Source organism: Varanus komodoensis, unplaced genomic scaffold, assembly GCF_004798865.1.
Source record: "Varanus komodoensis strain SLA01 unplaced genomic scaffold, ASM479886v1 scaffold27, whole genome shotgun sequence".
In the NCBI taxonomy this organism is placed as follows: domain Eukaryota; kingdom Metazoa; phylum Chordata; class Lepidosauria; order Squamata; family Varanidae; genus Varanus; species Varanus komodoensis.
Genome location: NW_025335701.1, coordinates 12,808,791 through 12,872,819, shown reverse-complemented (window position 1 = coordinate 12,872,819; position 64,029 = coordinate 12,808,791). Strand labels below are relative to the sequence as shown.

General features: G+C 42.6%; 1 protein-coding gene across 1 annotated transcript; it reads left to right on the top strand.

Annotated features, from left to right (window-relative positions):
- Positions 1-7,013: 7,013 nt before the first annotated feature.
- On the top strand, positions 7,014-58,887 carry IPO8 (importin 8). Its single transcript, XM_044434112.1, is given in 26 exon segments — positions 7,014-7,271; positions 12,918-12,999; positions 14,658-14,814; positions 16,170-16,328; positions 17,619-17,775; positions 19,087-19,176; positions 20,198-20,292; positions 22,660-22,744; positions 26,781-26,915; positions 31,130-31,229; positions 32,132-32,208; positions 33,010-33,126; positions 34,993-35,082; positions 35,587-35,752; positions 37,330-37,490; positions 38,417-38,542; positions 40,031-40,097; positions 41,140-41,265; positions 41,845-41,942; positions 43,220-43,315; positions 46,580-46,800; positions 50,512-50,653; positions 50,655-50,718; positions 52,354-52,569; positions 53,454-53,570; positions 54,980-58,887. Coding segments are annotated over 26 exon segments (3,120 nt in total). The 5' UTR covers positions 7,014-7,187; the 3' UTR covers positions 55,072-58,887.
- The last annotated feature ends 5,142 nt before the right edge of the window (positions 58,888-64,029 follow it).

Here is a 64,029-nt window from a genome sequence, read left to right as displayed (position 1 = left end):
TCCTTTCTCCTGTCCTACCTGCTAAATGAGTGTGACATTCAACTAATCAAAAATTGAGTGGTCTGTATTCCTAGCTTTATGGAAAACATTTTCTAGACTACGGAACTAGAAGATTTGTAAGAGTCTACATTAAGGATGCTTAATACGCATGTCATTGCATTTGTAACTGAGCAAATGTAGGATTATATATTCCTTAATATAAATTGGTTGCCTTGAGGTGTGAGAATGATTTTTTTGAAATCTAAAGCTTGACCAGGACACTAGAGACATTCCAGAGTTCTGCGGCTACAGTTTTGTGAGATGGCCAGTGCCTAAGGGGTTATTAATAGGAACTGAGTCATTAAGCAATACTATTATAGTATAAGAGCAGAAAAGTCTCCATAGTTTGAAAAATACATTGTTTGGATCAATAATTCAGTGGTAAAAGCTATACTGTACTGGGGAGGAATATGGAATGGGCCAAAGATGTACCACTTGCTTTGAGGGCAGCTTTTACTTACTGCCTTTGGAGTGCCACATTAGCTGTGAGAAAGCACATTTGTGGTTTCCTTAACCTGATAAGCTTTTTATTGAAGGCATAATTTGGATTGGATTAGTCCCTCCTGGAGTACTCTTACCATGGAAATGAAGTTCAGGTTCTGTTCTGGCCATATTTGTATGTTCATGATGTTCTTTTTTTGTACTTCTGCTTCACCTGGTGAGTTTACTCCCTCCCCCACCTTTCATTTCTGTAGTGAAGCAGAAAAGGGGCTCTGACCTGTCCAGTCACTGCACTTTTTTCCTTGCCTTGCCAAATCGCAAAATAGTAGAGTCAGAAAAGGCCAGAGGGCCATCAAGCTCAACCACCTGCTCAGTGCAGGACGTGGAAGTTAAACCATCCCTCTCAGATGGCTCTCCAGTGCCATCTTGAATGCCTCCAGTGTGGGAGAGCCCACAACCAACCTAGGTCATCGGTTCTGTTGTCCTGCTGCTCTAACAGGAAATGTTTTGCGATATCTAGCTGGAATCTGTTGGAAGAAACAGCTGAATGAACTTCAGCTGCAAAAGGAGATGTAGCTCTCAAAGTGTTGGAGAATACTGCTCTCTGCTTGGCACTGACTGAGGCCAAAAGCTCCAAGGAGCCTCTGAGCAGTGCCAAAGTCCAATTGAACTAGGCAGCCATCTTGGGGCTAGACCAAACTCACAAGCAGTGACAACATTTGAAACCTGATTGCATAACCTACAGAGCATCTGAAAGGAGTGATTCTAGGATTCTTTCCATTTATTAACAAGACTGAGCAGCGAGTTCTTTTTTTTGGTTTTTTTGCTTTTCTCTATCTCAGTTCTTTCTTGGATTTGGTGGGGTGAATCATCTACAGGGCTCCCTTCTTGTAACCCTCCTTCTCCAAAGACTGAGAACCTCTGGCCATCCAGAGTCATCCTTGACCATCAGCTGTGCTGACCATGGCTAATGGGAGTTGGAGTCAAACATATGGTAGTTGCAAGATCTCTACTCCTTTAGTGGGTCAAGCATGAGCCTTTATGACCAGCAGTCTTCTTCTGACCCCTCACATCATTCTAGAACAGCAAAAAAAACAAAAACAAAAAAATCAACACATAACTACTCCATCTCCTTGCATGGAAGGAGATTCAATCCCTGGAATTATATTTGCTTGTATTCTTCTAGCTTGTCGTACTTTGCAATGAGGGGCAGCTAGAACTGTATGCAGTGTTCCAACTGCATCTGCATGTCTATTCAAAGGCATTAAGATATTGGCCATGAAAGTATGACTCTCCACTCTAATAACTCTTGGCATGGGAATTTGCTTCTTTTATGGATGCTGTACATGCCAAATTACATATTTGCATAATTTTTGCCCATCCCCAAGATTCATCTTGGATAATCTTAACCATACAAAGGGAAGGCAACAGAATGCAAGGCAGATGAGAGGAGGAAACTTCTGGGTGCGTGCAATTCTATTTGAGCCCAATGTACTTGTATTTTTTGCAACAGAGCTGGAGGCTAGAGACTCGGGATGGTTGTGCCTAACAGTGCCCCTGCAGAAGATAACTTGAAAATATGTAGGGCTCAAATATTTATGTGTACTTGGAAGTTTCCTCACCATTTTTCTTTAAATGTATCAATTGAAGAAATTCTGAGAATATTTTTTTCCCAGTGTGCATCATTCTACACTCTGATTCTCATTTGCCATTTAGTTGACCACTAGCCCAGTTGGGAGAGATCCTTTGAGTCCTTCAGTCGGCTTTGTATTTCACCATCCTGAATAACTTGTCATCTTCAAATCTGACAGCTGGCGTTCTTCACCTGCAGTATCCCCCAGAACTCTTTAAGTGCACAATCCTATGCATATTTAGACAGAAAAAATCATAAAACATGCACAGCATTGCACCTTAAATATTTGAAATGTGCCTGAATTTAAAATCTACCCAGTTTAACTGATTCTTTTCTAAATCTAGTACTTTAATGTTTTGAGTAAATCCCATGTTGGTTTGTTTAAAATTATGCTTTCTCAAATTGATGCTCTAATCTTTTCATGAGAGTTTATATCTTTAACTGATATACTTTTCTTCTGAGCCCACTTTTGTTGCTTTATGTACATGCACATTCAGAGTACAATCAATGCAAGAATGTTGGAAATATCTTGTTAGATTTTTCTTTCTTCTGCCTCTTGGTTTTTCTCCATCTTGAGAATCTTGGACAAACTCGCCCAGACCCATTCTACACAGCAGCAGGATTGATAATGAGTCTTTGGCACTTTTACTTAATCGAGATAAGTAACTATTTAAAGAAAACACTTGTCTTTAAACAGTTGGATCTACGTAACTTTTTACAAATATCTGTTTCATGTTGTTACCCTGGTACAAAACATTCAGACTGGAGAATTCTTTTGTAATCCGTACTACAACCCTTTAAAGAAAATAATTTACAGCTTTGTGTCTTTGGAATATGCCTTCAGCATACAGATAGGCAGAATGATTTTCCAATCCACCAAAGATTTTGTATCTGTGAATCTGGTGAGGCAGGGGAAGTTTACATTATTTATTGTCTTTTATATGAGCATCCCAGGCATAAACTACTTGCTAGTATTCTCCAGTCTATCAAACAGACCTGTTTGGCTTGGCTCTGTATGCTTTTTGCCAGTGGTGATATATTCTTTATTAATCCAGATGCAAAACTTGCATTTGGCTGAGAAAATCAGTGCCAAAAGACATAGGGCAGGGGGCTGAGTTATATCAAGTACTGTATGTATAAATGCTTTATTTATATTTATACCATGGTGGCTATGGTATTGTTTGTTGCTTCTGATGTATTGTGGTAGGCTATGCTTTTAAGCAATAAACTATTTGTTTTTTCCTATCCCACAAGCACCAGAGTTCTGAGCAGGGGCCAGAGTGGGCAGGTGGGCATATATCTGCAGTGTAATAGTTTTAGCCCTCTAGTATTCCTACTCGACACATTTCAGCTGAATTTCTTCCTCCTCAGACTTAATTTTACTCTGATACTCTCTTTGATGTGTAAAGAAGTACCACCTTGATGGACTACTCTGTCTTTTCTGTCAATGTTCTGCACTTTAAAAAAAAAACTTGGCAAAGTCCCATTAAAGCTTTGAGACTTTTAGTATCCGTGTGTATGTAGTATGGCCCTCTTGTATATATGACTTTTGCTTATACCTTTTCAGGCAGTAGTTGCACAAAATCCTTGACAGCAGAATGAAGGGGAAGGAGAACCTGTGTTCAGTAGGAAAGAGATAATTTAACAGAAAATAAATCGGAGGGGTATATTCAGATTTCACAGCACTGTTCTTTAGAACTGGTATTTGGCATCAGGACAATGAAAAGCAGATAAGAGTGTCTATTTAAATTTGGTGGATGCAAGGAATACTATAGCATTGTTTTGATATTGTGATTTTTCTTATTTATGCAATATTTTGTCTAATTATGCTGCTTGAAAGATGTTTTACAAGCATCTTGTAAAATCTGAAAGATACTCCCCTTTTCTTCCAAATGACAAACCTAAATTATTTGCTGACTCTTCTAATGATTCTTAACTTTTTCCTTCTTTGAATTAAAAAAACACAACTAGCTAGCATCCTGAAGGCTGCCGCAGATCTTTTTGTGAACTCATCTGGTGTTGAAAAGCTTTGCAGCATTTCAGAATGAACTGAATAAAGGACAATTTTAAACTTGCTTCCGCAGTAGCCTTTTTTCTTTGTGTTTGGGCTGGTCTATTCTTTATATTCAGCAGAAAAGAGCAGCGTACACATTTGTAATTATTTCCAGAGGAGTAGCTATACTAGTCTGTTGCAGCAAAAAAAATGTCTTCCTTAAAATGAAAAGTTCTGGTACATATTTATCTGGTATAAAACAATATTTATCTATAAATATACTTATGTAATCCACGGGCACTGGCTGCCAGTCCACATCCGGGCTCTATTAAAGTGCTAGTGTTGTTATTCAAAGCCCGTATTGGCCAGGTGACCTGAAAGACTGTCTTGTCCCATGTATACAAGCCTGGACCGTAAGATCTTCCTCAGTGGTCCTCCTTCAGGAAACTCTGCTACAGGAAATCAGGTGGGTGGCTACTAAGAATAGGACCTTTTCCACTGTAGAAACCCACTTGTGTAATGAACTTCCAAGACAGGCTTACCTGGCAGCTAAGTTAGGCTCTTTCCAGTGCCAGGTTGAAAACTTCTCAGTTATCCCAAGGCATTTAAATCAGTTTAAATCCTTACTGCATTTTGAATCTTTCCATTGATGCTAGTTGACACTGGCTTTTAGTTCCGTTTCCGTTCTAGTGTAATCTGTGTTGTACTTCGGTTTTACCTGTAAACTGTAAACAGTTTCATCTTATTGGGTGACTCTGCTCATACATTTGTGTTCTGAAGATCAACAGTGCCCATTTCCTATGTCACACTACAGAAAGTACTACAGTAACACTTGCTGTAAAATTTCTGCCACTGTGAATTTGCAAGCAGCCAGTCTTTACCAGCTGCTCAGGAAGCATGTATATATCCCTTGTCAATATGGTGGCAATCAGTGTGGTATGTAGCTGCTGCTTTGCAGGTACAAGGGTTCTAGGCAGGTGTCCCCAAGTTCTGCATTTGATTATTCCTTGCCTGTGACCTTCTGGCTGAAAAAGGAGCGGCATTCTGTAAAAGCAGGTTTTCTAGACCCACTATACTAAAGGCGTCACTGCTTTGACAATGCCAAAATCCACTAACCTATTTTCTTAGGTATGACTTCATTTATATTATTTGGCGCATGAACTGAGTCCATAGTATGTGGAGGTGTTATGTGCAGTTTTAGAGCTGTTACAGCAAAGCAGACTCATCGTATGCAAAATTATGCACATGTGCCTGCTTAACATTTCATGAAGTCACCTTAAGCAAGCCCCTATTATCTCATTCCTCATGTCTGTAAAATGGGAGTAAGAACTAGAACTGCTTTGTGTATTGATACACACAAAGTGTACCAGAACTTATCTTTCTTCATTAAATCATGTAGAAAAAAAAATTGTTAAATGGGTCAGTCTTGAATCATGTTCACACTTCGAGCCTCACTCTGTGTATTTGACCTCTGGCATCTCTCTTCCAACCATAAGGCCTCCTCATGGGTGGGGAAAAGAGTACACTTTCACTAGGAGTCAGATGTGGTGGTGGCCCAGGTTTTTAACACATTACTGTTTGTGGGGTGGAGGGTAAAGCTAGATTTTGGATTATGCTTGGGAATATTTATGCACACTTCTTTTCCCTGATGCACCTATCACCCAGATGTGAAATTTGCTGGAGCGAATCAACAGCCTTGTTCCAACACAAGCAACCCTCTGAGAAGCTAATTGCTCCTCAGGTCCTTCAGTAAAACAGTGAGTTGTACAGTTAAACTAGAAGACGTCATCGGAGAAGCACACTCAAACCGCACCAATCCCAGAAACACTGTGAACTGGCCAAAATGGGGACATCTGGTGGGTAGCATAAAAAGCCACAATTATTATAGTCATGGATTCCAGGGACATCAGGAGCTAGTGCCTGCCAGTAAGATGTGCAAGCTCTAACCATACATACATATGTGGCCTAAGTATCTGAGAACTGGTCTTCAATTCCCTTCAAGCCTACTTTTGGAAAATAGGTTAAACAAAAGTAGCAAGGTTGGGATCACGGTAGAAACCCCCCAGTGTGTATGACTCATGGTGTAATCTCAGAAATGGGGAAAGCATGTCAGAATTAGAACAACAAAACGGCCTCTGGCACAGTGAAAAATATCAGATGTATTCTGGCACAAGTTTTCGTGGACGCTGTATACGGACGCTTCCGCCAGAATAAATCTGTTACGCCTTTTAAGGTGCCACAAGACTCTTGGTGGTTTTAGCTGAAATAGAACACTTCTGGAAAACATTAGAAAGGAAAGTTTTCTGTAATGCTACGAAATTATATATCAGGGACGGGGTCATCATGTGACAATGAAAGGGGCCCATCTCACAAATGTGTACCAGTGTCCCCCCTCCAAAATGAAACCTGAATCCTCCCTTTCTAAAGCTATTTCATTCTTAGATGAGTCGATCGTCCTCTGTAGTGCCCAAGAGGCAGCAGAGGGGAACGTCAATTTCTGTACCAAAGATCGGGAAGCGATGCAGAAATTCCCGCAGAAAGGCTCCGACCAAAACATGCAGACTGCTGGTGCAATTAATATCAAGGTTTCCTTGGGCTTCAGTAACCACTGGCGAAAAGTACCCAGCCGCTTGATCGAATTAAGCCTTTTTTCCAACCCTCTCCCTTTTGCAAAAGCAGCTAGAAATACACAGGAGAGCCAAGAGTGAAGTAAGACCCGCCAATACTCTCTTACAGCCGCAGCACCCCATTTCTGACCCGACCCAGGGCCTCCTGCAGCTGATAAGCCACGTGTGAGAAAAGCCGCGCCTCTTCCCACGATCTTGGAAAGAGCGCGTCGCTTTTCTTCCGTACAACAAGATGGCGCCTACCATGCCCAGCTCCGCGAGGAGGAGGGGAGAACGAAAGCGATGAGGCCGTAAAGCAGCTTCTTCACGACAGCCAAGCCGGTGAATGGTTCCTGTGCAGCCAAGGGGGAGAGGCGAGCTGGGGGGTGAGGGAGTGTGCAGCGGCGGCTCCTTGTCGCGGGTCCTCAGCTGAGCTGCACCGCTGTTCCCTCCTACCGCCCGGCAGGGAAGAGACATGGATCCCAACAGGATCATCCAGGCGCTCAAGGGCACCATCGACCCCAAGTTGCGCCTCGCGGCCGAGAATGAGCTCAACCAGGTAAGAAGAACGCAGCCTCCGGCCCGACCCTCCCCTAGCCCGCCGGGGTCGTGGGGAAGGAGACTTCCGGGATCGGCATCGTTCCTCGCAGGGCCTTGGCCGAGGAAGGGGCTTTGTTTCCGCCTCAGGGGGCTTGGCCGGGCCCTGCCTCCTCCCTGGGCTCGCCTGCTGGTGCCCCATCGCCGCCGCCCCGGGGCTCCCTCCGCGCTATTGTCTGGCCAGCGGGCGCCCCTTTTTGTTCTCTGAGGGGAATCCTGTCAAGGCTGCCTTCACACCGAGAGGCTTAAAAATAAAACAAGTAATTAGAAAGAGGGAGAAGTAGTTTTAAAGTCGCTTCGGAAAGGTATAGGATGGCTTTTGTGGACGGCAGTCCGCTTCATCAGAGCATCTTTTGGTCCCTAGAAGCAGATGCCACCCGAGAAATCGGTTCGTGTTTACAGTGCCGCGCGAGGCTTTGTCCGAAGGAGTAGCTGTGTTTGGTTGTTTTACTGCAAAAAAAAGGAGCCAAGGGTCCTAACATGTTTCTGTGGCATAAGCTTTGGTGGACTTGAGCCGATGACCGGGTGGGCAGCTTGGGGCTCTCCAGATGTTGTGGCCTACAGCTCCCATCCCACTCTGAACATTCCTGTGCACTCTGCACATCATCTGAGGTCCTCCTTGGGAAGCCTTCTCAGTAGTGGCCCCCTAATTATGGGATGCTCAGTCTAAGGAGACCCACCTAGCACCAACATTGTTATCTTCGTGGCACCTCATTAAGACCTTCTGTCAGGCACTTGGCAGTATAGGATAAGCTTTTAAATAGGTCTTGATTGTTTTTTCTTTATGATTATAATCTGGATTCTGGGTTATATGCTGCTCTCTGTTGTTTATATCTTTGTATTGTATGGTTTTTAATGATACATTTTAAAGCTTTTAATCTTTGTAAGCCACCTAGAGAGCTTTGGCCATTGGGCAGCATAGTAATGTAATTAAAAAAATGAAATTATCCCTGATCAACATAGCCAATGATAAGGACCCTTAACTCAATGTGAGAGCACCTCTTTGGGTGCAGATGGCCTCAGGTTCAGTCCCTAGGCTGGGGAAGAAATCTGCCTGCAACCCCAAAAAACCATTGCTGCCAGTTGGTATGACCATTACTGAATGCATTGGACCGATCTACTGGTCTGACTCAGTACAAGGCAGCTTCCTATGGTAAGGAATGAGGGGAGCTGTAGATTGGGTAGCATTTCTGAAGGGTCACAAATTGTCCACCCTGGTGCATGAAAACCTGGAGAGGTGATTCTAATTCATGGAAGCATATCCCATGCTGCAAGACATTCTTTTTATAGAGGGGTGTGTGGCTGTGTATGTAGGTAGGTAGGTAGAATCATAATGTTGGGAGAGACTGCAAATGTCATTTAGCACAGCATCCTGCTAGGCCAGGAAATGTTCTAGTAGCATCTTAACCATTTTATGGTTGTGGCATTTCTTCAAATTGTTCCTTTCCCTGCAATTGTGGAATCTTGCAGAGAGATTGAGAGAGAAAATAGCGGCTGCTTTAGTGCTAGGAACTATTGTGGCTCCTTATTAAAATGCTAATTATTGGATGAAATGAAGTTATTAGCAGTTGTGACAGGAAAAGGTTAACCAGAAAGGTTGAGGGAAAGGTTAACAAGAATGTTTAGCTCTGAACAGAGAAAATGTTAAAGAATGTAAATGGCCTTGTGTCCCAGTAGATAGAAAAGAACTCATGAAGTTTGCATTGACCATAAAGCATAGAATGGCAATCAGAAAACCTAATTTACCAAAGCAAATGTAAATGTCCTTTTGTTACCTGGAGTTAAACCAATTAACCAGTCAGGATAAGGAAGGTTGTGCCTTGAAGGTGTTAGACTGCAGCTGTTTTTTTGCTACTGCCTGCACATGGTATTAGCCTCTTGTGTGCAAGACAACAAACCTTCCTGTTAGAATGTTTGTGTGGCAAATGCTTTACATTGAAAGGACCTCCAAGTCTGAACCAGAAAAGAGGCTTCAGCCTTTCCTGAAACTAATTTTGGAGTCCCATCATAGTTGATTCCTTTTCTACCACTCCTCAGGGATCTTAGCTTGTTGAAGCAACTTTGTGAAATATTTTAGTGTTGATTTTAAAAAGAACCAGTTTAATTACAATAAAGTAGCATAAAATACCAAGCAGTAAACTTAGTCAAAAGAAAACACATCATGGAATCATCATATGTACAATATATTGAATTACAGTACATTAGATCATAATCTTATGATTAGCAGAACAAGTACTAAGCAACAGCATGAGTGACAGTCATTCAATTAGGATATAAAATCCAGATGTACCAACATCACTATTCAGTTATGAGTCAACAAGTTTTGTGGTAATTTTTTTCAAAAAGTCATGCCATAAAACATGAGAGCTATGATACATGATAGGGAATGGAAGGTCTGTGGACTTTGGCATGGGACCAAGATGCTCCCAGTGATCCAAGAACTCTTGTGTTGCCAGCATACAATTTTTTATACTCCAGATGAAAGATCCAGGAAATCAACAGCTAGTGAAACTCTTTGAGCAAAAAGTTTTATTTTATGTCTTTCTTAGTGCCTGGTATTTTTGTTTTTAACATCTACACTGGACTCAGCTGTTGTATACTTTAAAATATTTCAAGTGTTCATTTAGCTCTGATTCTGGCAATGAAAATGAAGGCAAAAACCTTCAGATGCTGTATCAATACTTTGTTTTCTAACTGCTGTCTGAGTCCATTATATGCACGAATACTTACATTTCATTTTCATTTCCTGGTATATCTAAAATACCACTTTCTTTGTCATATGGCTGCATTCTGTGTTGTGTCTGTCATTTTTGTTCTTTGTCAAAGAAGGGTGATAAAGTCAGCATGAACCAACAGATCCTAAGCAGTGACTGTAATCGTTTATTTAAAATCAAAGAAGTTATAAATATTTGCAAGTGTTAGGTGGCTAAGTAAATGAAGAGTACACTGGATGTTGGAAAGCACTGCCAGGTCCAGAAGAATCTTGAGGTCCCTAGATGTTTATCCTGGGTGGCATCTAGGAATCTGAAAACACATCATTTTGGTTGGCTGTTGCCAAAGATGTCAAGTGCATAAAAGGGTATGATATTCATTCTTTTTCCTGACCCATTAGCCTGTTGAAGAAAGATGGACATTATTTTGCAAAAGGGAAAGCTGTGGAAATCATGAGTAGCTCAGAAAATTATGCTGAGTGGGAACATGGGAGATGCTAAAAGCTGGTAAGATCCTGGGGTGGGGAGGAAAATTAGTAGGTCAGTAGGTAGTCAATGCTCAGCAGGTAGTCTACTGGCCTTATTCTGAAACAAATGGTCCAGACAGAAGGAATATAGCTGATCTGGGCACTTTGTTTCAGATAGTGGCTTGGTATTTGGACTCCAATAGCATCTAATTTTCAGGACCAAGTGAATTCTGTGATAGTGTAACATCATTCCTGCAGTCCCCTCCTCTGACGGCAACCTCGGTGGTGCCAGGAACCAGTGCCTGACCATCAGATTTCCTAGTTTGAGTACCACGGTACGTGATAACATGAGCCTTGCACATGCCCAAGTATTGATTGCACACATAAGCAGGCTGCCCCCGCTGCCTGTGGAGAGATAGGAAGCTGGGTGCTCTCATGCTGCTACCTTCTCCTTGCCTCTTTTCTGAGTCCAGACCTCTAGCCATGAAAGGCTCAAACAAAAGAAAGAAGCATCTCTTTAGTTGAAGGCCAGTCCTGCTCTTAATCTATGAGACATTTTTGCTTCAATTTTGGACACCTTAACTTAGGCTTTAAAAAAATACAGCATTCATGGTGGAAGGCTTGCTGGCATTCATCCAGAGTGACCCTAAGAGGTTGTTTCTTAAAGATTAGTTACAGTTTTGCCTTTTCCATTAACCTATTGGAACAATTAACTGGCAATTGCTGAATGAAGTCTTTAAAGTCTTCTAGCAGATTTTAGCAAATCAGTAGGATAAGGATGCCAAAGCAATTCCCGCCTTGAGTTCAGGATGCGTCTTTGATGAGTATGGGTTGAAATATATCCTTCTTTTCCAGGGTTTAGGTGTTAATTTTTTGAATAGTAACATTTCTCTGAAGTGAACCGGTACCCCATCAAGGACATTTTCATAACTTATTCTAATACTCTCTACCCTCCTCCATTTTGGGTCTGTTACCCATGTAGCTGCAGAGAGTGTGTGATAAATTATGCAGTGTATGCCCTCAGGGCAACAGTTACAGACTGTATGGGTGCTGTCCAGGAGTTGCTGGTGCTGATCTGCTGGTACCTGATGCCAGATTTCCTTCATGTACTCATACATCTTTCTATTGCTGTGTGTCTGGGGACCTAACAGAATGATTTGAACTGAGGTTTCAGAAGTGCCTAGTCAGGTAGAACTGGATTTGAACCAGGAGGGAGTGTGATAGTAACCCAGCTAGTCATGTGATATCAGAAATCATCACTTGCTGTGGATAATATATTTAAGTGATGAACATAAGGAGAAAGCAACTGAATGATTGGTACTGCATCCTTCTATATCTAGGCACTTTCCATCTGTTTTGAACTGCAGTTCTCACAGTTCGTTCTCTCACAGTGGTTCTGGCAATCCAACAACAACTGGGGGGGCACGAGCTTGAGGAAGGCTGCAGTATGTAATGGCCCTCCAGTCCTAGTAGATTAGATTCAAGTTAAAATTAGAGGCACCAGAGACAGCCATTCAGTGTGAGGCCTAGCAAAGTTTGAATTTGCTGCTGACTGAGGAGAAAAAGCCTAGCACACAGGGCTGCTTGTTTGCCTGGTTTTAATGTTCCATGATTCTGCATTTTACAACTAGCATCCTTTTTTCTCTTAGTAGCTCAATCACATTACAGAGTTTTCTCGAGCTCTGTTGTTGGATTACTTGTGAGCCCAGAAAGAGCAGTGGCAACTGGAAACTTCCACTAGAATGTCTGTGACTGAGTCAACTTTTTAAAAACTTCCTCCAATTGTTTTAATCCTGCCCCCCCCCACGTATAGAAGTCAGCACACTGCTTCATGTTTGTGATTACTTATTATCCATAGTCAAATGAATGGCAGCGGGGGGGGGGGGGGAGTATAAAAAAGCACAGACACTCAAAACTTTTTAACCATTCGCAGTTTTTCCAGTTTGCAAGACTACCAGTGCAACTGTGCAATTATTCAAATTAGAAAATGTGGACTATTTGGACTACTAATATAGTCCCTTAAAACAATGTTGCAGAAAATGAATAGAGGCAGGGAATACCCTAAGGGTATGTCATAAATCTGTCTTTCTGTAACCAGGATCTCAGAACTAAGAGTGTTGCTATTTCTAGGCATAAACATCATTTTTTCTTTCCCAGTTCCTTTGAAACAAACACAAGCACATGTCTGATCAAAAGTATTCCTGGACCAAGGGCAGAACAGTACTCCTTGCACATAACCCTGCTAGTGTTCAATAGGAGTGTAATTACATGCTTAAGTCTCCTCTTCAAATAGATGGTACCTAAAAGTGCTTCACATTGGCAGTGCATCTGACATGGGAGGAAAGATATTCTTATTCATGGCAATAGTGCTGTCTTTATCTTTTTGCAATATGTGGTACTTTGTTGATTAAGCATTTCTATGCATTTCAGTCCTACAAGATCATCAATTTTGCTCCTAGTCTGCTACAAATAATTGTCTCTGATCAAGTGGAATTCCCAGTCCGACAGGCAGGTGAGTCTATGCAGAGTAGTCTGCCTTTAAACTGTTCAATAACATTTTGCATGTATACTGTACTGTACTCTATACTCTTTTTGCTTTTAGGTGTCAGACTAAGACCTTTTTATTCTCCCAACTATTTCAGTTGTTGAATTTTTATTATTTTATATTTTATGAACCCACTGTGAATTTTTTGGTTTTATTTGATTATTGATTGCTTATTGAATTTATTTTACTTATTTAATTTTATTGTCTTTTTAACTTATTGTGATTATTTTATGAATTGTTAATGCAATGTGTTGTTATTGCTATTAATTGCTGTTGTTTATTTTAAATTATAAACTGTCCTGAGAGCCATTAGGCTAATTTGGTATAGCATAGAAATGTTACAACAAACAAATAAATAACATTTCAAATTTTATTTATGGAAGCAAAATATCCATTCAAATTGAATATAATGCGGAGGGATGGCTTTTGTTATCATTTCCCAATTTTGTCCTAGCCACCAGAAGAAAACTCAAATTAAAAACTCTTACTGCATGTTTGAAAGAAGTACACTGTGAGACTGGCACCTCTTCTCTTCATACACAGAGGAACAGTTGTACGGATGGGGTTGCCAAAGGATCTTTTAGATCCCCTTGGTGGGTATTTCTGCAGCTGCTTGGCTGCGGGGAGAGCGGGTCCTTTGCTGTGCAGTTCAGCATGGCTGGAATACCCATAGTTTGGTCTTTCCTGCTAGTTTGCCATGCTCACCAAGAAGGCGACCTAGCAACTGAGCAGAAAATCCCACAGGGGTCAACCATGATCATATGGCTGTGGTATTTGTGCATAAAACACAGAAAGAACATAAAAACAGAAGGGGACTCCTGGGCCATCTAGTCTGGTCCCTGGCTCTAGCTGGCTCTGCTCATAACATGCCTACCATGTTCATGTCCATACTGTCCTTAAACACCCTCACTGATGGGGCTTCAACCACCTCCCATGGAAGCCCATTCCAGACCCTCAGGGTCCTAACCATCAGGAAGTACTTCTGGCATCCACCTTGAACCTTGGTTCCCTGAGCTTTGCTCTGTTGGAGTGTGTCTTGCCCTCATCCGCAGGGGAAAGAAGGTCATAACCCATCTCTGCGTGCCACCCCCTCCCATTTGCTGCTCCCATGTGTACTTCCATTGTGAAGCTGCATTTTTGTAGCAGAGTAGTGTGCATATGAAGCCAGACAAGGCCCTGGTTGGCAAGATAGCAAAGCTGAGACTCAGTTGTTTTGGCCACGTCATGCAATCAAGGTCATTAGAAAAAGATACAATGCTTGGAATGCTCAGCAGCAAGAGAAAACAAGGTCACCCAAGAGCAAGGTGGTTAGACTCCATCAAAGAGGATGCAGGCCAGAGCATAGTTCAGCTGAAAGAGGTGTCACTGCATTGAAAAATGTGGCGAGATTTGGCCCATAGGATCATTTATAGTCGGACATGACTGAACAGCTGAACAACAACTATGTGACTAGAGTCTCAGTTTCTTGCAGTTGTTATATTGCTATTGCAAGTGCATGCTTGCTTAGTTCCCAACTTGAGACTCCCCTGACAGATCAGCATTGCTTTCAGATATGCACTTTAATGTGCTGTTCATGTGAAACTGTAGAAGGACTTAGGGATGTTGTTTTCCTTCTGTCAATTCAGCTGCTATTTACCTGAAGAACATGGTGACACAATACTGGCCAGATAGGGAGCCACCGCCTGGAGAAGTGGTATTTCCATTCAACATTCATGAAAATGATCGCCAACAGATCCGGGATAACATTGTCGAAGGAATTATTCGCTCTCCAGACTTAGTGAGGTATGAAAGGCTTGGCAACATGCACCAGAAATCTTTGAATTTTGTACTGAGGAAATCAAATTATTCCACCTGAAATAAATTATGTAGACTTAACAACTTTGCATAGATTTTTCTGACTCTGATCATTCTTCTTAGAAAATTATAATGAGTTCAGAAGGATAAAGGACATTAGGCTAAAAGTGCAGGAGTTGCTTCTGAAAACATTCATAAATTGAGGCTTCCAGGAGAACTGTTTCTGAATTAGATGCCCAAAATACTCTGTGTAGAGAACTGTAAAGAGGAAGGTTATGAAAAAGGGTAGTTAAGAGCAGAATTCTTGCATTTGTGAGTTTTTTTCTGGGTAAGTGTGCATATGGCAGTGTCCCTATATGCCAGAGGTCCTCAAACTTTTTCAACAGGAGGCCAGTTGACAGGTGCCAGTGGTGGGCACGGGCCACTAAAGCAGTGCTAGCAGAAGGGGGGGCGTGCACATGCGCACGCATGCGAGGCAGGGACAAGAGGGGTGCGCACAGCGAGGTGCTGGCTTGCTCACAAGGAGATCGTTTGCTCTGAACAAGTCCAAAATGACCTCCTCATGAGCAAGCCATGTGCCCATGCGCACACACAGCGAGTGCAAAACCTCTGGAGCGGGCCAGTTAAATGGGCATGGTGGGCCGAATCCAGCCCGCGGGCCTTAGTTTGAGGACCCATGCTATATGCCCTGCCTGCAGACCAGTTCAGGTGATTTACCTAACCTGATGTCCTGCTTGGTGGTAAAGGATGGTGCTGTCTCACTGCACATAGTCCCTTGATCAGTGGTAGGTAATCTAGTCCTGTCCAGATACATTTGATTACCATAATTAGTAATCAAACCAATAGACTTCCACGATTTCAAGCCATTGGCCAGTTTGGGAATGATTGGAGTCTAGGAGGCACCATGTCTCCTGTCACTGGGCTAAATTAACCAAAGCAGTCTCTAGATTCTCAGAGTGACTGACAGTCTGAGAATATGCAAAGTTTACTTGCTTTATTTTTATGAATATTTCAATTTTGTATCACATTGTTTTTAGTGGTTGTTCAGTTGCTCACATATTGTTTATTTCATTAATCGGTTGTTTGGTTATTGGAAAAGTAAAAGGAAGGAAGCAGCAAAAATGTCTTGCTACATGGTCAATTCCTCTGTATCTCCTCCCTTCTCCTGTCCTTGTCTTTTTTAAAGGTACCTCCTATTTTAAGGTAATTGGCTGGTGACTTTTCTTAGAAAACAAACTTTACTCCTGGGTTTCAAAGAAGAAACAAACTCTTTAGCACTTGTAATCATGTGTTGACTCTTCCCTCCCCCTCTCCCCCTGCTTCCTTCTTCCCCAATCTTTCAGGGCTCAGCTGACAATGTGTCTTCGTGCTATCATAAAGCATGATTTCCCAGGTCACTGGACAGCAGTGGTGGACAAGATAGGCTACTACTTGCAATCTCCAAATAGTGGGAGCTGGCTTGGAAGTCTGTTATGCCTGTACCAGCTAGTGAAGACCTATGAGTAAGTTGATCTTCGTCAAGAAGGATCCCTTTCTCAGCAATTAATATAGGTGGTAATGTCTGGAGGTTACCTCTAAGTACATTTTGCATGTCCTTTTGCCTTACCTGATTCCATTCGATAATAGCGGCTGCATTCTCAGAGGGAAAGAAGTCAAATGCTTGAATAGGAAGCATTCCTTGAACAAGGCAAGGTTAAAAACAAAGTGCATAGTGTATACGTACAGCTTTGGAAGCACAGAATTTCCAATTTCTGCCTGTAATGGCTTCTTAGGAAGAGATGTTCCTTCCCGTCTCCTTGATTACTCAATTAAACCTCATCATCAGAATTCTCGGAAAAGACCACTTTTCTTCCATTATTTGGGGGGTCATTTTTGTACCCCAGGCCCGGCAGATATTCCATGTGAAAGGCCATTGATTGACAGAATGTTCTTCCAAGAGGTTGCACTCAGCATAACATGGATTTGAGGTTTTAGCTAGTACAGGTGATTTCAGAATGAATTTTTCCTGCATCAGACTACATTCAGGAAAACAATGGTTTGTTCTGTTCAGCTTACAGTCAGCATAGCAGTGCTCTGGCTTGTCAGTTTACAATTGGGATAACAATGCTTTCCCCAGTGGATTTCTCTTTGTTTGTTTTTTGAGAGAGAAGTTTGCTTCTCTTTCTGAAGTGAACAGATTAAGATGAATTATAGTGTATTTAACCTCATTTTGTGCCTCAGATGTTGGGATGAAAAAGTACTCCAATGGCTTATTATTATGCCAATTTAGGGGGCACTTTTTGTCCCAGGCACATTTGGTTTATAAAAAGAAAAATGTAAAAGGGAAATGACTGAAATTTGGGGCATTATTTATCACCCTGGAGGTGTCAGTGTCCTAGAAAGATGAAATTGTGTAAATTGTACAACAATATATGAGTCTGGGGTAGGAAAGTAAGCCCAGGGAGTGGAATGTTAATGAGAAACCCTGTATGACATGTGACTCAGTTCTAAAGTTCTGTGGCTGAAGTGCAAACAGATCATGTGTTAATTACTTACCATATGGCTATATAAATTATGGCTTCTCCATCATGAAAAATTGATACATTAGGAAGATTAACATGGTTTAATTTTTTTTCTCCCTTTGTTCTGGGCCTGTTGGTTAAAGGATCTTTAGGATCTTTAAGGATTGTCCTGTGGAGATACAAGAAAGGGAAAGATGACAAAGTATATCTTATTCTTTCCTCAAAATGTAGAATGATTAGAAAAGCAACACTTTCCTCCCTAACTCTTTCTGGGTTTGACTACCTCTGCAGATACAAGAAAGCCGAGGAGCGTGATCCCCTCATTGCTGCAATGCAGATATTCTTGCCTCGAATTCAGCAGCAGATGATCCATCTCCATCCCGACAACTCACATTACTCAGTTCTCCTACAGAAGCAAATCTTAAAAATTTTCTATGCACTTGTTCAGGTATAAGCCTAGGCACCCAAATAAATCAGAGTAGGAGGAATTCCACGAAGGTGGGATGGGAAACGTGCGCATGCATACTTCAAATGTGTTTCATTGATTTTAAAGTTGACTACATTCGCTTTGTGTGCTTAGGATTACCTAAACAGTATTTGAGTAAAGAAATTTGCTGAGACCCTTATTATGTAAGTGCCTCTGGAATGGGCATCCTTATGGTTTTGCTATGTATAACAAACTTATCTATGTACTCCTTTTGTGTGTGGGCTTTCTCTGTTTCTCAGTCAGAAGGAAGGGATCCTCTCTTGGGTGCTGTTGAGGAACAGAATCTAAATAGTCTTCTGTTCTTTCCTCAAGGGGCAGCACAGCATTGTTTTCACCCCACTGAACTTGTTAATCCCTTCTTACTCTTGCTTTATGTATTCCTGGAGACCATAGTAATGGTATACCCAGGAACCCAGAAGCTTAGGAGTTGGTTCATAACAGACTAAGGACACACATTGGAGTCTTCTGTGCAGTCATTGAGGCTGGGATCAGACAACCCAGCAACCCATGGTGGATTTTTTTTACTATTGTTGGTCTGTCCTGTTGTCTGAACCCAGTCGTGTGATTTTCAGTGTGGTGCTGGCCAGATCAGGGTACTATGCACAGCTTTTTTGGCCTAGGCCGCTGTGATGGGATTCCTGGTGAGTCTTCTTGGAGAATCCTGCACACTGTCACTGGGAGTGAATTAACAGGATGTCCATGTGGTTTCCGTGTATGATATAAGCTTGCCAAAGTGATGCAAAAGCTTTGCTGTGGCATAATTTAGCACAAAAGGTTTTGCAGTAGTAAACTTCTCTTTCCCTACTTGTACATGCGTAACTAATTTAGTCAGCACAAAGAAACAAATCCTAAAATGTCAACACAGAGAATGCATAGCACTGGTTGTTGGCTGCTGCCCGCAGGTAAGCAGTTACATGTCTGGCTATGTAGATTCTCATAACAGGATGGAGGGGAAAAGACATTAGTGAAGCTGTGCTGAATCAGACCAAGGTCCATCTAGCCCAGTATGTTTTCACACAGGATGTGAGTGCAACAGTGCCCTCCCATTCACATTCCCCACAACTGGTGTACATAGGCACATTGCTTCTGCTGCCCAAGGCCCCATAAATTCCCAGTGGAGCCAAAAAACATTCTTCAGTTGTATCATGTAATTAATTGTTTTTATCAGTAAAAGCAAGGAATAATTTCTGGCTGGGCACGTAAACAATGTATTTTGGAAATGCAGCACTCTTGGTTTTGTCTCAAATTCACACTCTCCTCTCTTAATTCCAGTATGTGCTGCCACTTCAGCTGGTGAATAATCAAACTATGACTGACTGGATGGAGATTTTCCGGATGGTCATAGACAGAAGCGTGCCACCTGTAAGTTGGCAATGTTACTATCTTAGCACTGAGGATCAGCAAATGGCATGTTTAGCAGGGAAAATATACTGAGTTTCCTTTCTCCATTGGTAATGTTTGTAGAGGTTTCTCACTTCTTTAGCTGTACTATACTGCCTTATAAAGAAGGCAGAATGAAGCAGGGGAGCAATTGCTCATCTTTACCACCCAGTCAACAAGAACATACTATTTTGTTTTTAATTAGAAAAAGGTAGACATATACTCAGAAAATATAACTTCAGGTGCAACCCACACCTGCTTCATACTTCCCCTTCTGGTCCCTCAGCCTCTGGCCAGCCCCAAGGTACCTTGGCCTTCCAAGGATCAGCCATATGCACAGTCATGTCTCTTTGGATTGTGCCTGATAAGAGCAGATCAGGAAAAGAATGCACTGCCAAGACTGATTGCAGACTCTCCCCCTTGAAGATTGTTGTTGTTAAAAAGTTGCTTACATTTGCCTGTAACATTCAAAGGGATCTGAAATTGAAATGAGCCAAGTGTAAACAGTCCTAAGGACCAGACTTGATTAACGTGGTATAAATATTGTAGACCATTGTGTTAAATTGGTGGTTACGGTTTTGATAAGTGTTCTGATGCTTGAATACCATATAGATGTTAGGTTATGTGTCAGAGAGATTGTTCTGTTGGTTTAACAATGTATGTTCCACCTTTGCATAAACCTGATATATCTGGTTAGAGACAAGCTTGAGAATTCATCATATGCAGAATCTCCAAGCTTCCATATAGCCTGAACTGCCTGATCCTGCCTGATCTTGCAAGCTAAGCAGGGTTGGCCTGGTTGAAATCTGGATGGGTGACTTAATGCTGTGAACCACCCAGAGAGCTTTGGCTAGAGGCAGTATAGAAATGTAATTATTTAATAATTATTATTGTTAGCACAAGTGTTTTGAAGTTTGTTATAGCACATGTAGAGTTTCTTATTAGCACTCTCTGGTAATAGTCATTTGTGTACTCACTGCTGATAGCAATTTCCTTGGCTTAGGAGACACTGCAGATTGATGAAGATGATAGGCCAGAGTTGGTGTGGTGGAAATGTAAGAAGTGGGCTTTGCGGATTGTTGCTCGCCTTTTTGAAAGGTAATAGGCTCGCAATAAAGTATAGAACTCCTACATTCTATTTTGGTTGCTTCTAAATTTGCATAATAATAACTTTTCCATACCTTTGATTTTAAAAGTTATCTCTTGCCTCTATTTCTGCCCTTACACTTGTCTTTCAAGTCATGGTTTTCTTCCTAAAAGGAGGAAAAGGCAGAAGACCAAGTAGGAGAATGGGAGGAATTATGAAAACAGCAGACTGTGGTTATGTTGGGTGGTAGCATTACATGTGCTCTCCTCTGCTCTGGTACAACCACAAAGAAGAGTTCAGAAGCATACACCTTTATTTGTTAACCACAGCATTTTCAGACATCCATGCCCAGACAGTCATAGCCAAAGATTCTTGAGCCAAGCCAACTTCATAAAGTATGGCAAGGATTGAGAACCTGTGCTGCTTGGATTGGAGGATCCCCATCAATGATCCAGCCCATCCTCCTCACCTCCATCTGGTTGTAGACAAAGCAGCATTTATTGCTCTCTAGTGTTGTGAGCATTCTCTCCCCCTTTCCCTTTCCAGCACATCTATACTGAAGGCTTTTCAAGTACAGTCCTTTTCTTTTTAGCTTGGCAAGTTTTTTTGTGATGCAAGGTAATTCATAAAAAGGCTGTTCTCAGCTAGCATCCCTCTGGTTTCTGGGATCATTTCTTGCCCATATGAAGAGTGGATTCCAAACTGAAGACCCCCCTCCTCCTTTCTGTTCCCAAAAAGCTTGATTCCACCCTCAGGGAGGTTCATGCAGCTTGTGACCAGAGAGCAGGATGTTACTTAATTTGTTTAAAATACATTTTCTCAACCAGCTGCCAAAGTGGCAATTTTGGCTGTTGCTAGGGCAGACACGAGAAATGTGACTCCCAAAGCTGTGTGTGGCCACTGAAGAAGGGAGGTAGCAGGTCCAGCAAGCCACAACACATGGCTGGTGGAGTCTGTTTGGCTTGGTGGAAGAGTCAGAAGTCTCACCGCTGTAGTTAGATGTCACCATTCCATCACAGAAGTAATGGCCCTTTAGCTAGAAGAGCCGTTCTCTGCACCCAGCCTGTTTGATGTGATCCATCTCTGACATTAGACTAATGATGACATCTATGCACAGCTAGCCCATGGGAACTTGTGACAGGTGTTTTTCATGTTGCATCCTGTGCTACAATGAACAAGTGATGCCCCAAGTGGCAAACCTGCATCATCCCAGCTCATGGCTTCCCTAGATTTCCGCTTTGTTCTGCTGATGCCGTTGCTTTAAGCAGTAGCCCTCACACCCAAGAAGTATAACCAAATCATAAGACAGAGGCGGAAAGAGAGAGCTCTAGAGTGTACAGGGCACTTCACCTATGTTGCTGTAATCCTTGCAGCAGCCCAGTAAGTTAGGCAGTGGTACGATCTGCATATTGCAGACTGAGGCTGAGAGAATGGTAGCTTATGTAAGGCCACCTAATCAGTGCATGGTAGAGGTGAGACTTTCCAACTCAAACTCAGGCCTCCTTCACACAATTGCAGTTGAGAAAACAAGCCATGTTGGCTTACCTCCCTGCTGCACTTGTTGGGGAACGTGTGTGTGACAGTTAACTTTATCAGTCTGGGCAGCAGTGTTGTTGTGTCGTGCAAATCCTGCCAGGGTATCTTGTTGCAGCACTTAGCATGCTAACTCCAACCCTGTAACAGTATATGCTTTCTGGGCAGCTTGTTAACCCCAGCAGCAAGCTACCCAGCTAGCTTTGCACAAGCTGAGTAGTGGCAAGCACAGTTACTGTGGCTTATTAACCACTCTGCAGTTGTGCAAACCAGCTCTCTTAAGCCATGATGCTATCCAGGCTCTCACCAGTAGCTGCTTGGTGGTTGCAACATCCCAGAATGTGTTTCTGAACTTCATTACTGGTAGATGTGCCCTTATGCATCTAACAGCTGTATAGCCTGAAGTGCCTGATTCTGCCTAATCTTGGAAGCTAAGCAGAGCTGGATCTGGTTGAAATCTGGATGGGTGACTTTGGGCGAACTGCCCAGAGAGCTTTAGCTGTGGGCAGTATAAAATGTAATGTAATAATAATAATCATGGAAGTAGGAATTTCTGATCTCCAGGGTGCCTTACAGGCCAAGTTTTTAGCAAATGTGTTGACATTCTCACATTATCTTCTCAGTTGGCCCATTTCCAAAGAACAGAACAATTTTGATCAGGTTAAGCATTCCTATTGTCATAACTTGATTATTGAGCTTTGAATGAGAAGTAGCAGGGTGTATGAGAATATAGAATAAAATGCATAAAAAGATTTAACTGTATGTATCCCTCTTTAGTATGAAGTCTACTTTTGTACATATTAAACTTCAGTTTATATGCTCATGCTTTGGATTCTTTCTTAAAGGTACGGTAGCCCTGGGAATGTAACAAAAGAATATTTTGAATTTTCTGAGTTCTTCTTGAAAACGTATGCTGTGGGAATCCAACAGGTAAAGCTTTGTCCTTTTTTTAAAAGCAGTATGATGGATTTACAGCAGCCTTCCCCAACCTGATGTCATTCAAATGTTGTGAACTGTAGTTCTGTACAGCCCCAGGCAGCATGGCCAATGGTGAGGAATGCTGGGAGTTAGTCCAATAATATCTGGAGGGCAGTAGGTTGGGGAAGGCTGGTCTGCAGCAAGCATTTTAGTCTGTCTCTTGTGTAGCATCCCAGTATAAGCCATTGATCCCAGTACTTGGGAGGTGGTAGTGTTGTTATGTGCCATCAACTTGTCTCTAATTTATGAATGAGAGCCCTCCAAAATGTCCTTTCCATAACATCTCTGCTTAGCAGTTCTTGGGAGGTAGCGGTTTCTGTGACAGAAGGAAAGACTAGCAGATGCAGCCCAGGAACCTGGGAAAAAGGCATGAGAGGTGGGTGTCCACTGCCTAGGAAATTTTTTACTAGGGTGTTTTAAGGACACCCAAGGTGCTTTGTGCTGACCTGGCATAAAGCATGTACAGGTTTAATATTTTGATCTCCTTTGCCAGGAGTAGCACTTTGAAAAGGGAATAGATGGGTGGGTCAGTGTACTCCCTCCAAAACTCCAGAGTGGGTGGACAGAACAGTATAATGCCACAGTCACTACTTATGCCTCTCTTATCTCCGAGATGGCAATGTGGTGGTCAGCTGCTACTCCCTAGGAGACTAGTTTTGGCCAAAATCTACCAGTTGCTGGTCCCCAATTTGACTGGTGGTATGCATTATAACAAAACTTGCCTCTAAGGTCCAAGTATTAGTCTGGGACTGTCTGCTGGGAAATCACTGATGGAAAAACTTTCATTTCTGTATCAATAGCATTACAGTCATGATATCTTGGATATTTCCCCACACTTTTCAGCAGGATAATAGCAACACCAACATCACTATTTTTTATCGCATCAACTTGTTAACTAAAGAGAAAAAGGTCCCCTTGGATGTATTAAACTTGGCTTTCTTCTGTTTATTGAAAATAATCGTGCAAATCTGTGTGTGCCTATTTGTTGGCTCCATGTTGAATTCTGAACCTATAAAAGTTTAGTAGCTAATTTATTGGTCTACAAAGAGAAAGCCTCAGAAATGAAAGTAGCTAAATTTTGCCAGAATTGGGTCACTAATAAAGGAAAATTAAGTCCTGAGTATTAATTGGCTCCAGTTTCCAAGATACAGCTTCAGGTCAAAATTGCATCAAAATAATTCAAAATTATGAGGGGGATGTGCAATTATGCTCCATAACTTTTCTGCAAAATGTGATATAGCAATGAGAATGGTGCCACACCAATCATTATAAATTTATCTTATTATTGATACCAATAACATAACTTTCCAATCATTTATTGGTTTTTCATGTAAAATTTTCATGTTTTTTGCATGAAAAACTGACAAGCTCTAACATCAGGCTCATATAACATTAAATGACAAACTGTGCCTTTTGGCTTTTCTCTTGTGAGCTGCAGTAGGACCATCCCTGGAGAGATTCCAGCAGTATTCGGCAAGCATGGATGGACTCAATTTTCCCTGGTATCTTTTCTCCATGCTTGCAATATCCTGGTGGATTCTCTCCCCATGCTCATCACTCACTGCCCCACAGTTCAAAGGGAAGTAGTATAAATGCTAGTGCAAGAAGTGAATTTTCAGTGACAGGTTTGCACCAAGTGCTTTTTAGGAACTAAACAAATTTTGTACATATTTTTCATAGTCATCTGCCTTGCTGTTCCCAAGAAACTCCAACTATGATTGGTGGGTTCACACCATTGGGACTGCAAAAGGCATGGACTTGTTCTTCTTGTTTAGCCAATGACGCAGATAAGTTGCACATGTAATGCAACAATAATGAGGGGCCCAACTCTTGTCCTGATCCCCTATTTTGCATCCAAAATATAGTGCTATGCCTTTTTTTCCCACTGCCATCATACCGCACTTCTGAGATGCAAGTGTAATCTCACCACAAATGTAGCAGAAGTTATCTGCATTGTTTACACAGTTTCAAGGCATCTTGGCTTCTGAGGGAAAATATCACACAACTGTTCCTTGGAAATGTTAGGCAATGACACTTTCACAAGCCACCAGATGTAACTGTATGATGCGTAGATCTGACCAAGACAAATGTGCCTTACAATAAAAGAACAATAAATTACAGTTAGGTAATAATCTTTATTCTCAAATTGAAGGAAAATTTATACACTTCCATGTGGTACCATTTTCATTGTTCTACCATATTTGTTGAGAAGTTACAAGGCATCATGATCATCAGACACCTTTTTCCCTTGTTGGCAAATATACATGCAAGTGTATAAATCTTTATTGTGAAATATCTTGAAACCTTTAGCCAACCAGCACCTTTATCACCTGTTTTCTAATTCTTCTAATCAAAATATGTAAGAATTAGCACATTTTATCCTGGAGGTCGTGTCATGAGGCTGGCGCTCCTTCCCATCAAAAGCAATCACTCCAGTTGATACTACAAATGTCTTTATTCTACATAGCATTACAATTACAGTCACATAAGCTTGAAGTTGTCCTCTTGTTCTGAACACATTCACCTTACATTGGATTTATGACCCCTTCAAGGTAGTCCTTCTAAAGGCAGGGCGGTATGACCCCTTTCCCTGCGTCGCTCAATCATTCTCGATTCTAGCTGTCCCAATCTGCCTGTGTGCCTGCATGAATGAACATCCTCTAAAGCTTCTTCCACGTTATCTCCTAAGTTCCCACATCCCATATCTGGAACAGGTTTCAAAAACTGTTTCTCCTTCCACATCCAAATTGTTCTCTTGATGTTCCGCTGTTTTGACTGCTTCCTGAACCTCCTTGTCTAATTTCTGATTTCCATTGTCTGTGCAGCTGGGGAGTACAGAGTGTTCTGCTGGCATTAGAACTAGCTCTTCATCAACACTCTGGTTCTCATTTATTTTTATTATTATTATTTTATTAAAACATTTTTATGCCGCCCCATTCGCCGAAGCCTCGGGGCGGCTTACAACAAAAAATTTAAAATAACATTTTAAAATATATACAATAAAATACAAATATACACTATAAAACAAGCCGCCCTGGCCAAATAAAATTCAATAATATTAACATTTAAAATACTGCTTAAATAAAAAGGTCTTCGCCTGGCGCCGAAAAACAAATAACGACGGCGCCAGGCGGACCTCTCTGGGGAGCGCATTCCATAACTTAGGCGCCACCGCTGAGAAAGCCCTCCTCCGAGTAACCACCCTCCTAACTTCTTCCATGGAGGGCTCCCGGAGAAGGGCCTCTCCCGCCGATCTCAGGGGGCGGCTGGGCATATAAGGATGTAAGCGCTCCTTCAGGTAACCAGGACCCAAGCCGTTTAGGGCTTTATAGGTCATAACCAACACCTTGAATTGGGCCCGGACTTCAATGGGAAGCCAGTGAAGCTGACGGAGAACTGGAGTCATGTGAACATAACGTCCAGTCCCCGTCAGCAGCCTGGCAGCTCTATTTTGGACCAATTGAAGTATCCGGACCGTCTTCAAGGGTAGCCCCACGTAGAGCGCGTTGCAGAAGTCCAAACGGGAAGTCACCAACGCATGTGTCACTGTCGCAAGGCAATCATTCTCCAGATAGGGGCGCAGCTGATGAATTAGCCGAAGCTGGAGGAAAGCACTCCTCGCCACTGCTGTTACCTGAGCTTCCAGTGAAAGCTCTGGGTCGAGGAGCACTCCCAAGCTGCGGACCTTGTCCCTAAGAGGGAGTGCAACCCCATTCAGGACAAGGTTCAATTCACCCTCTCCGAAGCCCGATCCACCAACCAACAGGACCTCCGTCTTGTCTGGATTGAGCTTCTCATGGGAAGTTTCCTCCTCTTGTGCGTGCGCCAAAGACTCTTCTGAGTCTGCATGCACAAACAGGTCGATAATTTCCCAAAATTTGTAGACCAGTGTAATTCTTTGCTTGTAGGTGCTCTAGGTATGTCACAGGGTACTCCTGAAAAGCAGGAATTTTTCAAACCAATTTGACATGTTTCCTTTTTTCCTTAGGTGCTCCTAAAAATCTTGGACCAATACAGGCAGAATGACTATGTTGCTCCACGAGTCCTTCAGCAGACATTAAATTATCTGAACCAAGGGGTCCATCACTGTATAACATGGAAGCAAATGAAACCACATATGCAGGTCAGTCTAAAAATAGCAGATAGTTCCCATAAAATCCTGAGGATTTTAGCTACAGCAGAACTTAGGAAAATATTAATGTTGCTGTTACTGTAATAGGAACACAGTCGCTTGAGCAGGAATAACCAACTAATACTATGATTGCTTTATATATCTTCATTTCTATCTCTGGTTTATGTATCTTCATTTCTATCTCAGTTTGTCTGTGGGACTCAATATGGACTGCATACATGGTATTTTTCCTCCCGGAAGGCAACAGCAATTTTTGGCCTGCAAACTAAAACTAAACATTATGCCTAGTATGAGATTGCTACCAAACCTAGAGAACCCACATTAGAAACAGAAACAGAGTGAGGCAGAAACTGGGCCATCTATTCTGACCCCAATTATCTTCTCCCTGGATAGATCATGTAAAAATGTGACAGCACTGCATTGTGAGTGTTTGAACCCTTGCAGTGGTAGCCAGTGACAAACAGCAGAAGCAGGGAAATGGGCAACATGAGAATATGGTGCCACGATTTTTATATTTCTAAATGTTAAAGGGAGAGAAAGAGCAGGAGATGCCTGGCTGCTGCTTTCACTGAAAGTGTTGCTTAAGCTGTAATGGGTAATTTCGGACATTGTGTGGTGGCCATTTTGGCCTTAACTTTCTAAAAGATTCTTGTGTGTATGTATGCAAACAATATTGAGATGTGCAGTGATTTCTCTGAAAGAGTGTGAGTGATCATCTGACATGGTTCACATAACACAACATCCCACTGTGGCTTAATTTGCCCATGGTGGTGGTTTTGTTGTGGGCACCCACAGCCGCCTATTCTGCATGGCTCTCGGCTTGTTGTTTCAGTGGCATGAGTTGTTTCGGGGTTGACAACCCTCAGATAACCCATGGCTTGTTTCAGGGTTGCCATAAGTCAGAGATGACTTGACAGCACACAATAACTAACCCCTGATCAACTATTAGCTGCTGGTGTTTGCACTGCATGGCAAGCGAGCCCCTGTTATGCCAGCTAATCCTGGGGAGCAGTACATCTCAAAAGGAAGCTTGTACTGCTAAATTGCCTCAAAAGGTTTGGGATCCTTTGCTGGGGTTTAACACGCTGCCAGTGGGAGAATTTGCCCTGGTTTCACATTCACACAGACACACACAGCACTTGGAAAGGAAAGTTGATCCCGTAGACAATATGGAGCAGGCACATGCTTTTAACCTGATGTTGCCTAGGCAGCAAAGATTCCGATTACATCCCAATCTTATTCAGTATTTCTGAAGAGATAAAGAGCTTCCTGCCTAACAGAGAAAGATGCTAACAGACAAAGAAAGGGAGTGGAGTCCATTGACTGTCCTGCAGGATAGACAGCAGACTTTTGCATGAGCAGGAAGGGTGCAAGATGTCCACAGGCTGGGGTGCCAGGCCTGCATTCAGAGCTTACTACCCTTCTATTTTCTAAGTCCCTGATCTTTATACTATTTCTCTCTGTACTTTTCATTGTGGGAATGAGGCATTTCCTGGGCTTATGCTAATGGTTTGGTGGGTGTTTGCTTCTTGATGACCTTGACTGTTGTTTCTATGGGTAAAAAGGTGAATTCCTTGTTCATGCTTTCTGGTTGCTGTTGATGATATAGTTTCCAGGGAGTCATCCTCTTTGCAGGGTCTCTTTTAAGGGATATGTCTTAAATGGGACCTTTTCTTTGCAAGAAGTCCAGCAGTCATTATTAACCATGAATTCTTACCCACACTGGCTAGCCCAGGATAGTAGGTCCTTCCTCCTAAATGTAAGCTTAGCCAATATGCCTGATGCCCTGAAAGCCTGCCCTGGCCTGGAAGCTTATCATTATGGCACTAATATTGATGTATACACACACTACAGTACCCACTATGCAAAAAGGCACCCACAGGCACCTGGCATGATGCAACCGCCCCTGTTAATAAACTAAGCCACTGTGGATTGTTGTGATGTTTGAACAAGCATGAAGGACATGGGCTGAGGAACAGTTTAAGTCTTATGGTAAGCACTGTCCTCTCTCTACCCATTCTTTCATTTTCATTTCCCATCTTTAGCAGAGTCCTCTTTTACTCCAGCTCAAGCTATGCTTTTCTTCCAACTGGAATATGCTGAAAGTTGAAGCCCAACACATTTTGAGGTCACCATGTTGGAGAACACTGCTTCATAGGAAAAAAACATTCTGCTTTCCCCTCCCCCCAAGTTTTTTTGAGAAAGGGACTTAATTTTAATCTTAAAGGGAAAAGATCTGGATTAATTACACTGGTCTACAAGGGAAAAGCCTCAGAAATTAAAGTAGCTAAATTTTACCAGAATTGGGTCCCTAATAAAGGAAAATTAAGTCCTGAAATTAAGTAAATTTAATTGGTTCCAATTTCCAAGATACAGTTTCAGGTCAAAGTTGCATCAAAATAATTCAAAATTACGAGGGGAATGTGTGATTATGCTCCATATCTTTGAATCTGGTGGATCTGGAATGGGCAAGTCCTCTCCATGGGGATATTCCACGGTCCACATCTTCTTTCTTCAGATCCCTTTTGCAGTTGGGGAAACAATGCAAAAATAGCAGTCTCTGCTATGATTGATGGGTTTCCTCCACACCATTGGGACTGTGAAAGGCATGGACTTTTTCTTCTCATTTATCCAATGATGCAGATAAGTTGCACATGTAATGCAACAATAATGAGGGGCCCAACTCTTGTCCTGATCCCCTATTTTGCATCCAAAATATAGGTGGTATGCCATTTTTACCACTGCTTTTTTGCACTTTTGAGATGCAAATGTAACCTTGTAGCAGAAGTTACCTGTGTTGTTTACACAGTTTTGTGGAATCTTGGCTTCTGAGGGAAAATATCATGCAACTGTTCCTTGTAAATGTTAGGCAATGACACTTTCACAAGCCACCAGATGTAACTGTATGATGCGTAGACAAATGTACCTTGCAATAAAAGAACAATCAAATACAGTTGGGTAATAATCTTTATTCTCAAAGTGAAGGTAAATTTATACACTCCCATGTGGTAGCACGTTCATTGTTTTACTGTTCTTTGTCAAGAAGTTATGAGGCATCATGATCACCAGAAACCTCCCTCCCTTGTAGGCAAATATACTTGCCTGTGTATAAATCTTTATTGTGAAATATCTTGAAACCTTTAGCCAACCAGCACCTTTATCACCGGTTTTCTAATTCATCTAATCAAAATATGTAAGAATTAGCACATTTTATCTTGGAGGTTGATAATTTCCCAAAATTTGTAGACCAGTGTTACCCAAGCAATAGTTTTACTGAAATAAGTAAGGGTCCCTCCCCTTCTCACTTCTTTTTTTCCTTTAGTTGAAGACATTTCCTTCCTGGCAGCTGGGCTCACTTCTAAGTGAGGGCCTCCAACTGCCTCAATCTTCATTTTCTATGAATGCCTCTGTGCTACAGTTTTGCAATGCAGTTCAGAGGCAGTTTTCGGAAATAAAGGCAGTGGGCGGCTGCAGACCAATACTTTCCTCTGTAGCACACTGATGAGAAAAACCAGAGAGAGCAGGTATGCTGGGGGTATACAATCAAAAGAACATTTACAGTTTATTGAGACATACAGGAAATACATGCAGCATGCAGGCAGTTCCCAAAGGGACTACAAAAATGGCATCTGTACAAGATGCTTTTATAACCTATCACTTACATGCACAGTTTGGGGGATCACGTACACAGTGTGGTAGAGGTACATTAGGGCAAAACAGAAAGGATTAAGATGACACCATACAGGAAGAACCTTCAGGACAGGGAAACCATTAGCATGTCTTAAGGAGTGCCACAACGGATGGGCCTTTCAGAACTCGAGGGCCTTCACATTTCTAAGATAGACCCCTGGGAAGCCAGACTTACAACATGGATTCCTGATGTGTTAGACTTTTTGCAGCCATATTAGGGCAAAGCTTTCGCTCATCTTGTCCTGACAACGCCCATTCACCAAGTAAAAAAAGGGAAGCCTGAGTGTTGGAGAAGTGAGAAAGTAGCTTGGCTTGGTGACAGTTGCTTGGACATGCCACTTGTCCTTTTGGGGCTACCTATATCTCCTCTGGCAACTGTTTTGTGGTAGTGCTCATGTCTGTGTCAGTTGTGCCCAAATGATTGCGTTCTTTCTCCTTTCAAGTTCCCCTTGGCAGGCAAAGAGTTGATTATCATTACATTGCACTGATACAAGGTTGATTGTGTTTTTTATAAGACTTTGTGTGAAGAAGTGATCTTCTCCCTGATGTGTTATAAAGATGAGGATGAAGAGCTATGGCAGGAGGATCCCTATGAGTACATCCGCATGAAATTTGGTAAATATCTGTGCCTTCCCTGGGTACTCTGTCCGTTCCGGTAATTAAATGTACTATCATACATTGGGGTAGATCTCAGAGTTTTGTTTGACCTGCATTTTTAAATCAAAATATGGTTTTATTACTATTGAGACGATCTGACAAAGAAAGATAAAACCAAAGAAGAATTGAACGGAAGATGTATGTTGGCTTTTCTATCTAATCGTCTCCCTTCCTCAGCAGTCTTCTTAAAATCCTTGAGAACTGTCACTGTAGAGAGGGATCGGAAGGAAAGTTTGAAAAAGTGAAAAGGAGAGAGAACAAAAATAGAGAGTGGAGGAGAGGCTGCAAGCTGTTTATTCCCATTAATAGTGCTACCTGGCCTCTATATCATGCCTTATTTTTAGCAACCATGATTTCTTGCATGGGATACAGACCTGGTTCTCACTTCTCCTGTGGTGGCATGGTCGCTACTTGTGCATCGATGTTTCTCGCAACCCTTTGAAATTGTTAATAGTGGGAAAGGCTGTGTGAGAAGGGCATAGAACTGTCATGACAGGGAACCCGCTTGAGAGCCTCAAACATGGACTTTGCTGTACATGAGTTACCACAGCAGCATGAATCGTTGCTGTACCGCAAGCAGGGTGATATGAAGTGCTATGAAACAAAACCTTAAATTTCCAGGTTGTCACACAAGAAAGTTCTCAAACAATTGAGCAATTTCCTTAGGGCACAATTCTGTGCAGGCTGGGCCTGCTGGGAGTCAGGCCCTTTTTCCTGGGTAAACTTGCATGGGCTCGCCCCTTCAACACGTGGCTGGTCCTTGTTCATTCGGCTTTGAAACAATATTTTCAAAATGTTCTTATTTTATTGTAACACTCTCTCTCACTTTCTTTTTCTTTTATATTTTGAAACCTTGTAAGATGTGTTTGAGGATTATGCATCCCCTACAACAGCAGCCCAGATTCTTCTGTATACTGCAGCAAAAAAACGAAAAGAGGTACTTATAATTCTGTCAAAACACAATTGCTTCTTTTAAAACCTGTGCAGCTTTGCTTGCTCAGTTTCTCAAAGACTGTTGCAGCATTTCTATTTGTCTTCCTCTGCTTTTTTAAAAAGACTATTCATTACATCCCTCCCCTGCCCTTCCCTTCTAGGAGTGGGTTGTGTGATCTTTCACTCCCTGTCCTTCCATGTTATCTTTGTGCCCAGCCGTTATCAGTTAATTTAGGCTAAAGGCTAGTGGCTGACTCAGGGTGCTCCAGCAAGGTCCATGACTGATCAGGATTAGAACTCATGTCTTCACCATTTAAAACTCTCATCACTACAGATTGACACTCAGTTGTCTTGCAGTTTAACTTAGTTTGATGTTGCTTAACATGGTTTTTAAACTGTTATTATTACCAGTACTACAGATTTTTCAATTACCTAAACTAACACCAAGCACCATGTAGTATTTCAGAAGGTCATCAACAAAAGCAGTTATCCTCTTCAGAGTCAGGAAGGCTCCTTTTATGGTTAGATGCACAAGCTTGTTTTTTCTTGGGTTTCATGACTTTTTTTTAATGTGCCAAGGCTTCTAGGACTGTTGTTTCCCTTCTTGATAACTAATGTTTTCCCCTCTGTGGAGAGGCATCCAGTATGAGAATTGTGGGTTGTAAGATAAGATGTATGTTATCTGAAATACATTCCTTAAAACAAAGCAGTCCATCTGTTCTAGTCTTAGTAGTAAAAATATCAATGTTTGTGACTTTTCTAGTTTTAATTTTCTGGTGGGGGGTATTTTTGGTCATTTGTTTAGGTGTTACCAAAAATGATGACATTTTGCTATCAGATCCTCACTGAGCCCAACATTGATCCCAGGAAGAAAGATGGGGCATTGCACGTGATAGGATCTCTAGCAGATATTTTGCTGAAGGTAAATGGATGAACACACACAAAATGTGTGTAGCTGGGTCACCAAAGATACCATTCTTGCATGTTAATAGTTGCAGTTATGAATACATGAAAACCTAATGCAAGAACCAGAATGCATGCATGTATTTCTGAATTTGATGAATTTTTTGCATTTTATATGGGATTTTAATGATTGTAAGCCGCCCCGAGGCTCATGCGATGGGGTGGCATATAAGTTGTCTAAATAAATAAATAAATAAATAAATTTCTGAGAAAGTGGGAGTTGTTCAGCAATGGTTCTTATTTGCAATGGTTCTTCTGTTCCACTTTTACATGTATCTCTGATGATAAAGCTGTGCACAGCAGGAGCTGCTTAACTTGCCCCTAAATCTTGTTAAAAGATATGCATTCTTTGTAAACAGGCATGTTTCACAAGAGTGCCCTGAATACTTTGGCCTGAAAATGTAAAGTAAAAAGGAATCAGTAGGCTATTGTTGAAATAATTCCCTGTTGATGTCAGGGCCGGAAGCCTACAGCAGGTCTTGACCATGAAGGCTATGAGGCAGAGAATGGATTGCCCCTGTGCATCTGGTCTAAACAAAGAAAGGAATTATAGGGATGGACCACAGCAGCAAGGGGCAGGACATAGAGCGGGCCCATGTGACTAAAGCTTCCAGCTTCAGTTTATCCACTGGCCCAAGCAAGGCTTTCTGCTCTGTGCTGCAAGCCTTCTTAGCCTCTGAATCGCTTCATCTCCAGCTTGTCCAAAGTTTCCTGCTGAACAGGCACCAGACTGACAGTGAAGGCCTCTGGGTTGTATCCAGTGCTGTCTTTCCACAAACGGAAGGGAATCTCTGGTGGAAGAGATTTTCCCTCCCCTGATCATCCCCAAAACTGCTCCAGGGGTTGGGAGACCTTCCAAAGCAGATTTGGGGTGCTGGTGGAGGCTTCAGGAGAGAAGAAAGGAAGGGGTAAGGCCTGCTCTGCAAGGGTTGTATCCAACCCTGTCTATTAAACTTGACACCTAAGGCTGCTTCAAGTGCTAAAATTTTAGTCTGTAGATTGCATTGCACTGAATTGCCCCTGCCTTACAGTATTCCCAAACACATACTTTAAAATGCAGTGTTGATACAGGTACATGTCCGGTGACAGTTCTTTATATTATTATTATTATTATTATTATTATTATTATTATTATTACATTTCTATGCCTCCCCTTGCCGAAGCCTCGGGGCGGCTTACAACACAATAAAATACATTGAAATACAATAGCACATAATAAATTACCATTAAATACAAAAATACAAAAAATACATTGAGTTACAAACATAATAATATAAAATTAAAATTATCAGTATAAAATAAGTAAATAAATAATATAGGAGGAGAAAAGAGAAGGAAGAAGAAGTTGCCCTGGCCAGATTATACAGGTAACTCAAGTCATTGGGTCATGTTGTGACTGTAAATTCCAGTAGAATGCTTAATGAATTGCCATAGCAAATCCCAACTAATGGGTGCATGTGCCGTGCATGTGCCATACAGGTGCACATTCCAAGGTGTAGCCACCTAACTAGTCTGAATCTAACTAGTCTGAATCTCCTTGTGCAGGCTCTGCTTGCTTTGGGATCATGGCAGCATTGTAATATTTCCCTTTCAACCTGAACAGTGGAATGTTTTAGATCTAGTGGTTTCTAGATCAACACCTCTGCATGTCTTTGAGTATATAATATCAGAACGTTGTCTTAGAAATGGAAATAGAAATTAGAGCCTCTTTTGGTTTGTATTATGCCATTACTCCAGAGGAGTTAAATCTTAAGAAATAGATCAATGTGACTATATCAAAATGGAAGTGTAACTTATTTCTGTGACTGCTCTTAATTCCCTTCAGAAGAGTGTATTCAAGGATCAAATGGAGCTGATGCTACAGAATCACGTCTTTCCATTGTTCATGTCGAACCTGGGGTATTTGAGAGCAAGAGTAAGTGACTAGAACATGTCATTTGGTGGTGATTCGTTCTTCACATTGGCCAGAGCATGCCCTCTGCTACTGGGGGGCTATTTAAACTTAGTTGTGTTCAGAAGTCTGAGGGTGTGAAGGTTGCAGTGTGGCCCATTTGCAGGTGATCTTTGGTCCTTGTTGGTCCATTTTGCTTAGATGTTTAGTGTGCTGTTTTATGGCTGAGACTCAAAGACTGAGTCCTTTCAGACCCTTATTCCCACTTGCTGCCTCTTAAGCAAGGTTTGCTGCAGTCTTACGGCAATAGCCTGCAGAAATGCCTTAGACATACAGGGTTCCTATATCTTGTTCTATGATTTTAATGTGTTGTATTATTAATATTGGGTGAGGATGCATGAAATTGTGCTGTATAAGCCTCTTCAAGATATATATTAAATAAATGGAGAACTGCTAGCACACAATTAAGTTCTATAAATGTTATCAGAACTTTGGTACAGCCTGGTTTGTTTTCTTCTTGTGCCACAGTCCTGTTGGACGCTTCATTCATTCAGCACCTTGAAATTCCACAATGAACTTAATCTAAGGAATGCAGTTGAACTAACAAAGAAGAGTCTGATTGATGACAAAGAAATGCCAGTAAAAGTAGAAGCTGCCATAGCACTTCAGTCCTTAATAAGTCATCAGGAACAAGGTTTGATTTTCATATTGTTCCCATTTTTTATCTAGGTCATGTCCAAATGGGACTTTACTCTTCCTTTTGTTTCCTCATCAGTTTTTTCCTGTTTGTTCAATTATATCATTAGGTTATGAACTGCAGGCAGAGATTGTCCCCTTTGACTTTTGTCCCCTTACAATAAGCTTCTTGGAGTACAAACCAGTCTAGACTTCTAGGTATCATGTACCTAGTTTTTAAGTATTTTAGAAATAATAAATGTTACAATTATATTAAAGTAGGTTTGAATAGGCATGGTACATGATTTGGAATATATGTTGAAATATTTCCTATAATCAACCCTATTAATGACTGTAGTGCAGACACTGGAGTTAAAATAAACACCTGTTGCAGCTGCACTAACAGGTAGAAGTGCTAGAGCAACAGAAAAATTGTGCTTGCTAGTGCAACTCAAGGAACTATATGAAACAGTTGCTCCCAGAATAGAACAAACCAGTGAAGATCATAGAAGGGGGCTCTGTTGGCTTGTCCCATTCCAGAAGCAGTAGTTTGGAGTAATTTCTTGGCTTGTGCTACCCATCAGTTCCAGTAGCACATGTTTAGAGCTGATGGATTGCCAGGATGAGATATTGCCCATAGTACGTTAGGCTGAAGTGTGCAGCCTCTGGAAATCATTAGTTATTCTCCGTGGCCCCTGTGCATCACACACATGGGCTTTTGTGCCCACGCAGAGCCTATTGTCGGGAAGCTTCTATAGCTAAGCATTCATTTGAGTGGAAGCCCCTCCCTTCCAGGTCCCAGGAGGTATGGGTGGGCCTCCCACCCATCCCCTTGGTTCCTTTTCGACTGCCGTCATGCCTAGATTGGGAATCGCTTTGTTCTCCTCTACCTTAGGTACTCCATTTTCCATCTAATATCAGAGTAGTGACCATGAGAAGCTGTTTTCATACTCTTGTGTCTTTTTAAAAACCCAAACGTGTGTGTATATGCGTGCACAGTTCCAAATCAAATGTACTGTACAGCATTGTTGTATTCTCTATTTTGTATTCTCCAACACAATTTAATCATAAAAGTGCAGCATGCATGCTGCTTGTTTTTAACCCTGGTGATCCTGACCACATACATTCATCCTTGACTCTTCTTTTCCAATTGTGAGACCCTTCTTTAATTGTCAAGCTGAGTTGAGTGCTAGCCATGCAAGTGGGTGGAAGTGGAGATTTCCGTAATGACTCAAGTACCAGTAAGGCTCTGGTGGCATGTTGCAGTTTCTCTGGGAAAGGGGTTTGGCAGGAAGATGTTTCTCTGCAGTGATAGATTACAAGTTCCCTGAAGGGTCTGCTAGTTCCCCCCTTTTCAGCTTTTTGGCAGATCTCTCTGGCCTACACCAGTAAAGTGCGTAAGGAAAATGAAGCTGACAGACATGTAGACATATGGCACATTCTGAGAAAAGATGAAAGTGTGGTAACCAAGGAGCATAAATGTAGTCAGGAGTTTCCTGCACCTTCATTTAAACAAGCAGATGTTGTCAAGATTGACTTCTTTTATCTTTTGGGATATATTGCTGGTGTGTGTTACTCTTGTGTGTGCCTCTTTAGCAAAGGAATACGTTAAGCCCTACATCAGGCCTGTTATGCAGGAGCTGCTGCGTGTTGTTCGGGAAACTGAGAATGATGATCTCACCAATGTAATCCAGAAGCTGATTTGTGAATACAGCCAGGAAGTAGCAACAATTGCGGTTGAGATGACACAGCACCTGGTAAGAGATGGCAGGGCTCCATTTCAGTTTCAGAACGCCTATGTTTTAGTTCCAGTTGACTTTCTTTGAACTATTTTCAGTCTACCTGTTTACCAAAATGAGTATGAAGCATTTCTTCTGGACTAAATGTTCCTCTTAGGAAAATGCACATCAGTGGAAAAAGAAAAACGGGGTCAGCTAAGCCTGCCCTCTGTCCTGATGATCCCAGTGCCGTTGTAAGGAGCAAATTTAATCCATCTCTAAGTATGTTCCAGAGAGCTTATCTAGGTCATGTCCAAATGGGACAGTATGTTGAGAGTTGACTTTTATATAGGCCAACATATTTTGACCTTTTAACATAATAAACTGAATAATCTTATTTGGTATTAAAAGAGACTAAGCAATCAAAGATAAGTCGCTCTTGTAAACTGCTACTAATATTTCTTTTAAAAGATTAATAGGCTGTCAGTGCACTCAAACCTGTATTTCCCCATCTCAGTTTTCAGCCATTTATTTGCTTTTTCCATGGACTATAAATGCATCCCTTATATGAATGTCAGTAGTAGTAGTAGTAGTGGTGAATCCCTTGCTTAACAACTAGAGCAATATCTAAGTATATGTGATGGCTTTTTCTTCTATTCCTCTTTTGTATCTCTCTCCTTGCATTTCTCTCTCTGGTGCTAAGCATTAAATTACTATAAGTTTCTTGGAGTACAAACCAAACTAGACTACCAGGTGCCCAGTCCGAGTGGACTCCGGGGGATGGTGGAGGACAGGAAGGCCTGGAGGAATGTTGTCCATGGGGTCAGACACGACTTCACAACTAACCGCAACAATAATAATAGTAATAATTTGTGTGCTCCAAAGTTACCAAGTTCATGTTAGGAGCTTGTGGTTCATATCATGAGCAAGTGTTCTGCAATGTTTCATATTTCTGATTTCTGTAGGCAGAAATATTTGGCAAAGTTCTGCAGAGTGAAGAATATGAAGAAATGGAGGATAAAACTGTTATGGCCATGGGAATCCTGCACACCATTGACACAATCCTGACTGTTGTGCAAGACCACAAGGAGGTGAGCCTTCTCTCCCACTTCAAAGCTGTACAGGCCAACAGAGGCTCTCTGGCCCTATCAATCTTGCAGCCCTTTGGTATGCAACTTTCAACCATTTGTTTAAAATAAGTACAGTGGTACCTCGGCTCACAAACGTCTTGGTTCACGACCAAATTGGGTCTCGAACAAAAATTTCATGGAAATATTGACATGGGTCACGAACTCCACATTGGGTGGCAACCAAGATTGCAGCCATCTCCCCACCCTCCTGAGTGCGGAGTTGGCCACGATCACAGTTGCATTCATGCAGGGAAGATGGGTTCAATCTCGGCCATCTCCCCACCCCCCCCAGTCAGCACAATTACAGTCATCTCCCCACCCCCCCAAGTGAGGCGATGGCCACAATCATGCTGGGGGTGGGGGGGGGGAGATGGCCGAGAGCGCACCTGTCTCTCCCTCCCCGAGCATGCCCCATTCGCACCCATCTCTACCTCAGTGCGCCCGCGATCACGCCCATCTCTTCCCCCCCACAGAGTGCCAGGATGACGGGCGCGTGCAGGGATGACAGGAGTGATCTCGGTCATGCTTGAGGGGGAGGGTGGGGAGATGGCCGCAATCTTTGTTGTTCTTTGTCACTTTGCTTCACATTTTTCTGATTTAAAAAAAATGGTTACAGAACGGATTAACCTTATTTACAGTGAAGCTTATGGGAAATTTTAACTTGGCTCACGACCAATTTGGATCACGACCTGAGTCCTGGAACGGATTGAGTTCATGAGCCAAGGTACCACTGTATTTCAAAATCTTCAGGATCTGAAGGATTCCAAGCCCCCTGTGGAGGGCAGAGGGAACACAAAGGCAATGATCACCGGTGCTCCTCCTGCCTTGCCTCTCAGCAAGACATCCAAGTTCAGCCACTTACGAGTAGCTGAGGCACTTCAGAGCAGGAGGGAGGGACATGGAGCTGCTGTCAAGATGCATGATACCTTGGTGGGATCCTCTCCTCCCCAGGATACCCCCAAATCTCTGTCTCCAAGGCTACCCTTGTGACCACAGAGATGCATCCAGAGCTGTCCTTTCCGTGCGGGCTGCAGGGCAGGAAGGAAGCACCCTGAGTGCAGAGAAACGGTCAGAGCAATTTTGCAACCTCACAGCTGGGTCTCCAGAAATCCCTGTGACTGCCCAGGTGCTGTCTAGCAGCCAGAGGATTGCATGGCACATGCCTTAAACCCATTAAGTATGAATTTTACTGCTGGCTCCTCAAAGTTTTAAATGTTTAAAATATGCTTAAATGTTTGACATTGTATTCTTTTGTTACTTCATTGTTGCTGCTTGGTTTTATGATTGTAAATCTCCGAGGGCATTGGCCAATTAGACAGTATACAAATCTAAGAAATAAATGAAGCTTTTATAGAAGGCGTTTTGCTTTAGGGAAGCTGCTCGATTAAACAAAAGCCTCTTTATTTTACTGTGAAAATTTAAAATTGTACGGTCTTTCTTTTCTTCTAGATAACTCAACAGTTGGAGAGCATTTGCTTGCAGATTATCGGTCTCGTTTTGCAAAAGCATGTGATAGGTATTTCTTTTATTTTTAAGTAGACTTTCTAGGGAATATTATGTCTTCTTTTATATGGCAGAAAACAAATTTGCAATAGCATATAATACACCTGCTTGTTCACTTTTCTTCTCTGCCACTCGCTTCAGATTGATCTTAAATAGAAGTAATTCTGAATTCCATTTTTGTCTTAAGTTTAACACAACCAGTGCCACACTAGGATTATAGGTTGTTTTCCATTTACTAGAGCGCAGACTGGCAGTCAGGCTGTTGAAGAGCCAGTTCAATTCTGCATGAAGCCAAGGGTGGAGCTGTACATAATGTCTGGGTTCAAGCCGAGTCTCAGGTTTGCTGGATGATGCTAAGCAAAGTATCATCTCCTTACCTTGGATTATCATCTGTTAGACAAAGCACAACATAACAGGTGAAACCCATGGGGACATTTTTGAGAGAGCCTTTTGGAGTAGAGCAGGGGTGGCAAACATTTTTTGACTGAAGAGGCAAAGCGCAACTTGTCAAGTGTCCCAAGGGCCACATACCATCAGAGGTGGGGCTAAGGACACGGTGGGTCTGGCCAAAGTAAAGTGGATGGGGCTATATGTGCCAATTTGGAAGCCACAGCTTAGTTCTCTGTCCACAGCTCAGTTTTCCTGAAGTTTGGTTCAAGAGGGCATGCTAGAATTTACAAGTGCATCTTTCTAGAAACTGAAGTCAAGTCTGTGACAGTCATTTCCTCCTTCATAGGGGATACTGGAGAGAGATTCAGAGTGTTGGAGAATATTGATTTGGACCCAGCATTTATTTTTCTATGTATCTGCCAAATACAACTTTGCTTAAGCTCTTAATCGGATCCATGCAATGCTGATAAATGCTTTACAGTCATGTCCGTGCCTGACCTGGCAAGTTGGCTGTCTGTCTATCACAGAAGCACATAATGCATGTCTGAGTGTTCATGTTGCTGTTTCAGTAGTTAAGAATAATGCAGATTGCTACAGTTGGACAAAATCTCCAAACTTTCCGTTCCAGAACTTGTCACATCTGTATGTGATTTTTCTTCCTTCAGAGTTCTACGAAGAAATCCTCTCTCTGGCATACAGCTTGACATGCCATCTTATTTCACCACAAATGTGGCAGCTTTTGGGTGTCCTATATGAAGTGTTTCAGCAGGATTGCTTTGAGTACTTTGCAGGTAATGAGCTCAGCAGCGTGTTCTGGAAGGGAATTGATGGATGTTATAATAACCCAGGAGACTGGAGCAGTAAGAGTTGTACAAGTAACCCAACTGAAGAGTAATGTTGCTCAGAATGCTCTGATGGAGTGTATCAACTGTCAATTTGTCTCAGCTGAGTGAAAAAAAGCCGGGATTGTTCCTTAGTTTTACAGATTCAGGCTTGGATAAGCGCTGGAGAACCACCACCTTTATTATCCATTTCTATCAGGGAGGAAAGCAATCTCCATCAGCGTCTCTGGGGAGATGGAGTAGAGAGAAGCCTTTCCACTCCTTCCTGTGGGTCAGCAAGAAATGTCATATTGCTGAGAGAGCAGTGACATATGTTGGGCTTGCAGGGATCTGTGTGTGCCTCTGAGCCAGTCTCACACAAACCCTTTGGAAACAAACAGGTTGTGCACCCCTCGTGCGGGAGGAATGTTCCAGAATCTCAAATGAACAGTGGGTGATTGGGGGGGGGGGGGAGCCACAAAAGTAGCTGTTACCTTATTGCATTTCCTTTTACTCTCACAATTAACTATATCACTTGTGTCTGCCTAGATATGATGCCTCTCTTGCACAACTATGTCACTGTCGATACCACTACTTTATTGTCGAATCCCAAAAATTTAGAGATTATTTACACTATGTGTAAAAAGGTAAGTGTTGCAGTTGTACATACCATTCATACTGAATATCCAAAATGAGTATGAAAATGTGATCTACAAATGTATGGCTGCAACTGGTCACATTTAGCCTGGCTTTCAGCATATATTGATACAGTTTTTAATTTCACGTGTGTGCATATGTACATGTGTGCACATGTGTTACATACATATAGTCTTTACTTCCCATTGCCAAATTCCCAACTTCAGTGGGTTTGTATCTTCACGTTATTCTTTGCTAGGACTGTTATGAATATAGCACTTTCGTGTGCAGACTTCGTACCCGCTTTTTAAAGCAGAATATTTATGCATGATTCATGGGGTTCTTCCTGTTGAAAGAGTTGCATTTCCAACCCTGTTGCTTCTTCCATTTTGGCACTCTGATGTTCTGCATGCAGGGTGCCAACTTCTCAAACGGGAGGAGTGATATGCATACCACAAACGCTCTCACATGAATCTTTTTTTTTTTCTTTTGCCTTTTTGGTTGCCACAAGACTGTTCTATTTTGCTGCTCCATAGTGTTTCTTCTAGATTATCATAATCTTCTGGATTATTCTTGGTTGCTCTTCCTAGTGATCTTGTTCTGGAAAACCCTGCCAGGGAGAGGGAAGGCTGCCTTTCTCTGAAAGACTGCCACCTTTTGACTTCTTTTGTCTGAGCAACAAGAAACTTTTTGCCCCGCCATGTATCTTCTCTGAGTGTAACATGTGGACATCTAAACAACATAGATGGATCTGTGTGAGAACTGAAGGTCCTGCCTCACTTAGATATTTTAGACTAAATGAGCATTTGGTCTTTTCCAGCTCTGAATAAGCCCAGAATGCAGAATAGTAGAAGTGCATTCTGATTTCTTTTTATTCCCTGGACCTATTAAGCATAACATTTTGAGAACTTGCTTACAGAAAGTGTGGTCTGGAAGATATTGATCCTGTATTATTTTCAGTGGGGAGATCCTTGAGTGGCAGTGAACTCCATGGAAAAGAATAAAACATGTGCCTTTGTGGAAATGCATAAAAATCTATACTAGTGAGTCTTACTGAGTGTACTTTATTTGGGAGTAATTAACATTCCTGTTTTATTTGCCCTTTTCTTACTACCCAGTTATTCAGCACAATAAGAATCCATCCTGAATGGAAAACATGTTGTCAATATTATGAGAAATCTAAAGCATATTTTCCAATTGGCCATATGGGACATGTGTATTGCCTTCTGCTTATATCTCTCTTTTCAGTAAAAGTACACTAGTCTGTCTTTCCATGTTTTCTTGCCAGGTATTAACAGGAGATGCAGGGGAAGATGCTGAATGCCATGCAGCCAAGCTCTTGGAGGTTATTATTCTACAGTGCAAAGGGAGGGGTATTGACCAGGTAATTTGTCATATGCAGTTTTTTCTTCTCATATGTTCTAAGATGCAGTCAGGGTTTTGGAAAATATCCGAAAATGGGATTTAGGTGGGATGGGACTTGTTTGTTTTGGTGTTGTTTGGATGGGAAACAGGCTGGCATTGGGAAATTCCGTTGAATGGAGTGTTTCCCTTCTCTCTGGCATGCCTCACTTGCTTGAGCCATCACAATGGTGTTTCTCTCCTGCTTTTCTTCAGACAGTCATTTCTTCAGATGAAATGACTAACAAGGCTAGAAAATAAAAACATTACAAAACAAAGATACCAACAATATGGAAACACTGACAAGGCTTAGAATGGCAGGGTAAAAATAAAAGCACCCACTAAGACCTGTTTATAACAAAATTAAAATAGCTTTCCATCGAAGCCTCAGACCCAAACTGTTTCTAAAAAGGGAGGCCTTCCCATTAGGGAAACAACCCATAAACAAGGGAGCAAGATGGACCCTCCCCTGGAAGTAGCTCCAGTGCAGCCACAGGAGGGCTCTCCCCTTAGTCTGCACCAAGCATCCTTCTGGGGATGTTGGGCCATGCACAAGGAAGGCCTCACTAACATCTGCAGACCATCGTAGTAAGTGGGTGGATCCAAACAGTTCCCTAAGTCAGGCTGGCATCTGCTGCTGCCTTGCAGCCCAGCACCATCTATAGCAGTGGTTTTCAACCTTTTTACCTTAGGGTTTGGCAAAAATAGGAAAATTATGTCTCAGGGATCACTGAGGCAGAAATAACAAGCATTATATACAGGAGAGTGAATTGGGCCTATCAGCCTTCCCTTTGTTTCTGACTCAAGTCACTCTGTAAGCCAAAGCTGCACCATTTATGCTCGTGAGAGAGAGATTTTGGCGGACATGGAATAACCCCAAGGGTTGCAAATCCTGAAAAAAGCTAGGGGAAAAAGTAAAGGAAAAGGAACCCCCAAAACATCCTATAAGGCATGGGTCCTTAAACTAAGCTCTTAAGGCCGGAACTGGCCCACCAGGCCCATTTAACCGGCCCACCCCAGAGGTTTTGCACACACCGTGTGCGCGGGTCCACAGCTTGCTTATGAGGAGGTCATTTTGGACTCGCTCAGAGAAAACGATCTCCTTGCAAGCGAGCCGGCACCTTGCTGTGTGCGCGCCCCCGTCCCTGCCTCGCATGCGCACACGTGGGCGTGCCCCCCCCCCCCCCCGTCGGCACTGCCTTGGCGGCCTGCGCCTAACACTGGCACCTGTCAACTGGCTCCCTGTTGAAAAAGTTTGAGGACCCCTGCCATAAGCACTTGGACATAAAGAGACTTGACTCACTGACAGGAAAAACTGATGAATGGGTTACAGTCAGAATGGAAAAGGAAGAGAAGGAAAAGAGCATAGATTTTTAAAAGGGTGGAAAGAACCATCTCATTGTCTGGGTATGTCATTTTCTCATTCACATTGAAAAGCTATTTTTAAATGTCCCATAGAAATCAGTGGAGCAAAATACAGTTTTGATGAAACTGGGAGTGGGCATTATTTTCTTGATTTGCCCATCCTACCGAATAGAAAGGAAAAAACGAAATAAGGCGGTGAACACTGTGTAAGCTCAGAGGACATGAAATGCTGGTTGTTGGGGTGAGGAGGGGAATAGAAAAGTGGGGAGGGGCGATGGAATTTAGTGGTTGGAGCCTTGCACTCCACACTCCACCCTGTTGTTGCAGGGCCCCATTTAGTTTTCCACGATGCTGTTTTAGTAACCCATGTTTACTTTGTATGAGTGCAAGTAGCTGCATCAGTTTAAGCCTCTCCTCTGCTGCCTGGTGCAGCCATGCCTCATGGGCGGCGAAACAGATGGAGTGCTGGTGGAAGGCAGTACAGTTCTTTGAATATTGTGAGCTGCTCTAAGTATCCCCCAGTAAAATGGAAAAGCAGGGCAGACGTGCTGTAAATTCAGTCTCTGTTAATCCACAGAGCTGTAGGGCTTTCCCAAACTCTCTTGTCTGGCAGTGCCAAAGAGTATTCCCCTCTGGTACCTGTCAAGGGCTCTCTAGGCAATGTATCTTGTGTCTTCCACAGCAGCCTTCCCTCCATATGTTTTGGGCAGCAGCTACTAGCATTCTTGACCAGTGGCTATCCTGGCTTAGGCTGATGCGAATTGAAGCTTTGAAAAAATCTGGAGGGCAGCAAGTGGAGAAAGGCTGCCCCACCAAGTCCCTGAATAGAGTGCAGCTGCTGCTGCTGCTATCACAGAGTGAGTTTGGGAGGGGAGGTCTTCTCCCCTAAATTGCTAGTTGCCCAAGGCCCTTCCTTCGTTCCTTGGGAACGTTCTTCATAGCTGCTGAGAGGGGCAAGCTGGGGTGCTACTTGCGGCTGATCAGATGGGGAAGGGGAGACCAGCAGGGAGATTGAGAGAGTGAAGCACAGCCGTGGCGAAGGAGAACCAGAATAGCTGGGGAAGGAAGAGGTAGGACGTGGTAGTCCTACACCTCTCAAACACACTTCACCTTTCCAATTGACAGGCTCTTAGGGGATCACCACCGTCTTGATGCAACACATCCACCAGGTGGCACTTGGGGAACATCATTTAAAATACTTCCATAGAATCTCACCTTTCTGCCAGAGTGGCTTTCTGACTGCCAACAATCTGCAACTGGATTGTCCACATTCTAACTTGCACAAATGCTTGGTCACATGGTACAAGTGGCTAGAAGAAAGTCTCAGGTGACAGAAAGACAACTCCTGGCACATCACATATGTGTGGACTCAGTGTGGGACAGAATGGATTGTGTGCTTAAAAGAATTGAAGCAAATCTGTACCAAGTTAACCCGCACTATGCAACAAGCAAAGTTGAATATTGTGGCCACTGTATATTATGTGGATTAAGCAGAATTGTTGTGTGTAACCTCATTTTGCTAGCTGTAGAGAGGAGCAAAGGAAGCAATGATACTTTTACTTTTTGAAATTTCATTTTGTGGGTCTTTTTTTGAAATGCATAACCATAAGGTCTAGAAACATGCCTTAAAAAACATAGGAAAAAAAGAAAGCTGAAGTGCTTAGAGGGCAGAATTCTCCATCTAGTATCCCATTTTGTAGCTTTGTTATTGCCACTTGAAACTTCTGTAAGGAATTGTGTATTATGTTATTGTATATGCTGAGGAAAGGGAAGTGTAATTCTCTTTCAGGGACTAAATCCTTATTAAAGTTCTCTAAACTTATTTCTTTTCTCTTATTTCTCACTGGCTTCATGGTCCCACATCTCCTGCCTCTGCCTCCAGTGCATCCCACTCTTTGTGGAAGCAGTTCTAGAGCGCTTGACACGAGGGGTTAAAACCAGCGAGCTTCGCACCATGTGTCTCCAGGTTGCCATTGCTGCACTTTACTACAATCCTGAACTTCTCTTGCATACTCTAGAGAACATCCGATTCCCTCACAACCCAGAGCCCATCACTGCACAGTTCATAAACCAGTGGATGAATGATACGGATTGTTTTCTTGGGTAGGTGCTTTCAAAACTAGATGAATTTGGAAAGTAGCTTTTCTACTTGGCTTTGATTAGCAGTAAGATGGTCTGGGAAAACATGAAAGTGTGGGGGAAAACTTTTCTTGCTCTTTCTTTCTGCAGCTCTATAGTGTACCATGATTTTTTTTTTCACAACAAAGAACAAAATTTCTTTTTAAATCACAGTGACTGGTGCTGTTCAGTCACACTGTAGCTCTGCAGTAAACCAACTGCTCTTAACCTGGAACCCTCTGAATGAGTTAGGCTATTAGTCCTATCATTTCCTGCTACTGTGTTTTCTGGGAATGATGGGTGTTACAGTACATATATCCAGAGGGCCCAGGGTGGGAATGGGGGTGCTAGAAAATCCCACTAAAGAAATGATGCTAAAGATTCCATCTCAGCCATGTAACTAAGTACCTTGATTTAGTGGATTGCAGGCATATTGCTGATGGCAGTGGACTTGGTCAACATATACCTGAGACGGACCATCTTGTTTTGCATGAAGATAAAAGCTGCATGATGGTTGCTCCCATATCCAGCTGTATCTCCTTGCACAATGAATTCAAATAGCCCTTTCCAGACGGGACCAGGCTGCTCTCCATTTATGTCACAGGAACAAAGTGTACACTTTCATGCCAACCTAAAGTGGGGGTTGCTTTTGCTCATTTTGTGCCCAGAAAAGTGGGAATGTAACCCAGCGCACCTGTTTAACAGGGTGCCTGTTGGGTGTGCGTGAGCTCTGACTGCTTCTTCTCATGTGAATTGCCTTGAGGGCACCTTTGGTGCTTCAAAATCAACTGTGAGTGAGAGGTGGTGGCGGCAGGAATGGGGGTGAGCCTAGTGGGTCCTGAGTTTAGGGGCCCAGGTGGACACCCGTGGCTTGCTGGCCAAGGACTCTGGGTCTGCAGCAGCTGTCTGTGAACACATGTTCAGAAACTTTGTTCACTTCCAAAGCTCAGTTGAGAATAAGGGAGTCCTGGCGTGCCACTTTTTAGCACACTTCATTTTTCTACATTGTCTGTGATTTGCTGAAGGTGAGATACAGAGAGAGACTGTGGACACCCCTAATTCATGTGGGGTTCTTTTAAGACTTCGGCTTGCTTTAAACCATGAGGCTGCCTTACTTCATTTTCTGTAATCTTCCTCTCACTAAAAAGCCATTTTGAGTTATCCTTATTATTCTCAAATATGTATTTTTCCCTACTCTGAATACTCTTGCGAGTTACTTGAAGGATCTTCTGAATTATGTTAAAGATTTCCAGCATCTTTCTGAGCATTTTAAACTCAATTACAGTGTTAATTTAATGTGGAGGCACGTATCTTGAATACTAATGGCTCTTTTCAGGAAAGCAGCATCCCTGCTCTTTTATTTTAAAATTATCTCTTCTCTTCTCCCCACCTGAAAATCACAGCTAATTGCTCCTATATGCTAGGACTCTTCTGCTTATTTTAAATCCATAGATGAGCGCTTTTCTTCAAACCAATTCAGATTAATTTCTGGGCAAATTTATAGTTGGCCTCACATCATGATTAATCGCCAGAGGGTAAGACACCTATCATTAGTAACCACATGTGTTTATTTAGCAGCAGACTCTCTGCAAATTACAATTTTCTAAAAACCCTATACCCCCCAAAATGCCTTTGAAGGTGCTTTGCAATGCAGCTTAGTGGGGTTAGAACAACACTTCAGCTCCCAAAACAGCCCCTACAGTCTCTGCCACGGCCTTCCCTTTTTGTGCTGTCTGTCTGTCTTGTCTGTCTGTCTTTTGTTGTACCCTGACTTATATAGTACGCAAGGTATGGGCTGCCTTGTATCTGTAGGTTTCAGCACTTTCACACACAGGGCACATCTTTAATGCAAGCATTCATATGGGATCCTTCTGCTTAACACTGTATTATATATTTCTACAGTGGAATATTGCTGTTGCAACCCACTTCAAGACAATGCTGCCCAGTAGGGTCCATGAGTAACATTGCAGTCCAGCTGTGTGGCAATACACAACCTGTGGACCTTGAGCTGCATCCAGCCCTCAATTCAGAACTTTGACAAAGCAGCCATTTCCTTAGCTGGCAGCCCACTGGGCCAGGAGGAGAAGTGAGAGAGAGGGGAAATGGCAGGAAGAAATGGAAAAGGGGTGGTCCTACCCACTGGTGGGGTGAGGCCCCTAACAAATTATTCCTGAGGAAGTGTAACTCGTAGCAGAAAGGAGGTTGTCCACCCCAAGTAATGGTTCCAAGTCCATCAGTTGAAGGTTGGTGCCTTAAAGGAGTAGATTCATTTTGCTTGTTCCAAGCCAGCTTTTCCTGAGCTGTTACTTGCAGAGAAGGAAGAATGAAGCCATGGCTCTCTAACTGAGGTGTCTGACTGATGACTAGAGCGTTCCTTGATTGTAATGGGCAGGCATTCTTATTTTGGATGATATTTATTCCCTCAAAGCCCCCTTCCAAATACATGGTATGCATTCTGCATCGTCTGTGTTTCAAACCTCTTTCATTAATGTATGCCTTCTAAGATGTCCAGTTTAGTGCTTTCATGTAAGAGATTTGATTGGGAATCCCTGTGTTTAAGACTTACAATAGCATATTGGAATACAGCAGGACCCCCTTATCCATTGGTTCACTTAACCACAATTGACCTTGGTTTGAAAGAGAAGATGCAAAGTGTCTTAAAGTGCTTCCTTTAAGTGAAAATTCTCAATTCAATAGGGAAAGATAAAATCATGTGCTGAGGTTGTTAGGATGTATGGTAAGAACAAATCTTCTATCCATGAAATTGTGAAAAAAGAAATCTATATGTACAGTTTATAGTACGTGTTTTGTTTGCTGTTATTTGTGGTTTTGGGCATCTGCTGGGGTGCTTGGCATGTATCCCCACGGATATGGAAGTCCTGCTGTATTGGCTTAGTGAGTCAAGTAGGACTAGACACCCCCCTAGATTCTTTTGGATTATATTTTTGTGCACTTGAGTGGATCCTCTCCTTGTACTACCCATTCAATAATAGTACTATTAAAAATAGTCAAGACAGTACCCCCCAAAAAGAACGAACAATCTAAAATGATCCAGTGTAAAAGAAGATATAAAAGGCCACAGGGGGCACCATTTAAAGGCAGTTCCAGAACGGAAGATCCCTAATCTGGCATAAGCTACATTGCTTGGCTGGTCTCTCCTGGGAAGATTACTCCATTATTGTAGGAAACAGCAAATGGGGAGCACACTTACAGTAATCTCTGATGCTTGAAATAAGGGATTATACTCAAGACATTTCCAAAAATTCCATTATAATTATGACCAGAACAAACATTATTTTCAGGCACCTGAGAATATTTTCTCTTCTGTTTCTGTGTTCTGTTACTGTATCGTCATGACTGAGGTTCTTGCCCCAGACTTTCAGGTGCTCTTTCCCATATGCATGTCTGGAATCCAGACTGATCTTTAAGAACTAGAACTTGTATATTGGGATGGTAAACCTGCACCCCTTACTCTAATTTCATGCATAATTTCAACCCCTCTCCGCATGTGATTGATTATTCAGGCTGCTGGCAAGAGTGGTTTGTTTCTTCCCTGGGCGCCCACTCGCTGGGACGGAAGAGGAAGGAGTTGGGGATGAGGTGGCAGAAAGTGAGAGCAAAGAAAGTGACAGAAGGGGCATGCAGCCCCCTGAAAGCGTGTCCACCCCAGTTCTTACCGTTTCTTTCCTTGTGCAGCCTACATGACAGGAAGATGTGCATCATTGGACTCAGCATCCTGATGGGGCTGCCAAACCGACCTCCCGCAGTCGATGCAGTGGCTGCGCAGATTGTTCCTTCGGTGCTCCTTCTCTTCCTGGGCCTCAAGCAAGTGTGTGCCCCCCCGGCAGCACACCGAGCATGACGAGCAGGCCAAAGTGGAAAAGAATGATGTGGAAGATAATGGTATCAACAAGGAAGAGCGTCATTGTGCAAATAGGATGGGGGTGGGGAGATGGTTGGGACAGCAGTGCCGTTACTTTGCCAGCTATCGCTGTAAGTTGTTAGTCGTGGAATGCTGTCCGAGTGTCTTTCAAGCTTGTGAGTGGATGGAGGGCCGGTATTGCATGTTTCAGGAACTCTGGAGGCATGTTCTCAGGGTCATAGACCTCACAGCAGGGGTTTCCAACCTCTGTACTTGTGGGCACAGCTGGGAGTCTGAGAGACTGCTGTGGGCACCACTACAAAATGGCTCTCGTGGAAGGTATTGCTAGCCACATAAATGGCTGCTGTGGGGAGCTGGCTAGCAAAAAGACAAGGAATTCACTCAAGAAACTTGGCACAAGCAGAGGAAGGGGCTGTGCTCCAAAGCCATACTTCATATTTGAGCTCATGGGAGCACAGCAAGCTACCCATCCGAGGTTGCAAACCTGTGCACACTTGCATGGAATTACTTCTGGGTAGACCTGCATAGGATTGCTCTTCTATCTACATGCACCTCTTTACTCAGGCCCAAAGGAAAAGGAAAAGTCCCCAGTCTCAAAAGGAAAGGAAGGGTTTTCCCTGCCTTGACCCCAGGCTTAGCCTCTCCGCTCCCTACCTGAGAGGCTGCTGTCTCAGCCGTGTGTGTGTGTGTGTGTGTCCTGACAAGGGTGGGGGCTAGGATGGGAGAGAAAAAGAGCAATGCCAGGGGCTCAGTGAATAGGGAGCGAAAGAGCAAGATGGTGAATGGGGACAAAAAAAGTGAGGCTGGAGGCCAGAAGCAGGGGAGGTAAAGATGGCTAGGGAGATAAAAATAGTGGGGCTAGAGGCCAAAAGCACAGCAGAGGGGTTGGGGGAGAGTAATAGCATGGCGGGAGGTAGAGGGAGCGTGCAGACCAAAGGCGACTGGGCCAGGCAAGAAAGCAATCTCTTCTTCCTGCCCATTAGCAGCAAAGTCAGGAACAGGATGGCATTGTTGGTTGTGAGCTGGCAGGAGGTTTTTAAGGCGTTTTTATAAAAAATATTTAAAGGAGTCAGGGAATGGAAAATTTCATTGGTGGAGATTCTCACCATTGGGGAACCCCTGCATTACAGTTTCACCCCTTCCCTGGCAGGTGCTCTGCCACTGATGATCAGTTTCTGTACCTATAGAACTTTTCCCACAAAGTCAAATTGTAAATTCATGGGGCAAAGCAAAAGGTGTATTCTGGGACACCACAAGCGGTGTGGGAACGGGGGCTTAAATTACTCACTACTCATAAGGTTAACCTGACTCTTAATCTGCATGACCCTGGCCAGAACTGGCTTTTATGTAAACATTATTTCCAAGGGGCTTCCTGAGGCTTGTTTCAGAAGTGTGAGGGCATCCAGCAAGCTGACCTTCCTCAGTTACAAAAATCATTTTCTTTCCTTGGCTGCTTTCCTCAGGGTTATAACTTAAGGGGCTGCTCATTATCTTCAGTGCTCACTGGGGATGCCATTCATTTAGGAGCAGAATTAGAATAGCCAGTTGTTCAGGAAATTGGAATAGGCTTTGCATCCTAAAATACACGTTGGTCTGTTTTATATCACAAATATATGGAAGCACTTTAATGCCTTTTTTCAAATAAACAATTACAGAAGAGATTCCAAGTGATGAAGAAGAAGTACATGAAGTAAGCCAGGAAATGCAGGAGAACCATGCAGGTGGAGGCGGTGATGCAGATGAAGATGACGATGACGACGATGACTGGGATGATGATGCATTGGAAGAAACTGCTTTAGAAAGCTTTAGCACTCCAATTGACCTGGAAGATGGCGTGGACGAGTATCAGTTCTTTACACAGGCACTGTTAGGTACTCACACTTAAGACGCATCAACCTAGTAATGGCAAACGTCTTAGCTTGGCTAATCTCAGAATGGCAGAAGGCTCAATCCCATGCAAGCTTAGACTCAGCTGGGAGCTGTAGGCCGTTTTGCTGTCTAACTTGCATAGGATGGCACGCTGAGCCCCACGTACCGTTCGTTGTTACCTTAGGGAAAGCGAAACAGCATTTAACAAACTGGTCTGCTGCTTGTTTTAAAAATGTCCCCATGTCTGGCCTGCAAGGGTTCTGTGAAATGCTGAAGTTAAGATAGAGAAACCCACTAAGCTGGATTTTTGGGTTTTTTTTTAGTTTTTGGCTATACTAGTTCTAGAAGGCAGGAAGAAAACCTGTATCTCCAGCTGCTTTTCTGAGCAGAACTGGTACCACCTTCACTTTGGTTAGCATAGCATAGCCTTTTCAGAGACCGGCATCAGGCAGATCCCATCCAAGGGGTGGAATGCATGCGTTGCATGTCAGATATCTGAGACTCAGTCCCCATCCCAGCTCTGATAACAGAGTTAGATGACTCCTTGTGGCCTTTGGCTGGCAACAGTTCTCTTTTTGTTTATGTCCCAGTTTTGCAGCCTAACCTACTTCACAGGGTGCTTCTAGGAGTAATTGGGATATTCTGACACGAGAGGCCCTGAGCTTGGAGCAAGAATAGGGTACAGCACAGTAGATAAATTCATGTTTACGGTGGCAGGGCTATTCAAACTATTAGTTTGCCATCAGACTGTGCTTGTAATACTCTGACCCTTAGGGAAAGCAGCCCCTACTTGTCTGATGATTGGGAGGGATGTTGCCATGGGTTCTGTATCCATCTCGGGTTTTTGAAACTCTTCAAAGCTGGACCGTTAATTCTGTGTTGACAGCTGTGCAGAGCCGAGATGCAGCTTGGTACCACTTATTGATGGCCCCACTTAGCAACGATCAGAAGACACAGTTGCATGAAATCTGTGCCTTAGCCGAACACCGGAGGAATTCTGCAGGTCAGTTGGCCCTCTGGAAAAGCATGACCTGTTGAAAGAATATTTGCAGAAAGTGTGTATTGTGCAAAGAGGAATTCTTAATTATTGCAATCATGTAAAGCAATTCAAGCTGGTCCAGATTGCAAATACGATGAAAATAAAGGATTGAAAGAGAAATGCTTTTATTGCCCTGCGTGTGCAGAAAGAGAAGTAAGAGCAGTGGGTGAAGATTTGGATTTCCTTAGCTTTTTCCCATTGTAAGATGCGTCTATGTATCAAACATCAGGGAGGGGATCCCATTTTGTAAGCATGTCTTGCACTTTTAAGGTGGACCAACAGGCTAATCTTCAGAGCAAGAGCAAGTTTGGAGGGGAGAGAAGGAGAGGAAAAAACACAACTCTCGCTGCTTCATGCCCCAGTGCCATTGGAAGTAGAGAAGATGGAGGCTGGGGTGCAGGGTGTCCCAGGGAGGGTTTCTTGGGGGGCGGTGCTCATGTAAGGGGATGCTGCAGATGACAGAGTATATAGGGTGGAGAAATTCAGAAGCGTGTAGCCTGATCTCCCTGCCATTGCCTTTTGGGATCACTTCAGTAGGAATGAACAAAAAGTTTTCAAAAGTGGAAGGAAACCAAGGTTCTAAGCATATTGTGGACAGTCGCTCTTCCTTGGGTCACTAGCTTGATGGCAGAAGGCATCCCTTGCATAGAGAGAGTCTCCAGTCCAGTCCCTGACATCTTCAGATAAAAGGGTTGAGAGGCAGATGATGACAGAGACCTTGGTTTGAGACCCTGAGCCGTGGCAGGCGAGAATAGACAATACTGAGCTAGGCAGACAATGTTCTGCCTCCATCTAAGGCAGGTTCATATGTCACTTTGCAGTGCCTTTGACACGCATCCTTTGCTGACATGTTCGTAACAGAAGCATGTGGTCGGTAGAACAAGGGAGTCCTCCAGAAAAATAGTTGCACACAGATTGAGACATGCAGAGGGACCAGAAAGGAGTGGGTCTTACTCCAGACTGCTTTAAGTGGAGTTTCTGCATTATCCACCCTTTCTTGGCTAAGCTTCATGTCAGATTGTATATAAACAGTATTTCCAATTATATGATGAGATACCTAAACTCTGTCCATTTTTCAACAGCTGCTAAGATGCCACACAATTCTACTGATAGTAATGGGGGAATTCGGAAGTATTTTCTTCTGATGGGGTCCAAAGTTGTACTTTCCCTCTTCAGAATGATAATATTCAGTAGATGGGGAACAATACAGATGAATACAGTTTTGCAAGATAATTTTGAGTTTATCTGTAATAGAGGAGATTCTTTATAATGTTTTAAAGAGCACTTTTTAAAGGAGATTAGAAAAATCGTTGGTACTGTATAAAGACATATTTTCTGTCCATCTCTTAACATTCTTTTCCTTTTAATTCTAGAATCAAAGAGGATAGAACAGACAGATTTCACATTTAATATCAAAGGACTGGTCTCTGGATTTAACTTTGGCAATGCTCCAGGAAGCAACTGAAGGAGAAAAACACTTAAAGGACTGTGTAGAATCTTTCATTATTGCATTTTATTAAAACAAAGAGATAATTTGTGACTTGTGAATGGGCAAGGAAAGGTAATTGAATGCTCTGGAAGATTCCTTCTGGGAAAAAGCAGTGGTTGACCCTCTTCCCCCTCATTAGGACACTCTTTCTAACCAGCTGCTGTAATGTATAAATTCTTGTGGTATTTTTATAAGTTGTTGGACTGAAAAGAAAGTACCTGTTCCCAACTCCTCCTGCCGAGGAAACAGGGAACCAGCCATGTGAAACTGGATGGAGTTGCACTTCTCAGGTCTTTGCCATGTGAAATTGAAGGGGTCCTATGGATAACAGTGCCTTCTGTTGTATATGGATAGCCTGAACAAAAGATTTTTGGGGTGCATTATAATACTAATTTTTTTTTTAAGAAAGGAAGGATGGACATTTATAGGCACACTTCTAATCTTGTATTCCATGTTCTTCCGTTGTCTCCCTCCAGTGAAGTTGTGGCTGTATTTTATCAGTCACAAGTCTCACAGCATTGGCTACACAACCCTTTCAGCTTCCCTGCAGTTGTATGCATTCAGGGTGATGTCTCCCTGAGCTATAATACCCCTGTGTCCGCATCTGCACTTAGAAAACAGATCTTCCTGTGTACAATGAATCTGAATCCCCTTTCCTTAGGAGAGCTGAGCCTTTGTGAATATTGCAGAATTCGGGGACTTTCTACTTGAGAAAACTCTTTCTCTAGCTTGCCTTGCCTACCATGGAACCAGTTGGGCACTGAAGGGCATACTTTGGGGTGTGCACCCAGACTGCTTGAGGCAGTGGCTGTGCCCAGAAGGCCTTGCTTTCATCCTAGAGCTTGCCCAGTGCAGTCTTGCAGTTGCACTTTTGGGATGAGATCATTGTGCTGGCCAGTACATCTTTCAGGGAGGCTTGTCAGCCACTTATTGATCTCCTAAGGAAGCGGAATAGTTCCATAACCAGTACTTAAATGGAAGTAGTGGCATTGTGAGTCTTCAGAAAACAATTTTGTAGACATTTCAGTGCTGCTCCTGGCCTTGAATATTCAAAGCTAAGCTATGTCAGTGCTGTTGTGGATTTCTTAATGTACCGATAATTAGACAGTGGACTTAAGTAGTCATCAGCTTTATATTTTTGCCTCTCTTGAACTCCTTTCTCTTGCATTGAATACATATCATTCTTCCAGCCATGCTGGTGATAGAAACTTAAATTTTAAATACCAGCTTTTATTGGCGCCATCCTTTCACTGTATCCAGTGACTGGGTGATCATTTTAATTTTTCTTGGTTTTAGAAGACCAATCCCCATTACGTTTAGGGAGACATCATGTGTTACTGGTTTCTGTGTGCCTGAGCAGAGCAAAGGTGAAACAATCAATTAAAAAAACTGGTGCAGAATGATGAGGCTGTGTTTTAATGGCTAGGCTTGAAAGAAGCACAGGGTGAGTGCTTTGCTTTGCTTTCCATTTCAGCCCATACCTAAGGTTCTTTTCAACCATATGTGGCTGAAAGAATAAGGACAAAATCCAGTGCATCTCTAGAGAGAAAAATGTCCTACAGCATCCTGATTGGGGAATGATGGGAGCTAGAGGCCTTTTTCTGTTTAAACAAGTATAGGATTGTGTCCTAAATTGGTTTGCCTCTCCCAAACCATCCATCAAAGTTAGTCTTATGCTTAGTTTTCCATAAAGGCCTGTTCTTGTGGCTTGGCTTTCTGCAATGGAGCACACAAGAGCATTGGAGTTCTTTCCCCAATTTTAAGTGATAATTGTATAATAGTAAATTAAAGGCTGTTTCACACATAGTTACACAAAGGCCAGGTTGGCTTTGCCACCAGATGTATACCAAACTAAGAACTGCAACCAGTTGTGGCATCTTGACAGGTGTACCTTTAAAACAGCCATGGGTACAACCACTTGTTGGCCAACTTTAGGTGCAATGGTATATATTAAAAACATGTTAGGTGAACTGCTAAAAATTCTAAATTGTCTTAGGCTATAAGGTATTGCCATTTTCATTCTACCTAGCCTCTTAGTACAATTAACTTGTGCCTCCATTTGATTTTGTTTTGGTTCCTTCCTAATCCTGCCCTTTTATCCCAAAGAAATTTCCTGTAAATCCATTTCCTTTGCCTCGCTGGAATTTGTTGCTGTACAGTTGATTTGAGAAAGTTCCTTGTTAGATGTTATGTTTGCGAGAGAGAGAGTCTGTTGCCCTTACCCTTCAGAGTAGATGTTCATGCAAGTACGTGCATAGGGAAACCACAACCAAAATAGTGCAAGATTTTATTATTATTCAAGCTGTTCTGCTTAGGGATTATACTTTACTTTTTCTTTTCAAACATTCCTTTCAACTTTATTATCTTGCTTAAAAGATTGACATGTCTTCCAAGATTGTGCCCAGATTTGTTCAGAAATCAATCAGACGGTAACAAACATGTGTACTCGTTGTCTTATTCTGAAGACTGGGGCTTGAGCAGCTGTTAAAAGTCAGTTCTGTTAAGTCTAAATCATTGCGAAGCTTTTGAGTCAGCACACACATGCAGCAGAATCATGTAGTGTGTTTCTTTAACGCCCCTGCCATGAACCACTGTAGACAATGATTGCATGTCTGAATATGGCTGGTCTGAACCTTCCCTGCATATTTAAAACTAGTGCATTAGAGTGCGGTCATGTCCCTCGTCCTAGATTTTGATGCGCGTGGAGGATTTCGGGCAAGAATCTGCAGACTGGCACTCGCTGGCAGTTTGTGGTCATTCTGTACAGATAGAACAGCTGCTACAGATGGCTTCACCCCAAAAATGCTTGTGCTGGACTTACCCAACCTGTTGCTTTCCAGGTGTTTCAGACTACAACTTGCAGAATCCTACACCTGGCATAGCTGACATGGGGATGCTGCGAGTTGTAGTCCAGCAAGGAACTGTCAGGGATGCTCGAGTGTCTTATTGATGACATGTCGCTCTTCCAGCCTAGAGTAAATAATTCTCTTATTGTTTTAAATGTTTTGGGTTATGACAGATGTGACGAGAGAGAGCATTTCCTTGATTTAAAAGCTGAATATGTAAAATGATACTTGGAAATTCAAGGCTTGAGTGATCGGTTCACACGTGCCTCTTTATTCCTTGATGACTGCTCTGACAAGTAATGACTTGCATGTACAAATGGAGCCATCACAGATACAACACCCTAGACAGACCTTCCATTTTGGCTCACATCTTCTCAGACACAGTGCTTTCATTCAGCTGAGTCAGTCGCTTAAGCAACTGCTGGTTACCAAGTGTACCATAACTGTGCATAGAAAAACCAGGTGTTGCACATGCATGCCTGAACCAGCCCTTGAAGATGTCTGAGCACTCAGTCTGTCTCTGGACAAATGGTGCCAACTTGTGAGCTGTGATGACGACCATGGACATTCTAAGTCCTTTCATGTGAAATAGTTTGTATTGTTTAATATACTGGAATTGTAAACATCTGGGTAACCCTAATTGCTCCCTACTGTTAAATTCCAAATATATTTGTTGTTCTGAACAGAAAATGGTTGCCAAGTTGGCAGAGCATCTGATTTCCCCCCTTCCTGGAGGTTGAAAGGATTATCACAGCTATCGCAACAAAATGTACACTGTAATTAAAAGCAACCGCCTTAAAGGAGAGTACAAGATAAAGAACCATTTTGTGCTCAATTTTGAATGGGGCTTGTTTGGCTTTAGCAGAGCATAGGTTAAAACTGTACAGGAAACCAACTGTTGAAAATAAAGGGGCTGAAATTGTGTGCAAGAATTCTACCACTGAAATATTCGAGTGCAATGTTTTTATGTTTCTCTTGTGTGCCGTGCCCTCTGTCACTATCTGCATGGTGTGGATTTCACTACACAGCCCTCCCATTTTTAAATATCACTTTAAGCTTGATTATCTTTGTAAAGATACATAAAAGGTTTGAAGTGTGAATCTGGGATTGCGTGAAGGTCTCTTCTAAATTGATGAGAGAGGTGGTTCTTCCTACAACTGTGGAGTAATAGAAACATTAAACTTCAGATGGGCCAAAAATAGACATCCAGGTATTTCCCGTCCCCAGCATTCCTGACTATAGCCATGCTGGCAGAACTTCTGGAAGCTGTAATCCCAAACATCTGGAGATATAACTTCTGCCAAGTCCTGCCTTAGACCACATGGCTGAAGGTTACCACCATCACACTCAGAAACCAGAGTGGTACTTCATAGTTCCTGTGCATATTAATGGATTCTGCATCTTGTCAGGTCAAGATCATGGAAAGTGGGAGATGGCTCTTGCCTATCTCCATGAGTAGCAAATCCAAATACCTTCTTACCTTATATTTTGCAGTAACCTGAAATGGGGTCCTTGAGATTTGCAGCTATATCACCCAATTTGGTAAGCTTGCTCTTTCTTTAGACCAAAGCCAGGCAAGTAGCTGTGCAAACTGCAGCGCCTTTTAAAGTGGCTTTTTTGACAGGATATATGAGGGTTCTTCAAAGTTTCCACACTTTTAAAAACTATTTATTAAGAATTTCAAAAACAAATTACATCACTTTTCTACATAGTCACCTTCCTTTTGTGAAGCATTTTTCCAGCATCATACCAACTTTTTAATGCCATCAGCAAAAAATGTATAAAATATATTTATAAAATATAAAAGTGTGGAAACTTTTTGAAGACCTCTCATATATACAGCCATATATCTTTTTTTAAAAAAGAAGTAGCTTATACTTTCTCACATTCCCAAGAACCTAGAATCTTGGGAAAGGATAGAAAAGTATGAGAGAGTCAACTTGTCCCAAAAATCCAAAGAGGATCTTGTGAAGCCCCCCCGCCACCATTTCTTGAGCAAAGATCACTTACAAATTTGGTTCCTGTTGACAGCTCACTTTTTGACAGCTGCCAAAAGAAAACCAAGTGAAAAATAATGCAGTGTCTTTGGGCCCTTTTGGAACCACAAGCTTCCACAAGTCCCACTATAAAAAGTTCAAAAACATTTGTGCAAATTTTAAAAAGGGGTGTGATGAACTCATGACAGCCCCTCCAAGTGGCACTCGGACACTAGCAGGGGGCTCTTGCTCACTTCCAAATTAGAGATCATGGAAATTATTCTCAAAAGGAGGACAAGGGGGAGGATAAAGTTTCCCAGCAAGCACCAAAAAGTGTTTGCAATCAGCAGTGGGAAAAGAAATCCAGAGTCCCTTATACCCATGAGAGGACCAAGGAAGGAATACAATGCCCAGTGAGCCCGGTTGTCTGTTGGATGCAGCATGGCCTGTTTCAGTGTGCAGTCGGGTTCTAGGAGTAACTACCATCAGAGAAAAGAAAAGGTTTTGTATATTCTACAGCATGGGAAGGCACAACTGTGCTAGATGTTACATGGCAAAAACTGCAGCAATACTAGGGGGAGAATTCTCTGATGGAGTTCCATAACCTTGGGTTGTGTATTAGGACCAAAAGGAACTCATTCAGGTATACTCTTGGATTGGGAGCGACTGCTGAAGAATTCGGTATGGATGCTGTTTTGTTATGCTTGCTATCACGTTGTTAAAAGATCTAATTCAGTGTCAATGGAATTACAATTGAAAATAATGATTCTGTGGGATATAAGAACTAACTGGAAACTTAGTGTGAATGTTCACTTCCCTTCAGCCCACCAATTCTGTTCATTCACAGTCACAGTTTCCTTTGACTTCTTCTTCTCCTTTCCGGATCCATCACATGGGTGACCCCACTCTGAGCATGCAGGGAAGAACAAGTTGTCAGCTTGGCTACATAATCAGTCCCTTTTGGCAGTGTAATTCCGGCTCCCTGGGCTGATGGTGTAAAGAGCCTGAAAGGCAGATACTAGCAATCTAAATGAACAGACAACCTTTTTTTTTTTTTTTTTTTTTTTTTGGCAAGGGATGATATCATAGAAAAGAGGGAAGTGCTTTGCTGAAAATACCTGAGGAAAGCGCAGAGTAGCTTTACCTCAGTCCCACTGAAGTATTCTTCAGGTCATCTCTGAGCTATTGTTATTCAATTTAGGTTTGAAAGCCCCACCCCAAAATACAGAGATGGTTATTTTGATTCTGAAAAGGGGATCATGATCAGATCAGCACATAGTAAAGATCATCCCATGTGTGCATCTACAAATATCAGTAGCTTGTTACACACACAGTGAAGAATCAGGGTGCCATTTCATGAAAGGGAAATTTACAGGGTCAGTAAGGCCATGAGGTTCAAACCCCTCCTCAGGGCAGGACTCCAAAGCATCTCTAACATGGCTGACCAGCTGCATCTTGAACGTTTCCAGTGTGGAAGAGTCCGGAAGCCTCTCAAGGTAACTGGTGCCATAATTTTACACGGTTTTAACAGTCTGGAAGTTTTTCCTGATAGTTAGCCAGAATCTGGCTTCTTGTAACTTGACCCCATTGTTCCATGTGCTGCACTCTGGGATGATTGAAAAAAGATCCTAGCCCTTCTCTCTGTGACATTTCGAGTACTTGAAGGGTGTGGTTATCTCTCTCTCCAGACCCTTCCAGGCTAAATATACCTAATTCTTTCCATCTGTCTTCATGGGGCTTTATTTCCAGTCCCTTGGTCATTTCATTGCCTTCCCATGAACCTTTTTCCAGTTTGTCTGCAACTTTCTTAAACTGTGGTGTCCAGAACTGGACACAATACTCAAGATGAGGCCTAACCACTGCTGAGTAGAATGGAGCTTCTCAGAAGCTTCTTTGTGGTTATATGACCAGCTATTAAAAATAGTCACACAAATGCTCTTATTATGTTACTTTTCATTGCACTACAGCTGTAATGTATGCAAGAGCAAACATTTGGTGGAAGATTTGGGGCAGATAAAAAGTACTTGCTCACCCAGCATGCAGTTACACAATGGAATCCATTGGCACAGGAAGTAGTGGTAGCCGCCAATGTGGACAGCTTTAAAAGGGGATCAGATAAATTAACGTGAGAGAAGGCTATAAATGGCTACTAGCCTGGCTGGCTATGTGCTACCTCCATTATCAGAGGTGGTATGCCTGTGTGCACCACCTGCTGAGGAGCTTGGGCAGGTGGAACCCATGCACCCATCCTGGTTGAGGGGTCTGTGGAGAGCTGGCTTGCCACCATGTGGATGGACTGCTGGACTGGATGAACCATGGGTCAGGTCCAGGAGGGCGGTTTGATCCACCACCGGCTCATGTAGCTCAGTGCTACACACTGACTGGCAGTGGCTGTCCAGGATTTCAGTCAGGTTTTTCCCAGCTTATCAGGAGATGCCTAAGAATGTAATTAAAACCATGTGTGCGCAAAGCATACATTACACCATTGCTATAGTCCCTCCCTAGGACTGCCCCTGAAGTTCTGAAGAGAACTCAGATGAGATCTAACTGTGCCGCAGCAGGAATAACACCTCACCAGCATAGAAGTTCTTGCACAACTTGACTAGTGCTTGAAATTATGAGGTTGCTTTGTTCATGCTGTCCAATCCAGTGTGATGGTATATGAAGATGGTGGGGTGTTACAGAAGGAGCACACTTTTGGTCTGCACCAGGCCCAAAGGCCCAAAGCCTGGCCGGTGCTTGAACTGAGCATGCCCCGAAATGCTTTCCAGTGTCAGATAGTTGATATGGAAATGGTTTCCCAGACGAACAGTCTGAATACTGTGCTCTAAAATAGAAAGCAGTTACACTCTATGGTGGGTTTTTATGCTGGTGACTTGATTAGATGCATAAAGCATTGACCACATTATTGGAGGTTCCCACAACATTATGATAAACAGCCAGTTCTTAACAGTGGGAAAGAAATCCTTGCAAAAATTTAGCCTCCAGTACAAAGCTCATTTTCTGGCCCAAAACAGCTTTGCCAATTTGAGGCTATTCCTTTGTTTCATAACTTTTCCAAGCTGTATTTGGCTCACTAGATAATGAAATACAAAGTGTGTTTTTAAAAAATCAAAGCAGGATCGTATGATGGAATATGAGGAATTTACTTTTCAAGATTTGCAATGCTGGAAGTAATTTAAAATAGGCAGTGCTATAATCATTTACTCAAACTGAAAGGAAAGGTTTATAGCTGAAGCACTCTGAAGGATCACCTTATTTCATATGGACCTACCCCCAAGGGAGGGCAACATGTAGCCGGCCAAATGTTTTGGCCTACAGCTCCCATGATTCTTCACCATTAGCTCTGATGGTTAGGCCTGATGAGGGTTGTAGGCCAACAAATGTAGGAAGCCACAAATTGCCCACCACGGCTCACCTACTCTGGTCATCTGCTGATTGTACTAAGTTCCTGTGTCCATAGAGGTCAAGTGGGTGGATCAGCATATAAGGCAGGTCTCTTTATGCTATGGTACCACATTGGGCCAGTACCAAGAGTGTAAGGTTCTGAGGCAGCATCAGGGCTCCCTCTTCTGGCCAGAGACCAGAATAGCAGCCCTGGTGGTTGCGGGACCAGCCCCACAGTCAATAGCAGCCACCTGGGATGTTATAAGCACCACCTGGGTGCCCTGTATAAGAAGCGGCTCTTCCCTTTAGATGCTGCCTCAGCAATAATGGGTCTTGGTGTTGTTGGAATGCTCTGTGTCTTCTGGAACCTGTATCTGGAAACTTGGCCCATTGCCTTGCTCCTGCCTCTGCTTCTGCTCCAGTCCCAGGTATCTGCTTCTACTTGGCTTGTCTCTCTGGCTTTCGACTCCTGATTGGCATTGACTGCTCTGCTCTATTCGGATTGACTTACTTTGCACTTATGTTCCCCACCTTGATCTCTGGACTGCCTGACTATGATTTGGAATGGGCCTGTATATTTTACTGGTTGTCTGGGTCCTGGTGCCTTGACCTGATACCTGGCTGTCCATGCCCTGGATGCTGACAAAGGGCAAGTGAGGACCTGTTGTTCTTAATCCTCTGGTGTTGCTTGTCTCTTGCTTGTTCACCTGTTTCTTGCTTTGGCC